We start from the raw sequence: 72,089 nt of genomic DNA, 5'->3' as shown, positions 1-72,089 counted from the left end.
CCTTTATGTTGATTGGTTAGTCCTGGTATAAAAGTAAGGTGAGCGCCCTCAGTTATCGCCCGTGATAGCCTATGCTGGGCTTGTTGCTGAGACTGCGCTCACACCAAGTTGCCTGTCTTGCTGCCGACTTGTGTCTGTCTCTTGACTAAACTTCTTTCAGATTGCCTTATCGTTGCCGACCTCTGCCTGTCCCTGACCATGCTTCTCTATTGGATTACCCGTTGCTGTCTCAGCTAGTACCTGGATTTCCCTGATTGCCGCCTGGATCGACCCCTGCTTGTTAAAGGACTTCCATGAACTCTGCCTGGACTGACTCTGGCCTGTTATCGACCACGCATCTGTTTAGTGATTAAATACTTCAGCCACAGCCTGCTATCTTTGCCATCATCTGGACTGCCTCAGCCTATAGGCCTCAGGTGACTATTAAGTATACTGTGTTTGCATTGCTCATTACTGTGTTTGGTGATTGCTGTCTGTCAGATTGTATGCTACATCTGCCTGCAGGGTATCATAGTTTGTATTAGGCAGGAGTCTACGCTGGCGTTAGGGCTGGGCCAGTCATATGGGCATACAGCCTGACTTATAGCAGGTAACCAGACAAGCCGGACAGTATCTTTGCACTATTACCCACAGAATTTTCTAACTTCTGTTTGGACTTACAATTCCAGACCACACTGTAATTATACAGACTGCTCAGACTGTACCCAGTTACGGTATCTTTTTCCCTTTTGTTCCTATTATTTTACTATATCAATCTGTTACTTTTCTGCACACATTTTTCTGCATTATTTTTTATAAAATAACCAATTAAAAAAATGGGTTTTCTAAGTGCTTGATCTGAATATCTCTGCCAGAGCAGGGACAAGGTCCTCCAGCACCCAAGGCCGAGACACCAAAGTGCGCCCCTCCATCCCTCCCACCCCAGCCGTCACACACTGATTGCTATTAGACTAAGAGGCGCCACAGGGCCCACAACCTCCCCAACACCTTAATATCTAGTTATCTGGCTTGCAGCCACTGCTATGTATCCCCTTTTCTTATTTCTTTCTGCTTCATACACAATTAGGAATGACAGCTGAATGAATTGTGCGCCCCCTCCTACACTGCGCCCTGAGGCTGGAGCCTCTCCAGCCTATGCCTCGGCCCGGCCCTGATCTCTGCAAAGAAGCCAGTTTTTTGGAGAGAATGTTACCATAACTGTTTTTTTTTATATTGTTATATTTTGCTATCTCTAGAAAGGCTGTTAAAATAATCCTTTTCCCTACAGCAGTGATCTGCAAACTTGGCTCTCCAGCTGTACAGGAACTGCAAGTCCCACAATGCATTGCAGGAGTCTGACAGCCACAGTCATGATTCATAAAGGCAAATTGTGAGACTTGTAGTTCCTTAAGAAAGCCAAGTTTGCAGATCACTGTCCTACAGGACTAGCTAGAGTTAGATTTGCATATTCGCACGCTTATGCGACTTGGTGACAGCTTACCAACCAATCCAAAAGGTTACTTTTCCTGCAGTGCTGAATGCCTTCAGGATTCCCTCAGAGTCTGAGGCTAAATGGTAAACTGCGGCAAAGGGAACAGTGAATGGAGGGTGACGTCACAGAAACATCAGATAGTCAGGGAAGGTTCTGGAGCCCATGGAACCCTCGGTCCACCGCTGTCCCGTTTAAATTCCGCACCTTTGGGGGTCCTCGGGAAGCTTCAGAAGCACTTGTGTTTCCCAAAAAAAGGTGGCTCCAGGGCCGGATTTACTATAAGGCACTGTAGGCACGTGCCCAGGGGCGCAGAAATGGGGGGTGCAGAGGTTGCAACCGCATCAGGGCCCTTGGGTCAGAGGAGCCCCAAGGGGCCCTCCCTAAGCTGCAGTATTAGCTTTCTATTGGTCGTTAATAAACTGTTTCCCATCCCCTTCTTGCACCTCTGACACTGTAGTTGCCATTGGCAGGTTTTGGTGCGCCGTATCAATTGTTATGTATAGAGTGCTTGGGGGGGCCCCATTGTAAAACTTGCATCGGGGCCCACAGCTCCCTAGCTACGCTACTGCACATGCCTACAGGCGCCTGATGATGGAAAGGCAGCTCACTCCCCTCCTTCCCTATCCAGAGCCCTGATGAGTGTGTAAATGAGAGGTTACTCCCCCTGCTATCAGCATTCCACTGATGAGATCTCCCTTCAGTCAGGGGCACCTCTAGCTACTTAATACTGAGGTTCCTTTAGCTACCTAATACTTGGGGCACCTCCAGCTACTTAATATTGAGGGTACTTCTGGCTCCCTAATGCTAAGGGACACCTGTAGCTACCTATGACAGGCAAGGGAAGTAAGGAAGAAATTCAGGCTGGGCCAGCCAACACACTTGTGGTGCGGTTCAGTTCGGGTCTGTAGGTTCATGGAGGGCGGAGTCTAGGGCTCCAGGACATCTGCGCCTATAGACTCCTGTGATGTAAATCCAGGCTTGGGCTAGCCTATACTGGGGGGCACTTATGCTTGGCTAACCTATTCTGGGGGGCACCTATTCCTGGTTAACCTTTACTGGGGGAGTCTATACCTGGCTACCTATACTGGGGGCACTCATACCTGGTTAACTTATCCTGGGGGCACCTATGCCTGGCTAACCTATACTGGGGGCATCTATACCTGGTACCGATACTGGGGGCACTCATACCTGGTTAACCTATACTGGGGACACCAATACCTGACTAACCTATACTGGGGGCATCTATACCTAGTACCTATACTGGGGGTACTCATACCTGGCTAACCTATACTGGGGACACCAATACCTGACTAACCTATACTGGGGGCACTTATGCCTGGCTAATCTTTACTGGGGGCACCTACACCTGGCTACCTACCTACCTATACTGAGGGATTTTTTTGGGGGGTGCACCGTGGCTATAACGTGCTGTGGAAATTGTCAGGTACTGTGCGACCATTCCAAATTGGGTGGGGGGGCGGGGGGGGCATCCTCAAAAGTGTGCTTCAGGCAGAAAAAAGTCTAGAACCAGCCGTGGGTGTATGAGGTCACTGGAAGCAGAGGGGTTACTTGATTGTAAACTGCAGTTTAAATGAATGAACGATGAAACAAGGGAAAGCAGCAGGTCTGGAGCAAAGAACAAAGACATTTCCTCAATGTGTCCAGTTGCGCTAATCTAGAGTCTATTTTCTGCTTTCCTGCTTCCTCCGTGCTGAGGTTTTCCAGATCCCCCCGTGATTGACGTCTTGGTGGAAACATTTAGCAATGGAAGGGCCTGCTGGAGAATGTATGTAGATGATGTGTATGGGCAGTCATGTGATCAGGTCCTCCATCTCTTCAGCTAGGTAATTGTATTATGACTGTGTGCTTGCTTCCTCTGTACAGCTTGTGCTGTAGATTGGTGGGGGCCTAATGATTCTCACAGACAGGCATGGGGAGGTGCTCATGTATTTAACGCAGTGCATGCTGTAGACCTGCACAAAAGAGCACCTGTCACTTAAGAGCTGCCAATGTCATCTTGACCTTCTGCTGCAGCAGGGCCGGTTTTAGGGGAAATGGGGGATGGACGTCTATAAAGTGTTTGAGCGGATACGAAAGGGAGGTATGGTGGATCGATTTGTATGCCAGACAGAGCAATATAAATTTAGTTTTAAGGGGAACAGGGAGCCAATGGAAGGACTTGCAGCGAGGAGCAGCTGAAGTGGAGCGGTGGAAGAAGTGAATGAGTCTGGCACTTGTGTTCATAACGGATTGTAGAGGGCGGAGTCTCAGGATATTCAGAAAGAACTGCAGTTTAGCAGAAGCAGAGTGGAGCAGGAAGTGGCTGAGGAGACATATGAAGGTGGAGTTGGGGTGTTTAGCAGGAGCAGAGTGCAGCAGGGAAGCACTAGCAGAGCAAGAAGGTGCTGGGAAAACATATGAAGGTGGCGTTGGGGTGTTTAGCAGGAGCAGAGTGGAGCAGTGAAGCAGTAGCAGAGCAGGAAGTAGCTGCTGGGAAAACATATGAAGGTGGCGTTGGGGTGTTTAGCAGGAGCAGAGTGGAGCAGGGAAGCAGCAGCAGAGCAGGAAAAGGCTGGGAAGAAATTTAGAGGTGGAGGTTAAGGTTAATTTCACATATTAGGCTTAATTCACAAAAGGGTGATAACTGATAGCACAGCAGTTATCACGCGATCTGCTGCACTCTAAGGTTTGCGCACGTAAAGGATTACCTTCGTTTACACGCAATCATGTGCACATTTGCGTGCAAACCTTCATTTACACGGTAGCGTAATCCTTTACGTGTGCAAACCTTCACGCGCGGCAGATCGCGTGATAACTGCTGTGCTATCAGTTATCACGCTTTTGTGACTCAAGCCCATTGTGCAGTGCGATCGCTGTGCGGCAGGAGAGCCCAAGGCAGGACGATTGCACTGCACCATGTCCTCTTGCATATTACCCTGCGGCAGAGTGCGCTGACAGGGTAATATGTGTAGCGCCACTACCACTTCTTTGCACTTACTGCGTCGCAATAGACTTGCAATGCTGCGGTAGGCACGGATCATGCGGCAACTCGCTGCAGAGTTTGCGGGCGGGTTTGTGGAAATTTCGTTACTTCTGTCACATCTCAATACTAGTGTGTAAGTCTACAGAAATCTAGATTGCCCTCGTGTTGAGCTGTAGCGAGGGAGAGTACTGCGTGAAGTGTGAAAGTAGCCTAAGTTTTTAGGAGGAGCAGAGTGGTGCTAAACTCTCCAACTCCACCTTCATATGTCTTCTCAGCCACTTCCTGCTCTACTACAGCAGTTTCCCTGCTACACTCTGCTCCTGCTACACACTCCAACTCCACATTCATATGCTTTCCCAGCCGATTCCTGCTCTGCTGCTGGCTCCCTGCTCCACTCTGTTCCTGGTAAACTCTTCAACTCCTTCATATGTCTTTCCAGCCAATTCCTGCTCTACTACAGCTTCCCTGCTGCACTCTGCTCCTGCTACACACTCCAACTCCACATTCATATGCTTTCCCAGCCGATTCCTGCTCTGCTGCTGGCTCCCTGCTCCACTTTGTTCCTGGTAAACTCTTCAACTCCTTCATATGTCTTCCCAGCCAATTCCTGCTCTACTACAGCTTCCCTGCTGCACTCTGCTCCTGCTAAACACCCCATCTCCACCTTGATATGTCTTTCCAACTACTTTCGGTGTTGTGTCTGATCATGCTGCCTGTATATTTACGCTGCCCCTCATGCGCAGTGCGAACCTGCGCTGCCACATTTCTTATTCAATGATGCTGCCGGTGCTAAACATCCCAAATATGATATATCTCTGCAGCTACACCTTCTACTTTCCCCAAATTTTCAGGGTAGGGACAGGTCCCCCTAAACTACCTCTGTTCCAAATTGCAGCCCCCGAGCCTCGCTGGTTCACAAGATAAGTTTATGTAACCTATCTCAGAAAACATCAAGGCTCAGAGGCTGCAATTTGGCACAAAGGTTGTGTGTGTGTGTGTGTGTGTGTGTGTGTGTGTGTGTGTGTGTGTGTGTGTGTGTGTGTGTGTGTGTGTGTGGTACCCTCTCTACCCTGAAAATCTGGGAAGTGTAGGCAGTGTGGCTGTGTAGATATTGCGGGGAGGGGGGGGGGGAGGTTGGTTATATTGAGGTTCCCACTGAGCATGCGTGTCACTCAGTGAGGAATGCAGCTTCCGGGCAGCATGATCAGACATCACGCCGGCTCTACTACAGCTTTGCTGCTGCACTGTACTCCTGCTAAACACTAGTAAGGGACTCACCTTCTCGTTCCAGCGATGTGGCTCTCCACGCTGACACTGGGCCAGCTCCTGGAACTTCTGGGTCTGCGATGCCTGTACGCGTCAGCTCCCCTGTCTCTCCTGATGGGGCCGCACATGCTCAGGCTTTTCCTGGTAGGAGACCGGCACACATGATCACGCACCCGTCCTATACTTTCAGGCGCCGATGTACATAGCGTCAGCTGACAGTTTAGATCAGCTGACGCTCAGGCAGGGAATTCTTTATGCTGATTGGTGAATGGTGTGTGTCCGGCCACTGATTGGACAGTATGTTGTATTTAAAGTGGACCTCCAGACTAAAAATCTACTCCGCAGCACTGAAAAAGCTTTGTTTCTTTAACAGTTTCACTGCATCAGAACTTTGTTTTTCTTATCCAAGCCTCATTTTTGGCTGCACAGAAGCTAAGCTCCGCCCCATCAAAGAAAACAGCCCGGCCATTTTTCCCTGATACTGTGCAAAGCATGATGGGATTTTTGATATTGTTGGGACAGGACCGAGGACAGTTGGAACTGTCTCATGCTCCCTGTCACCTCCTTTCAACCAAAAAGATGGCTGCCCTCATGAAATCAAACATTTGCCTGTTCTTTTAAAACAGGGTGGGTAAGAGATTATATTACCTATCTATTTTAATTAACATAACTAATGTAACTTAATGACAGTATGTTTGTTTAGGCTGAAGTTCCTCCTCTTTCTGCGTGCAGTTGACAATTCCCCGTGATATTGTTAGCTTGCTAGCTGCTGGGTGTTCCTTGTATTGCTTGTGTAAACTAATTTTTGCTGGATTCTCGGATTTCGACCTCTGCTTGTTCTTGACCATTCCTGTTTCCTGCCTGGACTGACCTTTTGCCTTAAAAGGGAACTGAAGTAAGAGGTATACAGAGGCTGCCATATTTATTTCGTTTTAATCAATACCAGTTGCCTGGCAGCCCTGCTGGTCTATTTCTCTGCAGTGGTATCTGAATAGCACCAGAAACAAGCATGCAGCTAGTCGTGCCAGATCTGACTTTAAAGTCTGAAACACCTGATCTGCTGCATGCTTGTTCAGGGGCTATGGCTAATAGTATTAGAGGCAGAGGATCAGCAGGGCTGCCAGGCAACTGGTATTGCTTAAAAGGAAATAAACATGGCAGCCTCCATATACCTCTCTCTTCAGTTCCCCTTTAATATCAGTTACGACTCTTGCCGTCTGGACCGACCTCAGATTGCCCTATGACCTGATTCTGTTTTGCCTTTGTGTACTGAGATATTCCGATCTACCGTGTATGACCTCGGATTGTTTCTGGACTTGCCTTCTGCTTCCTATGTCTGCTAGTTGGGTTCTGGTGGTCTATATAGCCTGCTCTACGTTCAGCTCCAATATAATAAAGGCCTGGGTGTAACTGAAGTCGCAGTGGTGTAGCAACAGGGGCTGCGGAGGTTGCGACTGCACCGGGGCCCTTGGGCCAGAGGGGCCCTCCGTCAACCATAGTATTGGTCCAGTGCTTGTAATAATCACTTCTTATAGATGCATTAAATAGTAGTAATCATTAACAAGCTGTTCCCCATCCCTTACTTGCACCTCTGACATTGTGGTTGTCCTTGCCAGGTTTTGGTACGCTGTATCAATTGACGTGTATAGAGTCAAGTGCTCAGGAGGGGGGGGGCACCCAATGCAAAACTTGCACCAGGGGCCCATAGCTCCTTAGCTACACCACTGCGGAGTCGGGCAGGTGTTGTTTCCTCACCTCCCATTCAAGTGGGGACGCGCCACATAAGGTGAAGACAGTGGTGTTAGATTGGGACATTGGAGCTGAACTGTGGGCAATAGCCTGCCAAGCAACACTCCAGTTTCATATGTGTCCCGGGCCCAGCCACTTCACTTCCTGCCCTGCTGCGGCTGTTCTATTCCATTCTGGCCTGTGTGCCGCACTACATTTTTTGTAACTTTTTTCCTCCAGATTACAATGCATTGTAAGACTTGGCACTGATAATATAGCGCAGAGATATAAATAAATGAATAGTGGAAAGTTCTGAAAGGCGTCAGATTGGTGTCAGTCGTTTGATAAGAGGCTTTGAAGGAAGCGAAAGGAATCAGCTACTAAGCCGCACCATATCTCCATCATTATTTCTCGCTGACATGACAGCTCCCTCTATTGGCCGGCAGCCATGCAGGCTCTCATTTCCTGTAATATGGCCTGCGTTAAAGCCAGAATTTGCTATACCGTATTGGGAAAATGCCACCTAACTACGCATTAAACAGCATTTTTGTCTGCATAGTAACTCACCTGTCCCGGGTCGCTGCTCCATTAGACTGTGCTTCCTGTATTCATCCTCATCTCAGTGACCGGGTGCATGTCATTATGTAATAACATTTGCCAGGTCACTGAGAAGCCCCGCCCCTGCGAGGATGAAGACAAAAACACACGGACTATTGGAGCAGTGGAGCAGGCAAGTTGCTACGTTCACCTGCCACATGCGAGTTTCGAATGCATTTGTGCAAGTCCTGGGGTTCCCAAAACACCTTAATGCACAGCAATCAGGGCCGGTTCTCTCATGAAGCAAGGTAAAACATTTGCATCAGGCGCAGAGATTGCAGGGGCAGCATGCTTGTACTGTGTGTTTACAACAGCATGCAGTCAGAGTAGGAGGAGAAGTGAGACTCACAAGTTTGCCCCAGGCAGCAAAAATTCTAGAACCAGCCCTGACAGCGATGTCTGCCAGTGCACAGGCAGCAGCAAGCAGGCACCTGCCCCTCTGCAAAGTGGAGAACCATGTGACCAGGACAGGGAGCCTGGTGAGTACTGTGGCATGTAAGTCTCCCAGCATGCATCTTGGTAGGCAACATCAAGGCATAATCACATGATCAGGAGCTTAGGTAGTGGTGTGTAGCCTTCTTCATGATAAAAGGTGAGAAAAATGACCAAAGAAACCATGCCTCCCAATCATCCTGGTTTCTCCAGGCCCAGGACTGTCCTGGGTTGGTAGGCATGATCCAGTGTCCATGCAATCCAAGGAGAGTGAAAGGTGTGTGCTTCTGACCAGTTTCACCTGACTTATATACTGGCTGCCTCAAGTCTAATGACTCATTCAAATTTAAACTGACTCTCGTCTAATTAAAATGCAAAGCGTTGCAAGCTGCAATCGCCTACCAGTAGTGCAGGATCTAAGGCTACCTTCCTGACATTCCTGCAGGAGTTGGCCCACGCAAATACTTGCATCTCAACAGGGGCGCCGCGTGTAGGCCTCCTTGTACCCCAAGAAATGAGGGGCTGTGCAAACACCCCCACAAAGCACCCACTGCCCGGGAGCGCCGCAACTGCCCTTCTGGGGGGGGAGCGAGAACACATGAACGGTGTACTCCCCAGACGCGGCCTACGCCCAGGGAGAACCATCCATGCTGCCCCCCCAAAGGATAGATGCCCTACTCTTACGTATTTTGCTTACCTGTAGCGCATATGCGCATCCTGGGAGCGAACACACCGACAATGGGGTGAGGGGGGAAGGAGCACAGACAAACCCCCCGGTGCAACACTACTGCCTGGGGACCCATCCGCACCCCCATGATCCAGTGTCCCTAGGCACCCTCCAAGATGCCCCGATGTGGAGCGATCAGAAGGATCATAGCCCCATGAGCTGGCCTAATGACAGTCCAGGTGATGTGGTTCAAGTTCAGATTGTGCCGCATTACCCAGGCTGTCATTACAGCCAGCTCAGCATGCATGTTATTAGCCTTGATGTTCGCATGGAGGGGTTGGAGGAGGGAAGACACCACAGTGCACTAAATTGTGGGGGGACATACATATTGTCGCATCGCCGGTGAGTTGGGCGCTGGGAGAAACGAATGATGGCTTTTCCTGCTGCTGCAAAACACCCCAGCGGCGCTAAATACTATTACCACAACTCAGAGGGAGATGTAATTTGGAGGCAGGCAGCCACTAGAGCCCCAAATTATCCTTATGCGCCCCGCGCAACATAACATCGCTGCAATGGGGCGCCTGGTTTCGGCACCTGGCGGAGGAGAGCACTAGACACCAGGGGACTGTATAGAGCATACATGTCAAACTCCGGCCCGCGGACCAAATCTGGCCCTCAGAGCCATTAACTTTGGCCCCCAAGTGGTTTCCCCACTTTGCATTATGTTTGGCCCACTCTAGACAACCAAGGAAGCTATTTTAGAGGTAAAGCCCTAGAACACCAGGAAAGCCATATGGGGAGGTAGGGGGAAAAGCACTAGACACCAGGGAACTGTATAAGTGAGGGGGGGCACTAGACTCCAAGGAACTGTAAAGGGGTTGGAGGTGAGCTTTTAGACACCAGGGAACTTTTATAAGAGTGGAAGGTGGCCAGTAGACATTGAGGTTGGCCTGCGACTGGGTCCCAGTGTTGAATTTCGGCCCACTTTATATTTGAGTTGGACACCCCTGGTATAGAGGAAGGAGTGGAGCCACTAGACACCAGAAAACTACATACAGGAGGGTGAAAAACTACTATACACCAGGGAATTGTATAGGGGAGGGAGGGGGGTCAATAAACACCAGGGAACTATATAGGGGAGGGAGGGGGCCACAACACACCAGAGAACTGTATAGGGGAGGAAGGGGGGCCACTAGACACCAGGGAACTGTATAGAGGATTGAGGGGAGCCACTAGATACCAGGGAACAGTATAGGGGAGAAAGGGGGGCCACTAGACACCAGGGAACTGTATAGAGGAAGGAAGATGGCCTCTAGAAACCAGGGAACTGTATAGGGCAAGGGAAGGGTACTAGATACCAGGGAACTGTATAGGGGAAGGAAGAGGGCCTCTAGACACCAGAGAACTGTATAGGACAAGGAGAGGGTATTAGACACCAGGGAACTGTGTAGGGGAGGTAGGGAAGCCATTACACACCAGGGAACTGTGTAGGGGAGGTAGGGAAGCCATTACACACCAGGGAACTGTATAAGGGAGGGAGGGGAGTGCGCCTGCAATATTGGGGAGTGGCTAAAGGTATTTCAGTGGCAGATCTTAGTGTCTCTTTTTCCTGGCTCTAAAAGTTGCAAGGTATAATAAAATATGGGTGACACCCAGTGCTGCCTGCTAATGATACATGTAGAGTTCTCGTGCTCAGGTCCACTATATTATGATAGCCAGCCAGGGGCGTATCTGGGTAATATAGAGCCTATGGCAAACACTGAAATTACGCCCCCACCCTTGGTCGGAGCCCCTTTTACCTCTAAAAACTGCATCCTCTCTCGTGTACATGTGTTATGGTTGCCTGTGTTTTTGGCTCAGGATATTGCTGAAGTTACATTTTGTGTGTGTGTGTGGGGGGGGGGGGGGGGGGGGAGGGGGGGAATACCTCTTATTTCCTCTCTGTCCTCATTACACTAAGCCAAGTGAGCCTTTCATACATAGATTAAGTATCCTTGTTCTCCAAAAAAACAGAATTGATCTGAGTTCTTAGCGACAGGGAGGCACGGGGCGCAGCACAGGAGCAGGCATGGCGCCCATGGTGATGTGGCGCCCATGGCATGAGCCATGCCTGCACCCATCTAGATACGCCTCTGTAGCCAGCACTGCTGTCTTTGCCTCTCGCTAACCGATTCCCACTCCAGTTATACATCAAGAGCCATTGTATTCCTGAATGGAAAGACTCTGTCGTCACTCACAGAACTGCTTTGCTGTACAGTTTCCCCACATACATTATTCTGTTTGCTCACCGTCATCACATTATCTTTCCCGCATCAAACTGCAAATCTATTTTTCAGCAATTTGGGCAAATACAATTGCCTGTTTATAGGTAATAGGCGAGGACAGCAGGCATCCTAGTCTGCTAGTTAACGAGCGTTCCGAGGCAGAAGGCGGCCCCACTGAGCAATTGTCCAAAATCTGGCTTGTTTTGCCTGGTGACAACTCCCGGCACAAATGTTCCCCACTTCTGTGCTGCATTATGTGACAAGGCTTGTAGAAGCCTCTCGATTAGCTGATGTCAAATAATCAGCCACCTGATGTGGAACGCTTATACCAGCCACTTAAAGTAGACCTCCGCTGTACTGTAAATTCAAAAAAGAGCTAGAATGACACTTACTGTGACTGTTCCTCCCCCCCCCCCCTATTTTTTTACCCAATGCAGCAACAGCTGACTACTTCATTAACTATCCTGTCTGTAGTGAGACGATAGGATCGGCACAAGATGTTTAGACCAGCAGTCGTGGGTTAGCAGGTGCAAATAGCCGTGCCTCCAGAATAGAGATTCCCATTTGTTTGAGGAGAGATAAAAGATCCGGGCCCCAGCTGCAAGTTGCAAGTCACCTTTTATTTAGCCCACACACCTTCCAACATAAATTGCAATGAACCTTGGCCTTACAGCTGTTTCGCAGGGAAACCCTGCTTCTTTAGAGGCAGTAGATTGCATGTAATTGCACTATATCACCTGTGTGACATTTGCTTCTTTGCAAATAAGTAAAAAAAAAAATTCCAAAAAGAACTTATAGTTTTTGAGAAAATCAATAAAAAAAATTAAAACAAAAAAGAAATTTTTATCAATTTTTTTTTCATATTACAGAAAATTTTCCATGCAACAAGACATTCCAATAGAAAAATCACGGAAGCAGTTGCATAATATAACAACTATAAAGCTTGCATTAAAAAAAATGAAATTACAAAGAAGTTCACCTAAGTAGGTTATAAAGTTTAAAATAAACATCTGATGTAATTGAGGAGAATATATGAAGTTAAGAATGCAAGACCTTATGTCATAATCTGTCTTCCATCCATAAGACTGAAATCATTCTAGTAATAACAGAAATGTAAACTAACTATAACAATAGTATCAACTTAAACTATAAGAGACATTAGGCCTACTAAAAGAAAGTCTGCTATCCTACACCCAATTGGGCTACTTTGACCCAATCATGGCCACTCAGGGCTTTGGGAGGGCAGCAGATCTATCCTGTACAACCCAAAATAAACCAAGATACAACCAATGCTTTTTCCCTGAGAATGATATAGCTAGATTCATTCTCAATGCTTAAAGGTCCATACACACGGGCTACAACTGTTGCTGGAAACACATGGCGCGCGCATGTTGCGGAAACAGGTCCTCCATGTGTATGAGGCGCGCGCAAGCAACTGTTGCCAATCAGAGCTGTCTCCAGGCGATTGACTTGTTCAATCCCCGGCAACAGCTGTTGCAGCAACTGTCCCTAGTCTCAAGTCGGTGCAGTCGTGTGTATGCTAGTCTCTAGCAGCTCTTGTGAGTTACAGTTCATTGAACCTGCGACAGAAGTTGCTGAGCAACAGTTTCCGCTATGTTGCAGACAGGTTGTTGCCGCGTGTATACAATCGTTGCTTGTATACAACTGTCGTTGCTGGAGACTTTCAACTGTTGCTTGTCTCCATGCAACTGCAGACATCCGTGCCTCATGTGTATGTAGCTTAATGGCCCGTACTCACGGGCTGCAGAAGTTGCCTGTCGCCAGCACACGTGAGCGTGTGGGCGACAGGCCGGCGACAGCTTCTCTCCAGGTCCCTCCGCGTACACACGCGGAAGAGGGACCAGCGGCGAGGCGGAAGCTGTCGCCGACGTTCCTCCTCCCCCCGCCGGAAGCTCCATATGATACAATGGAGGTTGCTGTCGCTAGTCCGCGTACTCACGCGGACTAGCGACAGTTGCGGGGGAGGTGCGGCGGCGACTGTCGCCATGCGATTGAAACTTTCAATCGCATGGCGACATGAGCGGCGGGCGACAGTTCGGGGTGCGCGCGCGTGCGGCGGGCCATACTCACGAGCGACCTGTCGCCGCAACACGCGCACGCCGTGTGTTGAGGCGACAAAAGTCCCTCGTGAGTATGGGCCATTAGAGCTTATAGTGTCAACCATAATCACCTTAGGAGGGTCATCTTGGGGGCAAGAGTCGAATGAGGGAAATAGGGAATAATATTACAATACCACATCCGAAAAAGAGAACCCGAGGCTGTTTATGGTGGTGGTGAGAGGTTCAGATGGGACACAGAGGCATGATCTCTGCCTCATGACATGGCTCTGTGTCCCCCACCGCTGCTCTCCCACCCTTACCGCATCACTACAGCCGCCCAAAATTAGCAACTATATTTGTCGCTATCTCGGAAGGTAAATAGAGGAGAAGAATTCCCTGTTTAAAATGCCCACTAGGGGCGTTCCTACAGCCTTTCCAGAGCTGTCAGCTCTCTCTCCCTGGCCACGCCCCCTGGCCACTCCCCCGCCTCCCTGCGCCCTGGTGAGAGAATCAATCTCTCATTCCAGCGTTGTGACCCAGAGGTCACAAAAGTGAAAGTGAGCCATTGCGGCCCGCAGGAACGGCGGGGAGCTGCGGTTTTGGAGGCTACCTGATCCGCTCAGCCCCCTGGATCAGGTAGCCTAGTTTTGTTTTATTTCATGAGCCCACCTTGGGCTCACTTTAAGATAGTCTTTATTAGTAGGTAGCATTAATAAGAAGGATTATCAATGACATTCTTAATCATTCATTAGAGATAGAGTACTGTGAATTATTTTGGAGCGATCCACCTCTTATTAGGCTTTCTAGTTGGGTATTGTTACTAACAGCGGCCAGCAGCTGGTTAATAGGTATATCTGAACAGGATTTCCAACAAAAATGTTTCTTTAAACTCAGTAAAACTCGGTACACTTTAATATAGATACCAAGTTTCAAATACACATTTTATACATTTTGAAAAAATAGACAGCGGGGACCCCCCCCCCCCCAACCCAACTTAACCCCTGGCAGACTGGTATAGCCAGAGTTCGGAGCCCAGACCGTGTGGGGCTCCGCAGACTGAGCTATACCAGAATGCATGGTCCATGGTATGCAGGTGGGACTCTGGAAGAGAGCCCTTGTCCAGACCATGGGCAAGGGGCATCTTCCCCACCTCCAGTGCCCACTAGGAAGTGGGGGCCCTGGTGTGGTGGGAGAGCATGTAGTCACGCACAGCACCATTGATCCTAATAAGAAATAGGACACACACGTTTATGTTTCCGAAAAATCCACAGCTATCAAAATGAGCAGATGGCATCCCACCTGCACATTTATTAATAATATGCGGAGATCTATCACCAGTGATGACACATTAGACATCACGGCACGCGTGACGCGCATCATCACCTTGAGAATATGCAGTGGGTGTCAAAAGTGGGATCTTCTTTAAAATAATTAGGCGTGGTCAGCGAGATGCAAATAATTCCAAGTTGATGCAGGGTTATGAAAACTTTGTATGTAAATTGCGCCGCTTGAAAATGGATCAATTGAATCCTGCCAAGTTGAAATTCCATGGATCTGTTTCAAGCTGCACTCATTTGCATAATCCTGCATCAACTCAGAATAATTTGCATGTCATTAACAATCCTTGAAAACACTTCCTTAAGGTGCGTACACACATGCGACTATAGTCGTTTGAAACGATCGTTCCCCGATCATTTCAAACGACGATCGTTTAAAAAAAAGCAGCCAACGACCATTAAGTCTAACGACGGACGAGCTAGATCGTTAAAAACGAACGATCTAGCTTGGCGGACTTTTTCCAACGACGATCGTTTGCAAAAGTAGTACATTGTTGGAAACGGTCGTTTGTACTAGGCTTGACATGCGCATTTCGCTATTTCTCCATAGAACTTTTCATTTTTATGCGCAAGCGCAATAGTTGCTTTACGTGATGTAACGTTTGTTCTAACGATCAGATCGTTACACACTTTTAAAAACTAACTTTACTTAGGTCATTCTTTTGTCAATTAAATGTTCGTTAGTCGTTCACAATGAACGATCGTTGTCGCATGTGTGTACGTAGCTCTATGCTGGGCATGCACGGGTCAATCCGGCGGCCGATTAGCCACCGGATCAACCCCCGTCGCGTTACCGCTCGTCCGCGCCGGCACTTCTTATCACCCGCTCGATTCGCCGCTATTGTCCGCCTGCGGGGATCGAGCCCAGCGGTGATCGAACACGTCGAATATTATCAATCGAGCCATCAGCGGCTCGATTGATAAGGGGGCATCGAGCCGTGTATGCCCAGCATTAGGGCCCATTCACACTTGAGTGTTTTGCCGGCGATTTCGGCAAAATGCTCAAACAGTAGCGCTTTTGAAAGCGCTAGTGCAATTAAACCCTATGGGCCCGTTCTTACTTGGGGCATTTGCGCTAATCACCGCAAATGAAAACGAGAAAAATCACTCATGCAAGTGTTTTGCACTTTCAAATGTGAATGGGCCCTAAGAGCTCGTTCACACTGCAGGTGTTTTCTAAATTTTTTCTCCGCGTGCGCTTTTTAAAAACTCCCTCCGAACGCTTGTGCAATGAATGTCTATGAGAAGGTTCATATCATCACGGGTTATGCGCTGTGCGGGCAGCAAATCGGTGGGTGGACTATTTTTTAGGTGATTCTGCCTCAATGGAAGGTATAGGAGAAATGCAAAACGCTCACAGAATCGCTTTGTGCAGTGATTGCCTTCGCGTTTTTAAGAATAAATACATCGTATTTATTATTTTCCGGGTAAAAGAGTTCACTTCCTGACTTGCGTCAGGGAGTGAATTAAAAAAATGCTCGGGAAAAGTGCTTAGAAATGCGCTTTGTACAAAAACGAATCGCCCGTCCGAGCGCCGGGAGGAGAAAAAACTCCTCCAAAAATGGCCAACGCGAACGGCCACGCAAGCGGAACGCATTGTGAACAAGGCCTGAAAATCCAAGCAGGTTTTCTGCAGTAGATCAGAGATTTGTCACCGTATGCAAGAAGTTTCTCTCTTCTGGCTGGAGTTCAAATGTCCTGTTTTGAAACCACAAGGGGTGCTCTTGTGCTTTGTGTTGTGCTTGATAGGTGAGCATTTTTACACTGACCTCAGTATTTATATGATAATATATGGTACATATGGTAATTCTTATACCAATTGATTTCATTGCTAAGTGCTCCTGTTAAAGACACAGTTAAACACACAGTTAAAGAGGAACTGTAGTGAAAATAGCATAAAGAATAAAATTGCTTATTTTGTTACAATATTAATTTATAGATGACTAGCTGGTGGCCCGGCGTTGCCTGGATATGTATTTGGCCAGTGTTGGCTCCGCCCACTTTTCCTAACCCTAACACAATGACTCAATTACTTAATGACCACGTTTGTGAGCTTTGCGGTCTTTGGCATCAATAATTTGCATTGAAATAAAATAAAGCTGATTGGCTGTGGCTCCACCCCTTTTCTGAATTTGAACCCCAATCACCCAATGGCCAACTGTACCAGGTACAGGTGATTAACAGTGCAAGAGGCTTGTGCCAGCAACAGTGCAAGAATGGCAGGAATTAAATATTCCCGTTGAAAATAAATAGGTGAATTTTGATTGGCTTTTGTAGGCTCCACCCACTTTTCTGAATATTAATCCCAGTCACCCAGTGACCAACTGTGCAAAGTTTGAGAATCCTGCCAGTAACAGTGTAAGAATGGCTGCAGTTTACATTTTCCCAATTAAATTTGTATCTGTCTCTGCCCACCGATGACCCGGTGTTGCCCAATTATGTATTTAGCTGGTGTTGGCTGTGCCCACTTTTCCTAACCCTAACACACAATTAATCAATTACTCAATGACCAAGTTTGTGAGCTTTGCGGTCTTTGGCATCCATAACTTGCATTAAAATTAAACAAATCAGATTGGCTGTTTGTGGCTCCACCCCCTTTTGTCAATTTAAACCCCAGTCACCCAATGACCAACTGTACCAGGTTTGAGGCTTGTGCCATTAACAGTGCAAGAATGGCAGCAATGAAATATTCCCCTAAAAAAAAATCAATATTTGTCTCCGCCCACTTTGTGGTTATGGGGATAAAAAGTACCCTATACGTTATTCCAGGTAATGTACTATGTGTGTGCCAAATTTCATTCAAATCCGTTTAGCCATTTTCGCGTGATCGAGTATCAAACATCCAAACATACAAACTTTCCCATTTATAATATTAGTAGGATTTAGGCTGCATTTCCACTTGTGCGGTGCGAATCGCCGCGTTAAAAATTCGCATGCAGATGCGAATTTTCGCATGCGGGTCTAAGCGAAGTTTCATGCGAAATCGCATGAAAATTCGCATGGATGACGATGTATGCGAATTTAACCATGGCAGTGCTGGTGCGCTTTTCCATTGTTTCTATGCAAATTCGCATGCGAAATTTGAGCCAAACCGCATGCGAATTTCCTATTAAATACATTGTATGCGATTCGCATAGCGGTATGCGATATGCGAATTCTGATGGCTCTGCCAAGCAAATTTTTTCTGCACAGAAAAACGCAAAGGAATCCTGACAAGTGGAAACAGTCCCATTCACTTGCATTGCTATGCGAATTTGCATGCAAAAAACACATGTGAATTCGCAATAGTGGAAATGGGCCCTTAGTCAGTGATTGCCATTGTATAATCTTTTTTCTCTCCCTGATTTACTTCCTGAAACTTAGCACAGGCAGCAACATCTTTAGTGCTGGCAGGTGAACTCTGTGGAATGTTTGTTTACTGATAGTTCTAAAGCCAGTAGAAAAGATTTCTGGTCTCCCCGAATGCTGTGGGGGGAAGGGAATTCACAAATTCCATTGCATCTCAACAGTGGCACCGTGTATAGGCTTCCTATGCCACCAGGAAACAGTGAGCGGCAGTGACCCCCCAGCACCCACAATATTTTTATCAGATGCAATCGATTAATGAGATTTGCGAGAATGAAAGTAATCAGGAGTTTATTATTGATTGTTCCCAGGTTCAGTTATGGCACTGTAAAACCCAGCATTCTGAACAACAAATTCTACATCCACTCAACCATAAAATTGTCGATTTTCTCCACATACCGCATTCGAGCTTAAAAATCTGAGACCTCGTTCACATCATACGCGCTTCCGTGCGCATTTGGAAGCGCGTTTGACGTGGTGTCATGCAAGAACGGCACAAGGGCATAGACAGCTCTTCTGCCGTTCACATGCAGTACGATGCGCTATGATGCCCTCACGTATTGCTGCATGCATTCTGCCTGCAAGCGCAGAGCTGACCCATCACTGTCAATGGATGGGATCAGCAGTGGGTAGCGGCGCAGATGGCGTGCGATCGCACGGCCATCTGCGCTGCATAGATGTGAACAAGGCCTTAAGAATCAGAATAATTTTATTTCGCCATGTACGACTTGGTCGTGCTCGGGATTGGGCTTGGCCGTACAGGGCTAGCATAGAGTATGACAAAAACAATTCAGCAGTACTTACAAAACAGCGATACAATACATGCAAAACAAAACAGCAATTCGAACACAAAAAACATTTAATCCAGAGTTCGACCACAGGGAGATGTGCAATGTGCAGCAGTGCAAAACATGTGTTATCGATTACAGTGCAGACATTTCATGGAGTTCAGAGAGTTTACAGCTGAGGGGAAAAAACTGTTCCTGTGTCTAGTGGTCTTGGTGGAGATGGACCGAAACCTCCGGCCTAAGGGGAGCCTTAGGCCGGAGGTTCCGATCCATCTCCACCAAGACCACAGACACAGTAACACAGGAACAGTCACTTCAGAGGAAAATACTGTACCATTAATTGGCACCTTCAAAGAGGGGCAGCAGGCTTTGAGTCCCCCCAAAAAGTGACAGACCCTCCTAATTGCAGACAGTTGGGCAGACAGTCGTCTGAGCAGATGCCCTATGAAGATCTCTCTGCGGATGAATGAGGACCTGTCTCGTGTTTCCTGTACACCTTTACCCCACCGCATGGCAAAACCTGACGAGAAAATGATTGCCGTCATCGTCCCGCCAAAGATATAGACCCCCCTCGCATTTATTATAGAAACTGGCTGGAAAATTGCATCACGGGGCAGAATAAAAATAGAAGGCTCTAGAATTACGTCTCCTCTGTCAAACCGCTGTCTGAATGGCGCTCAGGAAAGTACACTTTACTTTTCCTTTTCCAAAAAATGTTTTAACCTCTGGCTGGCTGGCCTGAAAGATAAGCACAGATTTATACATTGCATGTTTTTTTTAACCAAGATTATTTTAGCCTAAAGGCAGATACAGCCATTCTGTAGCATTCATAACATTAAAATGCCTGATGGGTGTGTCAGATTACTACTAATGATGTGCAGAAAGACGTGCAATGCCTCCTGCTTTGTGCAGAACTTTACTTATGCAGGATAGGAGGAGTTATTGGAAAGCTGTTGCTTCACCTGTATTTTAGGGATTTTGAGATCTGTACTGCACAAAATCGATCCTTTTCTCCAGAAATTGATTAAGATGTAATGGGGCCCTAAGCAAGTAGATCTGGGGCCTCCTTGTGGCCCTTTTGGTAAGCTGAAGTGGAGAGATGCCAGAGAAGGTGGCAGGCAGGCCCCTTGACACCCACTAGGCCCCAAGCACCTGCCTGGGTTGCCTGGTGGATGATCCTGCTCGGCCTTTCTCAGCAAGCTGATCGGACATGTTGGAAGTTATTGAACGATGGGAAATTTCCCATCGATCTGATGGGAAAATTGCAAGGTGTGTAAAAAGCATCACAGGCCATGTTCACTTCAACTTAGATATAACCAATTAAAGTAGAGAATATAAAATTCTTCTATCCCCCCTCCCCGATTTCCTTTTCTTTCCCAGGTGCAGTCTCAGTGTTTGTCATAGTGCACTTTTTTGCCGAGAGTGCTTATATTACTCCTACCTCCCAGTTCAACGGAAGGGAAGAAAACTGGAGAGGTGGAGGTGCCCCAAAATTCTATTGTGCCAGTAATCACTTGTCCTAAAATGCATTAAGTAGCTTACCTTCAAAAAAGGACAAAGCCTGTATGAGGTAATACATTTTATTACGGTTCAGACACTAATGCTACGTACACACATGCGACAACGATCGTTCGTTGAGAACGACGAACGAACTTTTAAATTGATGAAAGAACGACCTAAGTAAAGATAGTTTTAAAAGGTGTGTAACGATCTGATCATTAGAACGAACGTTACATCACGTAAAGCAACTATTGCGCCTGCGCATAAAAATGAGAAGTTTCATGGAGAAATAGTGAAATGCGCATGTCAAGCCTAGTACGAACGACCGTTTCCAACGATGTACTACTTTTGCAAACGATGGTCGTTGGTTAAAATCCGCCGAGACAGAACTTTCTTTTGTAGCGATTTGGCTCGTTCGTCGTTTGCCTTAATAGTCGGTGGTTCGTTTTTTGTAACGATCGTCAGTGGTAAAGATCTGGGAACGATCGTTACAAACGACTATAGTCGCATGTGTGTACGCACCTCAAGAGCTGGTCCACACTAGACCCAGTTGCAGGACGGACACTGCAGTCCGGATCAGGGGAAGTACCCACCGTACTGCAAACTGATGAAAGTGCATCAGTTTTGCATCAGTTTCCGTTCAGGTTTTTCCCTGACAGAAAACGTCTCCATCATTAGGAAGGAGTGGGAGGATTTTTTTGGGCCAATCATAAAGCTCAGGCTATCCGTTTTAACATCATTTTTTTGCCTGTGGAGCTGGAGATGCGTTTTCTCATTGCTTTCACTACCCCTGCGTGTATCCGTGGTCCTGATCCGTTGCGTGAAAATGCTGCAGATCCGGACCTTCCGTTCAGGTTTTGAAAACGGATCCCCGCAAACGCAGACAGATCCGTTTTTTACTTGGGTGAGGCTGGCTGCTATTTTCAACATTAGTATCCGGGACTCCGTTTTTCATCAGGTTTGAAAAACGCAGCCACGGATACGTTTCCGGACCTAGTGTGGACTAGCCCTAATAGGATAACACATTTCGTGGAACGCAGTCCGCTTCTTCAGATCAATGACAATAGGTGGCGGATGTCTTGCTTTCATTCTTTTGAACTTTTACTATATTTTTTTCTGCAGCGTGACCTGCTTAACTAGAGACACAAGACCCGAGTGAGAACAGGTTTTCCTGGCTGACGTTAATACTGTGGCTGCTAGTATTGCAACCCTTGTTTGTGCCTGTTATGTGTTTGCTCTTTTATACCTAATAAGTCTTTCAATATACTACACCATAATAGTGCTTTTTTCTGTCTCATATGGAAAGTTTACAGATCCCCCAGGAGTACAACGCTACTCTTAGGCTGCTTTCACATTAAGACGTTACAGGCGCACGTTAGTGCAGCCTGTAACGCTGCCCACCGCACAGCAATGAAAAATCAATGGGCTGTTCACAGTGCCCACGTTGCGTTACATTGTAACGCAGCACGTCAAGTTAAAGTGCTGCATGCTGTACGGTATATGCGACTAAGCCGCGTTAGACTGTTTGCACATGCTCAGTAATGTTGGAGGAGGAGGTCTCCCCTCCTCCTCCTTGGCCAGCCACATGGCTAATTAATATTTACTGCACGGTGTGACATGCAGGGTTTACTTCCTGGAGCGGCCGCTCTGTGCGGCGATTGGCTGGCGGGACTACGTGATGCGGATCACGCGGTCTCCGCATCCATAGCACAGAAAAGGCGCACCAAGAGCTGCATAACGCGGCTCTTGGTAGCGTCCTCCACCAACACCACCAGGCGTTGCGTTAGGGGCACGTTATGCGACCTATAACGTCCCCGAAAACGCAATGTCCTGGTGGGAAAGCAGCCTTAATGGAGGGGCTGATATAAGGAAAGGCACCTTATTTTTCAGGATATAAAATACACTTTTTCTCCCTGAAAAATGGAGAGAAAAAGTCACAGCATCTTATATTCCAAACATAGGGAGTCCCCGACTCACAAACACCCGCCAATACGAACTGCCAACCCACCGCAATGTCGGGCACTCCCTGTATTGTCCCTATGTCAACTCTGCCCTCCCCCGTGTCCTTCTGTGCTCCCCCTGATTAGATGAAAGCAAATAATCTATTGGAGCCCGCAGAGACCTCTCCCTCACTGCTCCCCTAGTGCCAGTTTCTGCTGATGATGCTGTAAGCAGAAACCGTCACTAGGGGGAAGCAGTGAAAGATAGGAGAGGTCTCTCATGGCTGCAGGCTCCAATGGATTAGGTGAGACGTGCTGCTGCAGCTTTCATCTATTCACAGGGAGAAGCGGATGATACAGGCCGAAACACAAAAATGCGCCCCTTCATCCCTCCCACCCCAGCCGTCACACACTGATTGCTATTAGGCTAAAGGTGGCCATACACTGGTCGATTTGCCATCAGATCGACCAACAGATAGATCCCTCTCTGATCGAATGTGATCAGAGAGGGATCGTATGGCTGCCTTTACTGCAAACAGATTGTGAAGCGGTTCACCATCCGTGAAGCTGCCGCCGCCCCCCCCCCCACCCCCCCCTGCAGCATACATTGCCTACTCCGCCAGCGCGAGTCCCCCGGTCTCCGCTGTCTTCTTCTCCGCGCTCAGCTCCACACAGAACTTCCTGCCGGGGGAAGTTTAAACAGTAGAGGGCGCTCTACTGTTTAAACTTCCTACCGGGACAGGAAGTGAAGCCAGCTGGAACCCGGAGCCCAGCGAAGAAGAAGACAGCAGAGACCAGGGGACTTGCGCCGGTGGAGCAGGTAATGTATTGCCGCTAGCGTCAGTCGTCGGGCATTCGAACGCCGCTATCGACACACTCCAGACCTGCTGGCGATCGAGCAAAATCTTCCGCACGGATGGCTCTACGAGAACGATTGATTTTGGACGGAAATCAATCATTCTGTCAGCGTTTGCGCAACGATTTCACAGCAGATTCGATCACAGTGATCGAATCTGCTGTATATCGGCGGGAAAACCGTTAAGTGTATGGGCCCCTTTAGACGGCCCCCAACACCTTAATCTCTAGTTATCTGGCTTGCAGTCACTGCCATGTATCGCCTTTTTCTTATTTCTCTCTGCTTCAAACACAATAGGGGAATGATAGCTGAGTGAGTTGTGCTCCTTCTCCTACACTGCGCCCTGAGGCTGAAGCCTCTCTCGCCTCTGCCTCGGCCCGACCCGGGATACAGGTGAGCAGAGGAGGATACGGGGAGCAGAGGAGGAAAAATGGAGACAGAGGAGACATGGGGACAGAAGGAGACACATGGGGCCACAGGAGGACACATAAGGGACACAGGAGGGCCCTTGGGGGACACAGGATGGCCTTTGGGAGACACAGGAGGGCACATGGGGAACACAGGGGGACACAGAAGGACATGAGGTACAATGAGGACACAATCATTGGGGGAGAACATCTCTACTACATCTCTCCTGAACCATGCATGCACCAGATTTAGTATATTTTTTCTCTGTTTTTTGCCCTCTAAACTTGCTTGGAACTTGCTTGGAATAATCGACTTTGGGCATTGCATCAGGTGCTCGATGGCCACAGTCAATAAACGTGTTAGGCAGCCCAATTTGCCCAAATATGGAGAACTTTATTCGTTGTTGTACGGAAACCATCAATGTCTAAAATCAGCCCTCGTTTTTTTTTGTCCTGAATACTTTATTTCCAACATCTCTTTGGCAGAAGGAATCCTTTCTTGGAAACATGATCTAATTGTGTTCAGACCTCATCCGGAGAAGGAATGCGAATGTTTATCCCTCGCAGCCTCACAGAAAACTCGCCATGTCACCGAAACACGGAGATTACCAGCACGATAATATTTAGATAAAGTCGGGTCACTTAAAAGTCAAAGAAGAACGATGATTCACCACATCAAATTAAACCTCTAATCAGACATAAATCTGGCTGAATGGTGCATCTACTACAGACAACAGGCGATCATTGCTCGCATCCGCAGGGCATTCGCATTAGTGGTTTGCCACTGAGGTCAGAAGTCGTTTACCGCGATTTTATTACATGATGAACTGTGGATAAGGCTGTATACCGTCCTGCCCTGTCAGGGCTCTCTTACACTATGGTATTCCATTTTTTAATTTTGGGGTGGCACAGTGGCGTAGTGGTTAGCGCTCTCACCTTGCGGCGCTGGGTCCCCGGTTCAAATCCCTGCAAGGAGTTTGTATGTTTTCCCTGTGTCTGTGTGGGTTTCCTCTGGACACTCTGGTTTCCTCCCACACCGCAAAAAACATACAGATAAGTTAATTGGCTTCCCCCTAAAATTGGCCCTAGACTATGATACATACACTACCACTACACACGATACATACATAGACATATGACTATGGTAGGGATTAGATTGTGAGCCCCTCCCTCTGAGGGACAGTTAGTGACAAGAGAATATACTCTGTAAAGCGCTGCGTAATATATAAGCGCTATATAAATACTAAAATAAATAAATACAACATTTTTTACATGGGATTCTGATTTTGAATTTTGAGGCGGTTAAAAAAAGTCCTGCATGCTGCGTTTTCTTTAGCGTTTTTCTTCTTGTGTTGCCAGCATGCATTGAAAATCAGAATCACAAATCAGAATCGCAATTTGAAATTGCGATTTGCAGTGTAAAAGAAGCCTCAGCGCAAACTGGGCTCCCCTAAGGGGTACACGTAAAAAGGGTGCAGTGGTCATTTGGGTGCCGAAGATCGCCGCTAGTGGAATATCGGTAAAATTACTGATATTCTACTGTTGGGCACTAGCAGTGGTAATTCTGATAAAGTTGACTGATATTTTACCTAAACCTATCCCTATTCTCACACAAGCACTCTCTCCACCGATGCCTAACCAACCGTCACCTTCCCAACCAATGTCTAACCCTGACTAAGCCCCCTGCCACAAACCCTGGGTACTACACAAAGTTATGCTACTGAGTTTTGCACAGGACTAAGGCTAGGTCCACACTAGGCACGGTTGCAGGAAGGAGCCTGCGGTCCGTGATCATAGCGGTCCGTGGACCCAGCCAAACCTGAACGCAAACGGATCCATGCTGCTTTTTGCCGCATACGTTTTTGATCTTCTTGCGTTCGTATGGAAGGGGTAGCAGTGGTCAGCGGGGACGTTCCCCTCACCTCACCTGGGTACCCCATCCCCGCTACCCCCTCCAGCTAGTTTCCGCAAAAGTTGTTAAAATGTACAAGAGCGGCGAGTGGGGATCTTATATCCTCCTTCTACTTCCTCCACTCACCATGTCACTGCCTGCAATGCCGCCCTCTATACTTCGGAGGGCGGCATTGCAGGCAGTGACGCGGCGAGCGAGGGAAGTAGGAGGAGGTAAGCTTCCCGCTCGCCGCTCTTTTACATTTTAACAACTTTTGCGGCATGTAGCTGGAGGGGGTAGCGGGGACGAGGGACCCAGGTGAGGGAGGGGGCGGACGTCTCCTCCTCCCCACTGCCACTCCCATCCTGCCTTCTATGCCCTTCCAGCATGGCGGCCCCCTCTCTCCCCACAGGCTGGGACACAGAAACGGATCAGTTTCTGTGTCCAAAACTTCCTGTGTAGAGGGGGATCCGTTTTCCCCTTCCCTGCCATTACCCCTCCGTGTATCAGGATCCATATGCGCTGCAGGAAAATGCAGCAGATCCGGATCTTCCGTTCAGGTTTTAAAAACGGGTCCCCACAAACGCATATGGATCCGTTTTTTGTTTGGGTGCAGACAGCTCCTATTTTTAACATTGCTATCTGTTTCTCCGGTTTTGATCATGTTTTAAAATCGGAGACATGGATACGTTTTCGGACCTGGTGTGAACCAGTTCTAACCGATGAGTTGGACTTTAAAGAGAATCTGTAGAAAAAAAAGCCCCTGGGGGCTTTTCTCTGCCTAAAGCAAACTTGTGAGGATGCGGCCCCCACCATCACCCGATTTGGAATGATCGCCGCACAGCACCCAACAATTTATTCTGCTTCAATTAATGTTCTCACATGACATGCTGCTGCTCAACACAATAGCACACCGGCTAGCTGGGAGTCTGGTTCTCTTCCTACTCTGACTGCATGCTGTTAGTGTAAACACAGTACAAACATGCTGCCCCTGTAATCTCTGCCGCCTGATGCAAGTGTTTCACCTTGCTTCCTGAGAGAACCGGCTCTGGTTGCCCCTAGGTTTTTGGTAGGTGACTGATGTGTACAGCCTCGTCTTGGAATCCAGATTTGAATGAAGTCATTTTTCCCTGACTTGTTATCACTTCCACTAATCCAGAAACGTTGTGCTGAGCAAACACAATTTATCCCGCAGAGAGTATTATAAACACTGTGTGACATATACAATAAGCACAATAAACACAGCGAGTCATAAAGATTCCTCCGCTCAGGTGGTGAAAGGCTGCCCTGTGTAGTGTGTACCCTGCGTATATCGAGGGTGTGATGTCATCACCGTGAGTCAGGGAAGGTGATTTACGGAATGTCCGGAGTGATGGGGGACACGCTGCCCATTACAGAAGATGAGTCATCGTCAGATGCAGCTGACACAGACGATCGGACACGCCACAAACATCTGACTGGGGAGGGGGGTTACCAGAATAACAGAAGTACAAAAGCATCAGGCTGTTCTGTACCTCTCCTCAGGGCAGTTCTTCATTAAAAAAAAAAAAAAAAAACGTAATGAAAAAAGTTAGAGTCCCCGGGTACAAAATTAGATATTTACCGAAAGAGAGGGAAGCCTCAGGATCCTATTGAGGCTTCCCTTCCTGCTGTGTTGATTAGATTAGCAACTAGGCATTGATGCTAATCTGGGCCACACAATGGCCTAGTGCACACCAGAGCGGTCCGGTCGCGTTTTCAGATCCGATTGCGGATGCGGACACGCTTGGGTAATGCATTTCAATGGGGTGGTGCACACCAGAGAGGGAGGCGTTTTGCAGAAACGCATACTCCCGGGCTGCTGCAGATTTTGGATTGCGGAGGCGTTTCTGCCTCATTGTAAAGTATAGGAAAAACGCAAACCGCTCTGAAAAACGGCAGATCAGAGCGGTTTTGCAGACGTTTTTGTTACAGAAGCTGTTCAGTAACAGCTTTACTGTAACAATATGAGAAATCTACTACAACAAAAACGCTTCACAAAACCACAAAATGCTAGCTGAAACGCTACAGAAAAATAAGAAAAAGCGTTTCAAAATCTGCTAGCATTTTGCGGATCTGCTAGCGGTTTTTGGTGTGCACCAGCCCAATATCATACAATGATAATCCACATGAATAAATGAATTGAGCTTTAAATGAACAAATAGTCTTTTATTCTTCCTTTAAAGTTTCTTCCAGATTGCGGACAAACATGCGAGCATAATTTCGGAATTTCCAATTCACAAAACGATTGCCTGACACGTGTTTCACGGTCAAAGACCGCTTCCTCAGAGGCATAAAGTATACACACACATCAATTGTCGATTCTCTCAGGATAAAAAATGCAATCTGCTCTAGATAAAAGACTGGTAATCACCGACGGTTTAATGCGTGCTGCAACACATCCAAGAATGGCAAGAGAGGGGGGCCACGACCCAGCATGCCCACGCATGCGCAGTAAGCCGGAGCCGCGGGCTCCGTGGTACTGCGCATGTGCAGGCAGGCTTTTGTGTCTACTGCGCGGCCACGCTTCAGGAAGAGGAGCTGCGCAGCCCCGATGTGAAAGGGGCCGGGCTCAAAAACGGGGGACAACGGAGTAGCGAGGGAAGCCTCAATAGGATCAGAGGCTTCCCTCTCTTAAGCTAAGAATCTGATTTTGATCCTGAGCCACAGCTTCACTTCTAAACTACCACTCCACACCAATCGGCGTGGACGTGGCGGCAGCCGCAGGACTGTTCAATGGCAATCATCGTGAAGTCCTGGGGCGGGGTTTTGCAGGAGATTGCGCGCGCATCTCCACTTGAATGACAGAGCTCTGCTCCGTCATCAGTCTCCCAGCGGCGATTGCCGCTAGGAGACTGTTAGACGGCGAAACCGCCGTCTATTTACACTGTACAGCGCTGCGCTGCGAGGCACAGGAGCGATCGGCTGTCATAGGCTGATGACGGTGATCGGCTGGCGGGTGGGGTATGGAAATAAAAAAAATGTAAAATGTATTATTAAAAAAAACCAAATAAATACAAAAAATAAACAAACATGCCGGCAGGGATCAGAGCCCACCAACTGAAAACTCTGTTGGTGGGCAGAAAAGGGGGGGGGGGGGGGATCACTTGCGTGCTGAGTTGTAGGGCCCTGCAGCAAGCCCTTAAAGCTGCAGTGGCCTAACTTGTAAAGAAATAGCCTGGTCACTAGGGGGGTTAAAGCCTGTGTTTAAACAATACCAGTTGCCTGGCAGTCCTGTCGTATTTGGCTGCAGTAGTGTCTGAGGGCTGGTGCACAGCGTTTTGAAAAGCACTTGGCTAATATAATTGTATGGGACTGATCACACCAGAGTGAAATGTTTTTTTTTTCCAAACGCAAACGCGGGTCCTGCAGCGTCTTGGAGATGATTACGCCTCAATGTAAAGTATAGGAAAAGTGGAAAATCGCCAGGCATAAATAGGAAATCCCCAGGCACATGCTCAGATTTGCTATTGCAAATCGCTACAAAAAAGTGTTTGCGATTACTCCTGGCGATTTTTGGTGTGCACTAGCCCTCAATCACACCAGAAGCAAGCATGCTGCAAGTCTTGTCAGATCTGACAATAATGTAAGAAACACCTGATCTGCTGCATGCTTGTTCAGGGGCTATGGCTGAAAGTATTAGAGGCAGAGGATCAGCAGGACAGCCGGGTAACCGGTATTGTTTACTAGGAAATAAATATGGCAGCCTCCACATCTCTCTCACTTCAGGTGGCCAGGCTCTATGTGAGAGCCGGGAGCAACGTGCTGTATTAAAGTGGATCTGAAGTCTTGCAAAGGACAAAAGGAGTCTAGCCTGTCTAATTCCCCCTCATCTGTGACTCATCACAAGTTGTAATTTGATCCCTCAGCTGTGCCACATGACTGCCACGGCAGAGAGGTTAATTTGAAAGCGCAGGATATTAGCAATATGTCTGCTTCCATGAAAGCAGGAAGTATACACTTCAGATTTATTGCAGGATTTGTATCAGCAAAAACAAAATGTTTTTCTTTAAATGTTATTATGCTGTTGCTTATCTTTTAGAGCAGAGAGGAAGTTCTGAGTTCAGGTCCACTTTAAAGGGAACCTTAACCGGTGGGGGAAAAAAAATCACTTACCTGGGGGCTTTCCCAAGCCTCCTGAAGCCGTCCGGTGCCCGCGCCGGTCCTTCGGTGCCCTCCGGTCTCCCTCCGCCGCTAAGTTTCGTTTTCGGACGACTGCCAGTCGTCCTCGGGCCTCTTCCGCATTCCTCGTCGTAAACTGCAGTAAAGCGCGTCCGCATGACGCCAAACGTGTCATGTGCATGATGCCAAACTCGTCACGCGGACGCGCTTTACTGCAGTTTACGACTAGGAATGCGGAAGTGGCCCGAGGACGACTGGTAGTCATCCGAAAACGAAACTTAGCGGCGGAGGGAGACCGGAGGGCACCGAAGGACCGGCGCGGGCACCGGACGGCTGCAGGAGGCTTGGGAAAGCCCCCAGGTAAGTGATTTTTTTTTCCCCCGCCGGTTAAGGTTCCCTTTAAAGTGTAACTGTCGTCGGGCATAAAATCAAAATAAATTCTTTATTTTTATCTGGTCAACATACTAATAAGGATGCTATCCAGGCAATCCAAAAGTTAAAATCTCTATTACTTTTCTTGTTGATAAATGATCATTCCCCAGTTTACCTGACTCTTATTTGGTACACACAACATTTGGTACACAAAAAGGAAGTTGCAGGGCATGCTGGGTTGTCCTGTTTTGCTTCTCTACTTTCCCCTCAGACTTAAAGCAGATCTGAGATGAAAGACTAATTATAACAAGTAACTTGTTTATATATCTTATCTAAAGCTTAGATAGTTTACACAGCAAATCTGGCTGCATATAGCTTCAACAGTTTAAGATGATTTATTCCTGTGATACAATGAGAGCAGCCATTTCTGATTGTCATCATTACACAGGTAATCTGCAACTGCATCTCCACCCCTCAGACTGTGAAAAATTCACTCCCCCCTCCCCTCTGCCTCTGAAATCTCTGGCTAGTAACCTTCTCCTGCCCAGACTGAGCTCCCATAAGCCCTTGCTACATGGGTCCGAGTGCCTTGGCGTTTTGGAGAAGCTGTGGGCGAGGCTTGTTTAGTTTATAGGGAATTAGAGTATTAAAACGAAAAAAAAAGGTATTTGGCTTGAGGAATGCCCTATAACCTATATGTAAGGAACACATTTATGCAATGTATAAAAGTTAATCTCGGGTCCACTTTAACTAATGCAGGCGCCAGGCTGAAGCCTCTTTCCTCCTGTTTTCCCCTTCCACACCTCTGTTCCTCTCTGATTGGCATATATTTCTCATGCTGAGACAATGCACTTTCTATAGTGAAGGGTGGGCAAATCAGGGAGAGGAGCGTAAGGGAGGAAATTACATCAGGATTGGCTTCAAAATAGCCACAGTTAATATGGGAAATGCTAAGAAGGATTTTCTCTTTTTTTACTGTAGAAAAATCGCTAAAATCAAAACATGGACAGTGCAATACATCTGTTATGTAAGTAGAGCAAGTATTTATCTACTAATACATGTGTTGTTGTATTTTGAGATAGTATGGCTGACAGCTCCTCTTTAAGGCGCCATTCAGGGAACGCTCTACCTAATGTTGGCCTCTGACACGGCGTCCCATTTGAGCTTTCTCTGCCGAAGTTTGCGCTGTAGGGAATTTGCGGTATGGACGGTGGAACATGAGGAATCAATGAAGACAGCCCCCCAGCTGAGCGCTCGGCCCTTATGTAAGAATGTGCATGAACTCATGGATGAAGCGAGGGGTTTATGTGCGGTATGGTTCTCATTTCATGTGCCTCTCCAGGAGTGGGAAGAGCTGACTCAGAAACAGACTGTTTTCTTTTTTATAGCGTACATAATTAGATGCCGGCATTGCGTTTGTTTTATAGTTGGAGATCAGCTATGTATGTTGCCCCTACCTCTGCGATCCGCGGTGTAAGGGGGAGCCAAGCAGAGCCTGACAAAAGGGAGCAACGCAGGTTCCCTGCTATATATAACACAAATAATAATCATAATCTGCTATTTGTGCTGGGGGTTAAACTTTAACGAAAGTCTTTGACAACCGAACAGCTGTGTAGATAGAGAAACGGTCCTTTCGCAGGGACGTTATAACAGTTCAACATAACTCACTTGTTCTAGGAGATTTCCTTCCTTTTCTTTTCTTTTTTTTTATTTTTCTTGAGTTTCCAGCATACAAGACATCATGATACAATACATATAGTTAAAGCAATAGTAGAAGATTAAAGGGACTCTGACCTCTAAAAAGAAACAAAATTGGTACTCACCTGGGGCTTTCTGCAGCCCACCGTAGGTCGGGAGGTCCCCCGGCGTGGTCCTTGCTCCTCTCCCGGTCCCTCCGCCGCATACCGCGCCGGGGACACCCGGGCCAGGTGTCGGGCTCCCATTTCCTGAACGGGGACGCTCGTCGTCATTACGCCGGCCGCTACGCGTCATCACGGCGGCCGGCGTGACAGTACTGCGCATGCGCGATTTAAAGAAAAACATCTAAAAAATATCCCATCGTCAATAAGCTAGACCTATTTCTAGTGGAAATTTCCTCCAGAATATAACTAAAGTAATGCCCAAGAGTCCTCAGTTGATCTCTATTAAGCCCAGTCATAACTTTGTATTGCTCCAAGATTATCTTAGGTAGCAGGAACATATCTCTAGCCAGGGCCGGCGCTCCCATAGAGGCAATTGCCCCGGGGCCCCCGACCTCTGCAGAGGCCCCACGCCGGCCCTGCTAAATGCTGCCTGCTCCCCGGGGCCCTTGCTAACAAGCTGCAGCGGCAATTACTCACCTCTTCCGGCGGACGGCACAGTCCGGGCACTCTTGCCATGTTGTCCTCCACCTCCTCTATGACCCGGCGCATGTTTACAAATAACGCGTGCCGGATCATAGAGGAGGTGGAGGACAACATGACAAGAATGCCCGGACTGTGCCGTTCACTGGAAGAGGTGCGTAATTGCTGCTGCAGCTTGTTAACAAGGGCCCCTGGGAGCAGAGGTAATCGCCAGGAAAGGGGGAGGGGGTTGTTCGGACAGGGGGCCCCCCATTCAATTTGCCACAGGGCCCCGGAGCCCCTTAAGCTGGCCCTGTCTCTAGCTAAGTTCTTATGTGGCATCTTAGTACACATAGTCTATTACAAATTTAGATACTTTTATACTACTTATAGCAAGATTTTCTTTCTAAAGAGTTGCAGCTAGGGTGTCTAAAGGTACCCATTCAGAGCCTAATCATCCACAAGGCAAACCTAGGCAGCTGTTTACCATCGTTTGCGCGAACGCCACATTTTGACCCCTATTTTTCTTGTCATCTTAGGCAACCCTGGAAGCAAGTCTTCTAGCGCCTGTGGCTAATAGATGATTTGGTCGGGCTGCTAATGCAAATATCGGCTATTCGGCTCCCACAGCAGAAATTTGGGAGCCCAATAAATAGTGGGTGCCAAGCCCATCTATTTAGCTTCTGAAAATTTAGAATGTTACATTTTTTTTTCATTTTTCCTTGCGCCTCTATTTCATGCACAAGTAATGCACCTGTGCAGGAAGCTCCCGGCAACGCCAGCCGGGGCCGCGCAGGCGCAGTGGGTTGCGACATTAAAGTCGCAAATATAAGTGAGAAGCGGCGAGGGACCAGGCACTGGACGCCTGTGGTGGTGTTGGGGGAGGGGGTGGTAGAAGCCCCAGGTAAGTTAAACTCACTTTTGTTTTCCATTACAGTATTCCTCTTTAAAGAGACACTGAAGCGAAAAAAAAATTATGATATCATGAATTGGTTGTGTAGTAGGGGTGATTACTAGAACATTGGTAGCAAAAAAAAAATATTCTCTTATTTTTATTTTCAGTTATACAGCTTTTTTATAACATTGCATAATTCTCTAATATGTGCAATTTACACATTACTCAGCGTTCTAAATGTTTTTATAGAACAGGCAGTGCACTTTTGACCTGTCCTGAACTATTCTCTGCAAAAGAAAAACACAATACAGCTGAGATAACCTCATCAGAAGTCAGAGCTCTCCACCACTTTCAAAGTCTAAAGGCTCATACACACATCAGACCATAATCTTTGGAAAATGAAAGATCACAGATCAATTTTCCATGTAGTATGAGAGACATACTTACATCGACAGATACTGATCCTTTAAATGTCTACAGCATCTTTGTGTGCAGCATCTTGCAAAGATTTCTGTCTGATGGGGAGGTCAGCTCCATAGAATAGACTGTGTAGGTATGGCTCTCATACTACATGGAAGGGGGTAAAATTGGTCTGTGATCTTTCAATTTCAAAAGACTATGGTCTGATGTGTGTATGTGGCCTTATAACTCAATGGCTATTTGCATAGATAACAACTGGAGTTTCTTAACTCTTCCTGTACTGGAAACAAATGTTATGCTGGGGATACACGGTACGTTTCTGTACCGTGTATCGACCAGCTGATCCGGCCAGCTGATAATATACAGCTGGCCCAATCAAGCCGCTCGACTCCCGCCCGCTCGATCCCCGCCGGCGGACAATGGCAGGGAATCGAGCGGTGATAAGGAAGCGCCGGCGGGGACGAGTGGGGACACGGCTGGGGTCGATCGGCGGCTAATCGGCCGCCGGATCGACCCGTGTATTCGCAGCATAAGACTTATGTCTCTGCTCCTAATGTTTTATTTCTTAGCTGTACTACACATACAAATCCTTATATCATAATTTTTTTTTCGCTTCAATGCCTCTTTAAGCTGAATACTCCCCTGACGACACAGGAAGATGGATCCCAGCGATGACCCCTGACGACAAACTTCCCAGATCCATCTTCCTGTCGCCGGGTATACGCGACGGGCCCGGACGGGAAGTCAAGCTATCGTGGTACTATCTTAAAGATCCAATCTGCCGTGACGGTTGTTATGGCCGTGCGTTGCCAAACGTCATTCGTGTAGTCATGCACCTGTACCGACATTGCGAGATCACAGAAACGGTCGCTCGTCGCTCAAAAAATTGCCAACCGTCGGAAAAATCATTGCAGAAATCTTGTAGTGGGTACAGGCCTTTAGTATAAACAGCTTGTGTCATTCAAATAAAATGACTGACGTAGCATCTTTAACTCATTAAAATTTTGCGTAGTTTATAAAGGTTGGATATAAGAACCTCCTGCACTTATTAAATTATAGTCATAGTAATAATGTTTTGTACATGGGCCAGATTACGACTCCCTCACTCTCGCGTCTCTTAATAAAAGAGAAGAGTTTACAAGCATCATTTTAATGCCAGTTTACTGCTCATTTAGTTTATTATAACATTTTAAAGTAGATTTATAATTAAAATTCTCTCTTCCCGTAAATCACTGAGACGCATGTCATAATGACCAAATAACGTTATGCTTTCCCTGGCCCTGCCCTCATTCTCTGCAGCGCTCCGCCTTGTCCTGAAATGACAGCTATACATTATGTATTTGAAATGCCACCAAATAATCACTGATTTTATCTCTGTATTAAAATACTGGCATGTGGCTCAAACAGTGGTGTAGCAGAGGAGCTGAGGGCCCCCGATGTAAGTTTTACAATGGGGCCCCCCAAGCACTCTATACATAATAATTGATATGGCGCACCAAAACCTGCCAATGGCAACTACAGTGTCAGAGGTGCAAGCAGGGGATGGGAAACAGTCTGTTAATGATTACCTCCATTCAAAGTATCTATAGAAGTAATTATTACCAGCGCAGGACCAATAGAAAGCTAATACTGCAGTTGAGGGAGGGCCCCTCGGGGCCCAATGCGGTCGCAGTTGGGGTTGCAACTGCACCCCCTATTGCTACGCCCCTGGGCTCAAACTAAGAAATGACTCATCACCATTCCATGTACTTGTCATCACTGTTAAGAGAAGCGATATATCAGAAATCAATACATCATCCAAACAAAAAACCCAGAGAAAGTGCAGCATGTGTACCAAATACATGAGAAGGAAGCAGGGGCGGCTCCAGTGGGTGGGGCTTGCCATTGCTATAGCACCCCTATGTGGCTCCTTAGCACCGGCAAAGCACCCCCCCCATATCTGACAGATGGCCTGCTGGCCAACCAAAGTGCTCCCACTTCTCTCCCTCCCTCTGCAGAGTGTGAGTGAAAGAGTTAATAACAGCAGAAGACTCACCGACTCCAATGTTCCAGCAATTACATCATCTCTGCTTTGGCTATCTTTTATAATCTGGACATATTCTACTGGTCTTTTCCCCTTTCCTATAGTGATAGAGAGCTGGAGGCTGCCATATTTATTTCCTTTTAAGCAATACCAGTTGCCTGGCTATCCTGCTGATCCTCTGACTCTAATACTTGTAGCCATAGCCCCTGAACAAGCATGCAGAAGATCAGGAGTTTCTGACATTATTGTCAGATCTGACAAGATTAGCTGCAAGCTTGTTTTTATTGTGATTCGAACACTATTGTAGCCAAATAGATCAGCAGGACAGTCAGGCAACTGGTATTGTTTAAAAGGAGATAAATATGGCAGCCACCCTATCATTCTCACTTCAGTTCCCCTTTAATGTCCCTCACTGTCCCTCAAAGGAGCTCACATTTTGCCTACCATTATGTTTTTGGGGTGTTGGAGGAAACCGGATGCATGGAAGAATCCCAAGGTACAGCAAAGAAGGAAGAAGTTCCGCACAAAATCCTGTGTTCAATCGGGTCCCAACTTTATTGATACAGGTAAAAAGCCATACAGTCAAGGAGCTGACATGTTTCGGACTCACAGGTCCTTAGTCATTGGTGCTATGATCAAGGACCTGTGAGTCTGAAACATGTCAGCTCCATGACTGTATGGCTTTTTACCACTCAATTGAACACAGGATTTTGTGCGGAACTTCTTCCTTCTTTGCTGCATATCTGGGTCAAGTCGCCTGGTTCCAGCACTATCTTGGTGTCCGAGGTGCAGCGGAATTCATCCACTTGCTAATCCCAAGAAGACATATAAAGCTTCAACATTGAACTTTGGACCCTGCTGCAAGAAGAAAGTTAGCAGCATGCTCTGACTTTACTCTGCAGACCATCTCCCATCGTCTCACCCTTGGATTTGCCTTGGCTGCTGACCCGTGGTTTCTGACCTCTGACTTTTCTCCAATCCTTCCAATGATAATGTATTTGTCATCACTGTTAAGAGAAGTGATATATTCAAATAAACCATATTTTTCTTTGTTTTAACTGGGTCAAGCATGAAAATCTATTTTAAAGCTAAGGCCTATGTCTCATAAAAATAGGTAGGGACAAACTCAGTCCAGTAATAAAAAAGGAAGTCATTTTTTAAATTGTGATCATAGTTGGAAAAGTTTCAGTATAACTACACAGGTCGGTAGCTCACAAAGCACCCACTTTTAAATAGCCCTGGTTGTTAGCTTTCCATAATGGTGACATTTGTGGTCTTTTTCTGCTGGTCAGACTGTTATGGGGCTATGCAAATAAAGAATGGCTGTAAAAAACTTTGCACACTTGCACACTTTGGAGCGATTGACCTGGTAAATGCCCATCTAGCTATCTACTGAGACATATGTAGTATAATTTTAACTGTGATAAGTTGTAAAATGGATTTTAGAGTGTTTTATGGTTGAGGCCTATGTTATGTAAATTCTTTTTAGTGACAAACGGAATCAAAAGCAATACAATTGTTATTTTCATATATTCTGTACGAAAATAAAAAACTTGTAAAAAGAAAATAAAAATACAAAATGTTAAAGTGAATACATAATTTGTTACCTTAGGAATTCTGATTTTTAATATGTATGTTATAAGGGTATATCACTGTTATTTTAGCAAATAAGGCCTTGTAATCATTGATAGGGTACAGTGAGAAAACAAAAAACACACCTTTATTTCTAAATATTATATTGTCACCACACATTGTACAAGGAACATCATTTCAATTTTGTGAAAGCTGGGACAAATTGAGAAATAAAATGTCTAGGTTTTATGTATAGAAGCATTGTTTATTTTAAAAGTATAGGGGATAGATTTGGAGAAATAGTGAATTTTTCTCCCATGTTTTTCCCTTTAAAATGCATATAAAATAAAATAATTACTGAAAACAAGTTTCACAACCCCCCCCCCCCCCCCCACACACACACACACACACACCAAATCGCCTATTATTTTCCCGAAAAACAACAAGATATAGATCATTTGGATGTGATAAGTAGTGATAAAGTTATTGGTGAATGAATGGAAGGACCACTAAAATGGGAAAATTACTTGCATCCTTAAAAAAAAAACCTGTGGGCTGAAGTGGATTAATTGCACTGGTTGAGAGGCAGATGGGACGCTGAACTGCTCGGCAAGTGAGCAGTTCAGTCGTCCATCTGAAAGAGGCCTTAGTCCTGTCAGGTGCATCACAGCAGAATGTTTTTTGTTTTTCTTCCTGAGAATTCCGAAGCCAGTGAAAATAATGCCTTATGTCCCAGAATGCTCTGGGGGAGAATTCTGCATAGTTAAACAGCCTAGGCTAACTGGTATTGTTTCAAAGGAAATTAATATTGCAACCTTCCTATTCAGTACCCCTCACTTCAGGTGTCCTTTAACATCCAATGTGACACCACTATAGTATATTCAACAGTCATTAATTACTGGTGTCACAGTTCTAGAACAGTTGAGACATTGCAGTAAACCTGGAGGAAACTATTATTTAATACTTCATAAGACGGAAAAATAGTGTTGACAGCAACAGATGCACGTTTTATTATTCTAATTTTAGTTTCTGCCTTTCGACTTGGACTTTAATAACTGCAGCAACTGCTCCATTAACTATAACTGTGCAATAAGCAGGTACTTTACAATTCCCCGGAGTTCCTCCTTAAGTGCTCCCTGTCCTTTGTCTCTCTCTTTCTCTGCACTCACTCAGGATATATTTAGAATTGTTTAGTATATCAAGATGTACCGAGCAGCGGATGTCTGACTCCTTTCCCAAACACTTGCAGGTCTGCTGCTGTCGCTGCCAAGTCCTCTGCGCTTCAAAAAATCTGAGATGTTTTTCTCCACTCTTTTTGGCGAGTTCTTCAGCTGCGAGAAAAGAAATTACGACATACCTTACAAGGCCGTTGTCTGTAACAGACTCCGTTCCGGTTCACCTTCGTTTTCTTGAGCGTAGACCGGTGGTTTTGGCTACGTAGCTTGGCTGGTGATTTGGGTGCCGCGATAGACTGTAAAGTTTATTGCGGCTATAGTGGAACCATGGGCTTCACTGACGACTGACTACGTAGGGGACACAGAAACAACCAATCATTAACTACAAAGGAGGGGAAGAGGCTCTCAACGATAGATAAAACTTTGTTAAAAAACAGCTAAAATAATAGAGAGGGGGCTTACCTCGATAACGACACATTCATACACATAGGAAGTTCAATTATGCTCAGGCAATGCGTTTCGTGGATCTAATACCCATTTCCTCAGGCCAAATAAAGTGCCAGAGATCTATCTAGAGCCAATAACTGAGCGCCTTGAGCAGAGGAGCTCCGTTCTTGCCTCTAGATAATTCTCTGACTGTAATTGGCCAATGACTGTTCCTGTGTCTCCCTATGTGGTCAGTGTACTGTGTGCATAACTGGGCTGAACGCTGGCTAATGTTGAGGGTAGGAAGCAGTTACACATGGAGTTTGGCTATTACATTGCTGTACTCCAGATAGCGGCTGCCGTGCATTGGGATTGGCTACCACGCAGGTTAGCTCCAAATATTGGCAAAGAGGTTTAAGTGGCGTCAGTGGTTCAGCTATCAAGTAGCCAACCCCTTAATATTGGTGGAGGGAGTCAGAAAGCGGCCCACACTGTGGTATGTGTGTTAAGCACACAGACACACCACAGCCTGCATCTGTGCAACGGCTGGCTACATACAGGAAGTTCAGGTACAGCAACCACTTACTACCTCCCTGCAGGGACCGCCCCTATTGGCCGCCATCTTCTGAGGGAGGCAATAAAGTGCTGTGATTTACGTACAGATACTGCACAAGCAAATGTGCAGTGTGCATTACGGTGCAAAAATAAAAATAAAATGTGCCTAGTGCAAAGAGAAAAAAATTGCAACGAGCGAGCCACGCACCAGCGTGTACAGCATGGCCAAGTGTAACCAATTGCCACAAAGGAGCCCAAACACTACTGAACACACAGGAAGGTGTAATGAGCTGTCTACCAAAGGAAGGCAGATAAGAAATCTACCCCTAGTTCAGATAAGGAGCCAGTACCGTGTTTCCCTGAAAATAAGACAGCATCATATTCATTTTTGATCCAAATGTTGTACTAGGGATTATGTTCAGGGGAGGCAGGGCCGCCATCAGAATTTTCTGAGCCCCATACTTGGCAAACCTACAGGGCCCCCCTCTCGCCAAATAACAATCTGATAGGTAGATTGTGTGGGGGCAGAGCCACGGTATGAGGGGTAGAGTCAAAGCAACTTGCCTGTAGCCCATAACACCCTCCCCCCTGTATTGATGCATGTTCACCAATCACGCAGTAGGTAAGAGGGAGATAACCACACAACTCCTGTTATGCCACGGTAGAATAATTGCCAGCAGAGGCTCGAGCGGCACTGCCACTGTTTGGGCCCCAGACCCTTCGTGGGCCCCATACTACTGTCCCTCTTGTACACCCCTGATGGCTGCCCTGAGGGGAGGTCTTATATTTCTATGAACACACAAGTTCCTGTGCTGTGTGTCCTCCTGTCTATCCCACTGGACCACTTCTTCCTCTGCTGGATCCACTTCTTGTGTTCCCATGTGTCCCCCTTGTACCTTTAGGGCCTGATTCACAAAGCGGTGCTAACCCAGTTAGCACGCCTAAAACACTTTAGGCGTGATAACCATTGCACCATGCTGGTGAAAAGCCAGTTTAGGCGTGATTAGTTTAGGCGTGATAAGTTTAGGCATGTTAAGTTTAGGTGTGATAAGTTTAGGCATGATAAGTTTAGGCATGCTAAGTTTACATAAGTTTAGATCGCACGCAAAGTCCCGCACGCAAAGCAGCGCCATTAAACTCTATGCGAAGTGCACCAGACTTTGCTAGCGCAAAACTTTTGATCAGCTGTGCACTGCGGTGCTAACCCAGATGGTGCTTAAACTTATCATGCCTAAACTTATCACACCTAAACTTAACATGCCTAAACTTATCACACCTAAACTTATCACACCTAAACTTATCATGCCTAAACTGAGTTTAGGCATGATAAAGGGCTTTTCACCAGCGTGCTAACTGTTAGCACCGCTTTGTGAATCAGGCCCTTAGTGTCCACCTGGTGTCCCCCTCTGTACCTGTGTCTTCTTCTATCCCCTAAACTCCTGTGTCCCATGTAACCCTATGTCCTCCTGATGTCCCCTGTGTCCTCCAATGTCCCCCTGTATCCTCCTCTTACCCCTAGCTCCATGTTGCGCTGTTCCCAGGGTCCTGTGATGTCCCCCCTTAATCCTCTTCTTCCCCCCAGCTCCATGTTGCTGTGTCCCCGATCTTCAGCCTATGGGGAAGAAGTACAGCAACTTGTGTTTCTACTGAAGCTGATGATCTCGTAGGTTGGACCTAAGACCTCTGTTAGTGGGCCAATCACTGCACTAGGCCACTCACTTATTTTGAGGCAACGTGACATCATGCCGGCACGACTCTCCCCTACTGCGGATGCACATTTACTGCTGCATCTAAGCCTGTTTTGTCGATCAGCCTTGTGGTAGTCAACGACGGATTACCGGCCCCAGTGATCAATGTGATTGAATCTGACGGGTAATCGATCGCGTGAATGGCCACGTTAATACTCTGCGCTTCAGAGTCTTTTCTCCTGCTGACAGAATGGCCTCCTGAACGCCTGCAGCAGTGATGGATCCACTTTAACGCACATTCAGTCATTGAGAGTTGAACATTCCTCTGGGTTATTTTGGCCTAGCGGTCCTGTATATACGGCAGAGTGATATAGTACAGCAGCCATACTTAACGCGTCCCATTGACATTGCAGGCATAGCTGGACATTCCTAACCTATAAACACATGGAATTCTGAGCCTCTCCGGAGACGAGAGGAAGACTCCGTGTGTCACAAATAGTTTGGAGATATCCAAACCCGTCTCAGTTACACAGGCGCTCCCAAGTGCTGGATCTGCAGGGTCCATTTATCAAGAGGTGTAATAAGAAATTCCTGAGACTTCTGCAGAAATTCAACCACACGTCGACTAATTTATTAAAATGTCAGCATGCTCATACTTTCAAAAGTCTTAAAACTGATCAGTGATGCAGTATACCTGGTTTACTGATTTTAGCCTTGTTACTAATATTGACACAAAAAGAGTGACTTATGATGGACAGCCACTTCCTGCTTGCTATTACTTCCCTGCTCCACTCTGCTCCTGCGAAACATTACAACTCCTGCTTCATATGTCTTCCCAACAACTTCCCGATCTACTGCTTCTCTGCTCCACTCTGCTCCTGCTAAACACTTTAACTCTATCTTCATATGTCTCCCTAGCCACTTCCTGCTCTGCTACAGCTACCCTGCTCCACTCTGCTCCTGCTAAACTCTAGAACTCCACCTTCATATGTCTTCCCAGCCACTTCCTGCTCTTCTACAGCTGCCCTGCTCCCCTCTGCTCCTGCTAAACACTCCAATTCCAGCCTCATGTTTCCACAGTCACTTCCTGCTCTGCTAAACATTCGCTGCTCCACTCTGCTCCTGCTAAACTCTCCAACTCCACCTCAATATGTCTTCCCAGCCACTTCCTGCTATTCTGCAGCTGTCCTGCTCCACTCTGCTCCTGCGAAACACTCCAAGTTCACCTTCATATGTCTTCCCAACCACTTCCTGATCTGCTACTGTTTCCCTGCTAACAACTCCACCCTCATATGTCTTCCCAGCCACTTCATGTTCTGCTGCTGCTTTCTTGATGCACTCTCCTCCTGCTAAACACCCCAACTCCACCTTCATCCCAGTATTAGGTAGCGAGACCTGGGTCACAAAGCAACTGCTATGTGTATTGCTATTCCAATGACTATCAAGACTCAGATATGAACCTCAGTATAAAGAGACCCATCTCTGTAAAGCCAGCATGTGTACATCTAAGGCTTTATACTATTTTCACCTCTATGCTAACGTCCTTCAGTTTCTGTATTTCATGATGGTCCTCATAGCTTGAGGTGGCATGATTGACGGAGGGAGGGGCCTGTTCTTTACCTAAATATTTTTCAATTATATGTTTTCTCTAGAAGGTTGGGCATTTTGGCCAATAGATATTGCACCACCGGGGAAAGCAGCAGGTCGCCAGTCTCGGTTGAACGGGAGATGAAGGCTGTGTGGCCACCTCAGAGGAAATAAACACTCTGCTCTCATCAGCGTCAGATAAACAAAGAAAAACCACAGGATGCGGCTAGAGTCCAAGAATCAGACACATTGCACCCATCCCTCAGCGGAGAGAGTTCTGCACATTCCAGGCTGAGGCACCCATCCCAGCTCATCCCCCGGCACAGAGGAGCAGGACATTGTCCCAAAAGGAATTCACGTGTTTATTCAATCCACCCCAGTGACTGCATCTCACATTCCTCTCCAAAGATATCAATTTAAGAATACAGAGTAAACCTCTTCTCTGGTAAAGGCATGTCTGTTATTACTCACGGAATACTCAGGCCACACAGAACTTTGTCACGACATGCCATCATGCATTGTGATCACTGAAGCCCAACGCTACATAGAGAGCTAGAACTAGATCTTATATCTGGCAACATTGCGTTTTAGGGTGTGCTTTGTTGCACCGTCCACCAAAAACTTGGCAACCCTCAAAGCCTGGTAGCCCATCTTGCGAATGTCGGAAGACAAGTGTTCATAGGAATGGAGGACTTCAAGGGCTTGATTCACAAAGCGGTGCTAACTGTTAGCACGCCTGTGAAAACCCCCTTAGCATGTCTAAACGAGCTTTTCGCGCGCAAAACTTTATGCACGCAAAACTTTATGCGCGTAAAACTTTACGCGCGCACTGCACAGAGCGCAGGGCGCTCCGAGCGAAGTGCCCATTAAAGCCTATGGGACTTAGCGCACGCATAGGACTTTGCGCGCGCAAAACTTTGCGTGCGATGTGATTGAAAAATCCGGTGCTAACCTACTTAGCACCCTGGTTCGCACGTCTAAAGACTTTAGACGTGCTAAGTAGGTTAGCACCGCTTTGTGAATCAAGCCCCATAAGTCTTACACTTTGGCGCCTCTATTTCTATGAGTACTTAGCCAAACCTCCTTTTGAAGGCAATAGTTTTTTTCCAAAAACTACAAAATTGCAAACCCAGGTGAGCCACCAACCAGCTTCAGGACCTGGAAAACTGAGCAGGGTTGGTTAATTTCCTGCTGGCGCATATGGTGGTTGCAGGGATCTGCAACCTACATGTGTGAGTATAGCTACATATACTTACAACTATCCACTATGATACTACACCATTGGGCTCCTGGTCTCTCTTTTTGCCTAGGTATTATTGAGTACGAGGTTACTACAAGGATCACCGAAATCATCTGTAAAACAAGTGTGGCCATCATGATTTCCACACCCATAACAAGTATAGCACAAAAATCTCCAGATCGGGAGGATTGACCTTGTATCTGAGACAGGGAAGGTTGGTAGTTGGAAGCCCTCCACAGTCCTGAAGCATCCTGTGGTGGCAGGGGATGCTCCCCTATAATTACGCCTCTGGCCCTCATATTGGGTAATATGCTTATTTAGAGTTTGCCTGTTCTCCCCAATGTATAATTCTTTGTACTCTTCCTCAGTACACTGGACTTCATATGCCATTATCTTGGTGTTTAAAGTGGACTCAAATTAAAAATACAAGATTTCAGAAATAAAATCTATTTTCTAAATTATAATAATAAATAGCAGCCTTTTTTCAGCTGCATGATGGCAAATATAACATATTTTACATTTACTGGAGGAACCCCTCCCTTCCTTTCAAATTGCCGGGACAAAATCCGGCAAACTGGTGGAGTAGATGGTGTCCGGCAATGGAGGAATTGCTAATGGCTGCCCCCAGTACAACCCTAGTTATGAAAAGAGAAGGGTGAAAAGCATGCACTGAAATGATCATAGGCTTGAAGGAGTGTTTATTTATCTTAGTATGTGTCAGAGTGCAACTAAATATTGTTAATTAAAAAAAATGTTTGGTTTGGGTCCGCTTTAAGTGGTGGGTCCAAAGGATATGCAAGTGTCTGTCTCAGTATTACTAAGCTTAAAATGAACCTGAAGGAAACTGGTATTATTTGAAAGAAAATATATATGGCAGCCTCCATATCCGTTTTAGGTCAGTTGTCCGTTAACCTTTTCCCCTCCCCCGGGGCGAGTAACTACGTCCCTGCAAAATGCCATAACTGCTTACAGGACTACGTCCCTCCGCACTGCGCGTTTCTGCTCGCCCTCCCGCATCCCCCCCGCGACCGTTACCACCACTGGTCCTTAGCCGCTAGATCAATGAATGGGAAAGTCCCTGTGTGAATGACCGCAGACGTCTATGAGACGGCGTCATCATTCACAAAACCCATCCACGCAGTGCTTCCTGTTTGTGTAGTAATACTAAGCACAAGAAAGTGAGTAGAGAGGACATCTTGTGGTCAAATAGTAAAAGTACGTCTACATTTTGTTTTGTTTTTCAATAAAGGGCCTAATTTTAACTTATTTTTACATTTTAAATTAACCCCTCCCCACGTCAGGATCTCTCCTGTAGCATGTTCTGTCGCTTGCAGTGGAGCTGCAACTGGGCAGTTTTGACTTGTCTGCCTGCATTTGGTTGCGCATTCGCAGTAAGTCTCATTGTCATTTGCAATCACTCTGCAGTTCAAAGCAGTTCAGGATGCTGTCAGGATTCCTCCTATGGTTTGCTGAAGTTGAGCTGCAGCCAGATAGCCCTGGATTTCCTGCATGCATGTTGTTACATAATACTGCATGCATTGGTTATGATAGTCTTTCAGCTAGCAAATGGTAATCAAGTAATCAAGCCAGCTCAGGATTGAATGATTACCATTCAGCTGTGTGGAAATTTGCATACCTGCATCCATTGGCTGATGCCGGCATAAAAGTCTGCCATTTCAGATTCGGCCCGACATAGTGGTCGGTACGCTGGTCTGCTGGGCACTTTGTCACTCTGTTATAGATCTGTTAATGTAGTTCAATGCGACCTTATTACTTGTGCTTTAGCTAGTTTCTTGATAAATATATATGTAGACTTGCTAATATATATTTATCCGTTAGTTGAGCCGTTTGTTATTTTTCTGTATTATTGTGTATTGCCTTGTTTCCATGCCTGATGGACATTCGCTGCATCTGCGGTGTTGTTTCGTTGTGATAAGTAGTAATAAAGTTATAGACGAAATAATGGAAGGAGCGCTGACAGGTGAAAATTGCTCTGGTTTTTTAAGGGAAAAACCCTTCGACGTGAAGTGGTTAAACGCTTCCAAACAAAATGTCATCACAAACATAAAACTATTGATTTGTCATTTTCCTAACGTTTAAATGTAATGGATTGAAATCCTTTGCAGTATCCCTTTAAGGAAGTTTTAGCGTCAGCACATCCGGCCACGGCGAGAGCTCTTACACTTCATATTTTACACCAACAAGCCATGCAAGCTTTATAATGTCAACCAGATGACATAATGTGAGACGGTACTTGTTCAGCCAACACACACACACACTCACGGGGAGACGAGGGAATAGAGCCACTCGCGGGTTGTCTATAAACTGGGCCATGTGTCCTTGTTTCTGCTGCCTGTGCTGTTTTCTTCTGGCCACGTACATAAATATATGCTTAAGGATGACAGCAGCAGATACAGCCTTTCCAAAGCGAGAAATCGTGCCAAGCCTGGAGATAAACGAATTATAACGATGACGCAGATACAGTACATATCTGTAGCAGGAACCACAAAGGACGTTCAACATGCAAGTCCCTGTCATTGTACAGTAAAACTAGCGATACATGCAGAGGCGTGACGACGAACATGGAACCTTCCAGACAAATTCTGATGGGTCTCCTATGTTCACACCCACCCGTGGTGTCCTCCTGGACATAGTGACCATCTGTCAATAATGGTGTGGCCGAATTTAACTTCCCAATCAAAGACAGTAAACATAGGGACAGTCACTGTGGGGGAACCATGGTAGCTGTGATGACAGAGATGAGACCAGGAGCCAAATCGTGCAGTATCATAAGATATAGGGATAGCTCAATAGTACAAGAGTAATTATATTCACAAAGGTGGTTTGCAGAATCTAAAACCACCGTATATCGCCTGCAGGGAAAACACCACCCCCACTTGGTACTCCAAGTACTGCTGGAACTAGGTGGCCGCTCTCCTGGGGTCCTTACTGGCTGTGGATGGCACCACATTAGTGGGAAGTAGGCAATGTAGAAGGGTGGAGGCCCTCCCCCCCCCCCAATGTTAAATTTTAAATTATGCTTGAATAGACCTTACCAGATCTAAACCCTCTTTGTCTGGATTGGTGTGGAGAGGTAAGATACCACATATACTATATTTTATCATAATTTACTCTGAGAGATACATATTTTATGGGTGTCTCCATCCCTCTACATTGCTGATCAAAGACAGGACTGGGACTCCACCTGGATAAGTTCTCAAGCTCTAGATGAAGGTCTGGATGACTGAAACGTTGTACTTGCTGTCACTGTAATGTGAATTAAAAGCATAGTCTACAATTTATCCAGGTGGAGTCCTGAATCTGTCTTTGATCGTGGTTTGCATTTGGTCCACTGGCAATATGGGTTTTACTCCAAAGGACAAATAAAGATTTACGATGTAGCTAATGAGTGGCGTTGAAAGATCAGCAGTATGCATAGAAGAAACTGACTCAAACCTTTCTTAGAGACTAGGTAAATTGTGAAGTTACGTTACAGAGCTGGTGTGCGGGCCCAGGGCAGTTTCTAGGCTAAATTGCACCCAGGATGAGGGTGTAAAAATTGCACCCTCACCAGCACCTCCGTGGACTCAAGAACCCTGACTCTTTAGGGACAGTCACACAGCCACAGGTCACAAGTAGATCTGCCTATTTACTAGTGACCAGCCGCTCATCCAGGAGGACGCAGGGACCAGGAAAACACACAGGTAAAGAGAGCTCAGAAAGCCGACTCCTCCATGGGCGCCGTGCACTGACAGCCTGCAGTACTGCTACGGGACATCAGGTGTCATCACGCAGTGGTGACGTGATGATGACTTGACGTCGGACGCAGGCAGTCCGGGAGGAGTCAAGGAAGGCGATCGCGCTGGTAATCTTCTTTCTTCTTCCATTTGGCTGCACCACGCGTTCCCAGCTCTCTATCATTTATGTCCTTCTGCCTACACCCCCTTCTTCTACTTGCTGGTCTGCGCCCAGGGTGGTCTCCCTGCCCGCACTGCCCAATAAATGGCCCTGTGCGGGCCGTGTCCACGATTAGATAACACATGGTGGCAGATATCTGGGTGTGTATGGGATATAGATGTCAGATTAGACAACATTGCTTGTCACACTCTTCTCAGCTTGCTAGGTAATAAATTGGGGTCCTGTCAATGGAAAAATCTATGTTTGGGGTGACCTGAAAAGGGGCATTTGTCACCCTGGCCTGCTTTCTCATTGTCTAATTAAGAGATAGTTTCCCTAATGTAAAGTATAACGAGTAATCCCCCTATTGCCATTTATGTTATTGTTTACCCAACGCACCATTATTACTTTTCCTGATGTGGCCAGTTATGTACTTACAGCCAGTTGCAAGCTTTTTCTTTACTGATTACGCTTACAGGCAAACACGCTCCTGGATCCGGTACAGGCTTTGTCCAGCCACTGACACACGATCTGAGCATGGTGTGGAATATGCATTAGGTCACCGGATTGGATGGCTTGTGTGTGAGCGCAGCAGAACATAGTTCTGGGATGACTGCTATCTCTGCTCTGCCAATATTGAACAGACAAGTCATGCAGGAGATCCCAAGCCAAATAACAGAACATGGAACATTCTCTATTGTCTCTGCTTTTTGTTTTATAATTCAAGGCTCAGCTAAAATTAGCCCAGTTAACCCTCAGGTAGCCAGGGTGATAAGCTTCCCAGATGCTGCATATTATGAAAAGAATAAGTTTTACCTAATTTGTGTAATGTAGTGTTATACATGGGACCCCATTCTGTCTTAAGGAAATTTGGCTGTACCTCTGAATCCTAACGCTGCGCTTTCCATCCCCACCCACTTAGTGTCACGTCCCTATCGTAGTCATTGTCTAATGCTGCTACCATAGTCCTAGTGTAACGCCGCTACCATAGTCACAGTCTATTGGTGCTACCATAGTCATAGTCTGATGCCGCTACCATAGTCATAGCATAATGTCGCTACCATAGTCATAGCATAATGCCGCTACCATAGTTAAAGTCTAATGCTGCTACCATAGTCAAAGTCTAATGCTGCTACCATAGTCCTAGTGTAACGCCGCTATCATAGTCCTAGTGTAACGCCGCTATCATAGTCATAGCATAATGCCGCTACCATAGTCATAGCATAATGTCGCTACCATAGTCATAGTCTAATGCCGCTACCATAGTCATAGTCTAATGCTGCTACCATAGTCCTAGTCTAACGCCGCTACCATAGTCCTAGTCTAACACCGCTACCATAGTCCTAGTCTAACACCGCTACCATAGTCATAGTCTAATGCCGCTACCATAGTCAAAGTCTAACGCCGCTACCATAGTCCTAGTCTAATGCCGCTACCATAGTCATACTAATGCCACTACCATAGTCATAGCATAATGCTGCTACCATAGTCCTAGTCTAATGCCGCTACCATAGTCCTAGTCTAATGCCGCTACCATAGTCCTAGTCTAACGCCGCTACCATAGTCATAGCATAATGCTGCTACCATAGTCCTAGTCTAACGCCGCTACCATAGTCCTAGTCTAACGCCGCTACCATAGTCATAGCATAATGCCGCTACCATAGTCATAGTCTAACGCTGCTACCATAGTCATACTAATGCCGCTACCATAGTCATAGCATAATGCTGCTACCATAGTCATAGCCTAATGCCGCTACCATAGTCCTAGTCTAGTGCCTTTACTAGCATAATGCTGCTACCTTAGTCAGTCTAGTGCCGCTACCTTAATCAGTCTTAAAGGTGGCCACACACCATACAATTTTTTAAATATCTATTCAATTTAAGAATTGCAATCAATTTTTCTGACTGATTGTAACATTTCAAAAATATAACCAATGTACCACACACGTTTGTTCAATTTTTCCCCAATATATGATAAAAATGATTGGAAACTCTGACAAAATTGCTAGGTTGTGTGTATTAATAAATTGACAATCTAACACAAGCCATACAAACTTTAAAAAGATTGAAGAACAATATCTGGCATTCCGGATCGATAAAAATCGAAGAAAACGGGAAATCTGATCGGATTTTTCAGTCAAATGCAAAAAAAGCTTTCGATTTTTTCGGGAGATCCAATCGTTTTTATCGAATTGCCATAAAATCAGATCATTTTATTGTATCGTGTGTGGCCACCTTAATGATCCTATCTTAGTCAGTCTAATGCCACTACCATAGTCATAGTCTATTGGTGCTACCATAGTCATAGTCTATTGGTGCTACCATAGTCATAGTCTAATGCCGCTACCATAGTCATAGTCTAATGCCTCTACTATAGTTATAGTCTGATGCCGTTACCATAGTCATAGTCTATTGGTGCTACCATAGTCATAGTCTAATGCCTCTACTATAGTTATAGTCTGATGCCGTTACCATAGTCATAGTCTATTGGTGCTACCATAGTCATAGTCTATTGGTGCTACCATAGTCATAGTCTAATGCTACTACCATAGTCATAGTCTAATGCCGCTACCATAGTCATAGTCTAATGCCTCTACCATAGTTATAGTCTGATGCTGTTACCATAGTCACAGTCTAATGTGCTACCATAGTCATAGTCTAATGCCTCTACTAGCATAATGCCGCTACCTTAGTCAGTCTAATGCCGCTACCATAGTCATAGTCTATTAGTGCTACCATAGTCATAGTCTAATGCTGCTACCATAGTCATAGTCTAATGCCGCTACCCTAGTCAGTCTAATGCCGCTACCATAGTCCTAGTCTAATGCTGCTACCATAGTCCTAGTCTAACATCGCTACCATAGTCATAGTCTAATGCCGCTACCATAGTCATAGTCTAATGCTGCTACCATAGTCATAGTCTAATGCCGCTACCATAGTCATAGTCTAATGCCGCTACCATAGTTATAGTCTAATGCTACTACCATAGTCATAGTCTAATGCCGCTACCATAGTCCTAGTCTAATGCCGCTACCATAGTCATAGTCTAATGCCGCTACCATAGTTATAGTCTAATGCTACTACCATAGTCACAGTCTAATGCCGCTACCATAGTCATAGTCTAATGCCGCTACCATAGTCCTAGTCTAATGCTGCTACCATAGTCCTAGTCTAACGCCGCTACCATAGTCATAGTCTAATGCCGCTACCATAGTTATAGTCTAATGCTGCTACCATAGTCATAGTCTAATGCCGCTACCATAGTCATAGTCTAATGCCGCTACCATAGTCATAGTCTAATGCTGCTACCATAGTCATAGTCTAATGCCGCTACCATAGTCATAGTCTAATGCCGCTACCATAGTCATAGTCTAATGCCGCTACCATAGTCATAGTCTAATGCTGCTACCATAGTCATAGTCTAATGCTGCTACCATAGTCATAGTCTAATGCCGCTACCATAGTCATAGTCTAATGCCGCTACCATAGTCATAGTCTAATGCCGCTACCATAGTCATAGTCTAATGCTGCTACCATAGTCATAGTCTAATGCCGCTACCATAGTCATAGTCTAATGCTGCTACCATAGTCATAGTCTAATGCCGCTACCATAGTCATAGTCTAATGCCGCTACCATAGTCATAGTCTAATGCTGCTACCATAGTCATAGTCTAATGCTGCTACCATAGTCATAGTCTAATGCCGCTACCATAGTCATAGTCTAATGCCGCTACCATAGTCCTAGTCTAATGCTGCTACCATAGTCATAGTCTAATGCCGCTACCATAGTCATAGTCTAATGCCGCTACCATAGTCATAGTCTAATGCTGCTACCATAGTCATAGTCTAATGCCGCTACCATAGTCATAGTCTAATGCCGCTACCATAGTCATAGTCTAATGCCGCTACCATAGTCATAGTCTAATGCCGCTACCATAGTCCTAGTCTAACACCGCTACCATAGTCATAGTCTAATGCCGCTACCATAGTCATAGTCTAATGCCGCTACCATAGTCATAGTCTAATGCCGCTACCATAGTCATAGTCTAATGCTACTACCATAGTCATAGTCTAATGCCGCTACCATAGTCATAGTCTAATGCCTCTACTATAGTTATAGTCTGATGCCGTTACCATAGTCATAGTCTAATGCCGCTACCATAGTCATAGTCTAATGCCGCTACCATAGTCATAGTCTAATGCTACTACCATAGTCATAGTCTAATGCCGCTACCATAGTCATAGTCTAATGCCTCTACTATAGTTATAGTCTGATGCCGTTACCATAGTCACAGTCTAATGTGCTACCATAGTCATAGTCTAATGCCTCTACTAGCATAATGCCGCTACCTTAGTCAGTCTAATGCCGCTACCATAGTCATAGTCTATTAGTGCTACCATAGTCATAGTCTAATGCTGCTACCATAGTCATAGTCTAATGCCGCTACCATAGTCATAGTCTAATGCCGCTACCATAGTTATAGTCTAATGCTACTACCATAGTCATAGTCTAATGCCGCTACCATAGTCATAGTCTAATGCCGCTACCATAGTCATAGTCTAATGCCGCTACCATAGTCATAGTCTAATGCCGCTACCATAGTCATAGTCTAATGCCGCTACCATAGTCCTAGTCTAATGCCGCTACCATAGTCCTAGTCTAATGCTACTACCATAGTCATAGTCTAATGCCGCTACCATAGCCATAGTCTAATGCCGCTACCATAGTCCTAGTCTAACATCGCTACCATAGTCATAGCATAATGCTGCTACCATAGTCCTAGTCTAACGCCGCTACCATAGTCCTAGTCTAACGCCGCTACCATAGTCATAGTCTAATGCTGCTACCATAGTCATAGTCTTATGCCGTTACCATAGTCATAGCATAATGCCACTACCATAGTCATACTCTAATGCTACTACCATAGTCCAATGCTTTAGAGAAGCGGCATTTGCTTCCATCGGTTCCTTACAAATTCCTAGTAGTGCTGGTTCATTATGAATGTACTAGTTACATTGTGAGAGTAGTAAGTAAGCTGAATGAGGCTGTGAGTGCAACACAAACACTACAACAAGAGAACACTCAGCAGCTCTTCAGAGTATGTGCAGCATGGAAGGAGCATGTGAGGTGAGGAGGTTTTCCTTTATGCACTAGTAAAGAATTGTTCCTTTCAAGTGCATTTTTACTGCTAGCTGTAAATTAATCAGCTGTTGGCTATAAATGAATGAGCTGCAAGCTATATATAAAAGATCTGCTAAATAAACTGTAAATGAATTAGCTAAGCTGTGGATTCTCTGTAAGCTGATTGGAGTCACTTTGTTGTAGGTGGAAGTACCTTATCACATCTATGTATAGCATCCATCCACCCATGTACAGCAGCCCTTCTCCCATTCCATGTGCAGCCCCCTCTTACATGTGTAACATCTATGTTCAGTAGCTTCCTCTCATTCCATGTGCAGCCCCCTCTTCCATGTGTAACATCTATGTAAAGTAGCTTCTTCCCATTCTGTGTACAGCCACCCCTTCCATGTCTATCATCCATATACAGCACCCCCCCCCCCCAATCCATGTGCAGCCACCCCTTCCATGTGTAACATCCATGTGCAGCAGCTCCCTTCCATTCCATGTGCAGTCCCCTCTTCCATGTGTGACATCCATGTGCAGCAGCCCCCTCCCATTCCATGTGCAGCACCCTCTTTCCATATGTATCATCCATGTACAGCAGCCCCTCCCATTCCATGTGCTGCCCCTCTTCCATGTGTAACATCCATGTACAGCAGTGCCCCTCCCATTCCATGTGCAGCACCCTCTTTCCATGTGTAACATCCATGTACAGCAGCCCCTCCCATTCCATGTGCAGCCCCCTCTTCCATATGTATCATCCATGTACAGCAGCCCCTCCCATTCCATGTGCTGCCCCTCTTCCATGTGTAACATCCATGTACAGCAGCCCCTCCCATTCCATGTGCAGCCCCCTCTTCCATATGTATCATCCATGTACAGCAGCCCCTCCCATTCCATGTGCTGCCCCTCTTCCATGTGTAACATCCATGTACAGCAGTGCCCCTCCCATTCCATGTGCAGCACCCTCTTTCCATGTGTAACATCCATGTACAGCAGCCCCTCCCATTCCATGTGCAGCCCCCTCTTCCATATGTATCATCCATGTACAGCAGCCCCTCCCATTCCATGTGCTGCCCCTCTTCCATGTGTAACATCCATGTACAACAGCCTCTACCATTCCATGTGCAGCCCTCTCTTCCATGTGTAACATCCATGTACAGCAGTCCCTCCCATTCCATGTGCAGCCCCCTCTTCCATGTGTAACATCCATGTACAGCAGCCCCTCCCATTCCATGTGCAGCCCCCTCTTCCATGTGTAACATCCATGTACAGCAGCCCCTCCCATTCCATGTGCAGCCCCCTCTTCCATGTGTAACATCCATGTACAGCAGCCCCCTCCCATTCTATGTGTAGCACCTCTTCCATGTACAGCAGCCCCTCCCTCATTCCATGTGTAGCCACTCCTTCCATGTCTATCATCCATATACAGCAACCCTTCCCCTCAATCTATGTGCAGTCCCCACTTCCATCTGTAACATCCATGTACAGCAGCCCCCCTCCCATTCCATGTGCTGCCCCCTCTTCCATTTGTAACTTCCATGTACAGCAGCCCCCTCCCATTACATGTGCAGCCCTCTATTCCATCCATAACATCCATGTACAGCAGCCTCCTCCCATTACATGTGCAGCCCTCTCTTCCATCCATAACGTATGTACAAACCCTCTCATTCCATGTGCAGCCCCTCTTCCATGTGTTGCATCCATGTACAGTAACCTCACTTACATGCGCCTCTTCCTTTGGTAGCAGTTCCCCTCTTTCATGTGTTGCTCCCTATTCACAGCCTTCTCTTTCATATCCATCACCCCCCCCCCCTTTCCATGTCCAGCTGCCCTAGGCCATAGCCTATGAGGCCTTTGCAGAAATCCGGCCCTGTCATTAGCGTCGTGTTCACGTCATCACTGAAGTCTCACGTTCCGCAGCTAGCCGGTGACTTCTGTTATGCGATCCTCACGGGGATGAAGCGCAGCTAAGCCAGGCCACGCTCGTCTATTTTTAAGCCCACAACAAGGGATTAGCATTATCTGTGCGTCCCGATAGCTCCCATCCATTTACTGTCTTGCACTAATTACAGGCAGGGTATGCTGCTGTCCCCTCGCCCTGCCAAGCCATGCCTCCTGACACATGATGTAACACTTAATGACAGCGCCGGTGTGGATTCGCTAAGCTGCTGCCTCACAATGAATGAGAAAAACAACATGATATTGGGCAACGTCTGCACAGATAAGACGGGACATGTTCTGCGGCAAAACGGCGTCTCTGAATGTTTTATAGACACCATGGCAGGGAGGGTTATCTTCAGGTTGCTTAGTGATCTGAGAGTCACAGATTACAGCAATTACACATTAAAGAGGAACTCCAGTGAAAATAATGTAATAAAAAAAGAGCTTCATTTTTACAATAATTATGTATAAATGATTTAGTCAGTGTTTGCCCACTGTAAAATCTTTTAAATCCCTGATTTACATTCTGACATTTATTACATGGTGACAGTGTTACTGTGGGCAGGTGATGTAGCTGCTGCATGCTTTTTTGGCAGTTGGAGACACCTGTAAACAGCTATTTCCCACAATGCAGCAAGGTTCACAGACAGGAAACTGCCAGGAGTACGTACTCAGAATTTCTTTGTGGGAGGGGTTTCACCACAGTATCAGCCATACAGCGCCCCCTGGTGGCCTGTTTGTAAAAGAGGAATAGATTTCTTATGAAAAAGGGGGTATCAGCTACTGATTTGGATAAAGTTAAATTCTTGGTCGGAGTTTCTCTTTAAGGAAGAACTCCAACTTTTCACACTAGCCAGGAAAATACTAAAACTTGTTTGGTGTTTACAAACACATCTGTTATTAGAACTGTGTTATCATCTTTTCCTTCAAAGAACGCTAATTAATTACTATTGTTATTGCTTTCAGGGTTGTCATTTTTCCATTTTGTAGTATATCCAAAGAAAGAAAATGAAGTAGCTTTTGCACTGGACACATTTTTCCGTTCTTAAAGGACAACTGTAGTGAGGGGTATGTAGAGGCTGCCATATTTGTTTCCTTTAAAGCAATACCAGTTGCCTGGCTATCCTGCTGATCCTCTGACTCTAGTACTTTTAGCCACTGCCCCTGAACAAGCATGCAGCAGATCAGGTGTTTCTGACAGTATTGTCAGATCTGACAAAATTAGCTGCATGCTTGTTTCTGGAGGGATTCACACACACTACTGCAGCCAAATACATCAGCAGGGATGCCAGGCAACCGGAAACAAATATGGCAGCCTCCACATACCTCTTACTATAGTTGTCCTTTAAGGTGCCCATTAAAGGGGACCTGAACTCTGAACTTCCTCTCTGCTCTAAAAGATAAGCAACAGCATAATAACCTTTAAAGAAAAAAACATTTCTTTGTTACAGATGATACAAATCCTGTAATATATCTCTGCAGTGTTTCTACTTCCTGCTTTCATGGAAGCAGACATATTGTTAACATCCTGTGCTGTCAAATGAGTTTGTCTGCCGTGGCAGTTAGCTGACACAGGAGAGAGATCAAAATACAACTTGTGATTAGACACAGATGAGGGGGGAATAAGGCTCCCTGCACACTGCATGCAATTCCGATTCCAATTTTTAATCGTTTTTTTACATCCGATTCTGATTTTTAACCGTTACCGCATGCTGTGTTTTTTCCTCCGTTTTTCTGTTGGTTGCATTCAGGGAAAATTGGAATTGAAAATCGGAAACGGAATCGGAATCGCAAAACGGATTTGCAGTGTGCAGGGAGCCTTAGACAGGCTAACCTCTCTCTAAATACATACAGGGTGCATTTCTCTATGTTTTCCTTCTGTCCTGTGCAAGTTTAGGTCAACTTTAACAGTACAATTTTCAGAGAGTTATCGTATTTTCGATTAAATTATTCAGATCGTGCAAATACAACGTGGAACCCAGGAATTCCAATGACGTTCTTCCTGTCCAGCAGGGGGTACATCACTGAGCGGGGGGCGGCGATGGGCGGCAAAGGGAGTGTTGGATGGTGGTACTATGCATATGACCCTGTCAGCGCAGGGACATATGAATAATGAATGTAGTTTTTTTGGGTTGCAGTGTGATCTGATGGGGGGCAAGGAGGCAATTTTCCAGGGAGAGGCTCAAGAAAAGATCCAGGGCACCCACGCGCGGCGTGCCAAAAAAATGGGTGTGGCCATGGGCCAGAATGTGGGTGTGGTCATGAATTTACATGATCTTAACAATGGTGGGACATTAGCAGGGCCGGATTTGTACTCTTTGCCGACCTAGGCCACTGTCACCAGCGGCCCCCCTTCAGTATAGGTAGCCAGATGACCCCTCCCCCCTTCCCTCTAGTATAGGTAGCCTGATGACCCCCCCAACAGTATAGGTAGCCAGATGACCCCTCCCATTTCCCTCAGTATAGGTAGCGAGGTAACTACCTTAATCCCTCCCCCCCTCTTTCAGTATAGGTAGCCAACTCGCCTTCACACTGCAGCAGCCATCAGTGCCACTCATTTCTTCACTCATCGCCAGTGCAGAAGCTTCCTCTTTCTTTTTGTCTCCAATGCTGCCCAAGTCCATAGCCGCAAGCCACAATACAAACGTGCACAGAGAGCAAGGTAGCTGCTGCACAGGTGGCTAGCAGCTGAGTATCATGGTCAGGCGTTAGCCTAATCTCCCTTCTTTGCAGCATTTGCAAGGTTGCAAATACTGCACCAGTTTAGCCTACTGCTTTGGTGCCCTTACTCCTGTGCCCTAGGCCATGGCCTAGGGGGCCTTGGCCTAAATCCGGCCCTGGACATTAGGCTAGGACTATGGTAGGATTAGATTGTGATCTCCTCTGAGGACAGTCAGTGACATGACTATGTACTCTGTAATGTGCTGCAGAAGATGGCAGTGCGATATAAATACATAATAATAATAATAATATGGTAGGTTATTAGACTATGACTGTGGTAGGATTAGATTGTGAGCTCCTCTGGGGACAGTCAGTGACAAGACTATGTACTCTGTAATGTGCTACAGAAGATTTCAGTGGCAATGCGATATAAATACATAATAAATAATAATCATATGGTAGGACATTAGACTATGACTATGGTAGATTTAGATGGTGAGCTCCTCTGAGGCAAAGTAGGTGTGACTGTGGGGATATATTAGGGTGCTGATAAGTGACCATGACATGATGTGGGTGGAGTCACCACTATATAGCCAGATGTGGATACCAACCCCCCAGTATGTCTCATAAGTATGTAAGGTGTCCCCAGTACAGTCAGTAAGGTGCCCCCAGTATAGATTATAAGGTGTCCCCAGTATAGGTTGTAAGGTGCACCCCCCCAGTATAGGTAGTAAGGTGGGCCCCATTATAGGTGGTAAGGTGGTCCCTAGAGTATGTGGTAAGGTGCCCCCAGTATCGGTGGTAAGGTGTCCCCAGTATAGGTAGTAGGGTGTCCCCAGGTGGTGGGTGGGTAGGTAGGTAGGTAGGTAGCAGTGTGTGGGTTTAGGTAGGTAGGTAGCAGTGTGTAAGCAGGTAGGTAGCAGTGTGTGCATTTTTAGGTAGGTAGGTAGCAGTGTGTAAGTCGGTAGGTAGCAGTGTGTGGGTTTAGGTAGGTGAGTAGCAGTGTGTAAGTAGGTAGGTAGCAGTGTGTAGTTTTAGGTAGGTAGGTAGGTAGCAGTGTGTGGGTTTAGGTAGGTAGGTAGCAGTGTGTAATAAGGTAGGTAGCAGTGTGTAAGTAGGTAGGTAGTAGTGTGTGGGTTTTTAGGTAGGTAGGTAGCAGTGTGTGGGTTTAGGTAGGTAGGTAGCAATGTGTGGGTTTAGGTAGGTAGGTAGCAGTGTGTGGGTTTAGGTAGGTAGGTAGCAGTGTGTAAGTAGGTAGGTAGCAGTGTGTGGTTTTAGGTAGGTAGGTAGGTAGCAGTGTGTGGGTTTAGGTAGGTAGGTAGGTAGAAGTGTGTGGGTTTAGGTAGGTAGGTAGCAGTGTGTAATAAGGTAGGTAGCAGTGTGTAAGTAGGTAGGTAGCAGTGTGTGGGTTTATATAGGTAGGTAGGTAGCAGTGTGTGGGTTTAGGTAGGTAGGTAGGTAGCAGTGTGTGGGTTTAGGTAGGTAGGTAGGTAGCAGTGTGCAATAAGGTAGGTAGCAGTGTGTAAGTAGGTAGGTAGCAGTGTGTGTGTTTTTAGGTAGGTAGGTAGCAGTGTGTGGGTTTAGGTAGGTAGGTAGCAGTGTGTGGGTTTAGGTAGGTAGCTAGCAGTGTGTGGGTTTAGGTAGGTAGGTAGCAGTGTGTAAGTAGGTAGGTAGCAGTGTGTGGTTTTAGGTAGGTAGGTAGGTAGCAGTGTGTGGGTTTAGGTAGGTAGGTAGGTAGAAGTGTGTGGGTTTAGGTAAGTAAGTAGCAGTTTGTAATAAGGTAGGTAGCAGTGTGTAAATAGGTAGGTAGCAGTGTGTGGTTTTAGGTAGGTAGGTAACAGTGTGTGGGTTTAGGTAGGTAGGTAGCAGTGTGTAATAAGGTAGGTAGCAGTGTGTAAGTCGTTAGGTAGCAGTGTGTGGGTTTAGGTAGGTAGGTAGCAGTGTGTAAGTAGGTAGGCAGCAGTGTGTGGTTTTAGGTAGGTAGGTAGGTAGAAGTGTGTGGGTTTTTAGGTAGGTAGGCAGCAGTGTGTGGGTTTAGGTAGGTAGATAGGTAGCAGTGTTTGGTTAGGTGGGTAGGTAGGTAGCAGTTTGTGGAGTGTTAGGTAGGTAGGCAGCAGTGTGTGGGTTAAAATGTACCAGAGACGCAATAAACACTCCTACGCCGCTGTCTGCAGCTCCGGTATCGGGTCTCATTAGTTCTGCCAGTCGCGGGCAGTCTGCACAAGAGGAAGTGCGCTCCCTATGTATCTCTCTGGCGACCTGATCATAAAGAGTACCAAAAGGTGGCCACTAACGATCACTAACGTTAAAACGATCAGATAATTCTGATCGGAAGTGAAATATCGTTATACATCGTTCAATACACCATCAACAAACCAATCTTTCCTTCCTATCTATCACAACCGACAAGAATATTCAAATTTTGGTTCAAAGAAAATCCAATTGTTTTTATAACCGTTTGTGCCCATCAACGGAAATTATTTACAACCAATCCAATCAGAGTTATCTGATCCTACAAATGCTTTTTTGCTAGAAATTGGACCGTTACTGGCCACCTTAATAGTGATTTTATGGGGGAAGGAGCCCAGTGATTTAAAGCTCCTCCCCTGCAGACATGTGGAATTCATGGGGCTGAAGATCTGAACTGAGGGAATCGGCAAAAAGGAATTTCACTTCCAGTATAAAATCCAGTTGAAGTTTGAGGGCTGACGCATATTTTCGTGCTCACGAGATCCACAGCAGACCAACCCCAGTAAGTTAAGGTGGCCATACATCTATCGACTTGGCAGTCGATCGACCATCCGATTCGATAATAATAATTGAACCGGATGAAAATCGGTATGGCCAAGAGCACGCTCAATAGCCGATGCGTCCAATTTTGGGCCGAAATTGGTTGCATGTATCGATTAGACATGCTGCAAGATGTCGGGCTGTCGTGGTCGATCGGGTGCGCAGTGGTAATGGCGAGCGATATCGGGACAAACGCAATGAAACCCCCAGCCCTGTCCCCCCAAATGTCAAATGCGGCATGACCGGTGTACTCAACTTTACCTATCCATGCACCTTTAGCTACCTAATACATGGGGGCACCTCTGGCTACTTCATATTGAGGGTACTTCTGGCTGCCTAATACTAAGGGGCACCTGCAGCTACCTATGACTGGCAAGGGAAATAAGGGAGAAGTGACAGCTGGCCCGGCCAGCACACTTGCGATGCGGCTCAGTGGGGGGTTTGTGGGTTTACGGAGGGTGAAGTGTAATGGTGCCAGGACATCTGTGCCTTTGGGCTCCTGTGGGGTAAATCCGGTCCTGCGGACAGGTAAAGTATAGCCCATTCGCGGGGCACATTTGACATTAGGGGAGAGCATCTGGATATGGCGTCACAAGGCCGATTCCTGATCGATTTCAGCATGGAATTGATCAGGAATCGGCCTGCAGTGTATGGGCAGCCGACAGATCTCTCTCTAATCAGATTTGATCAGAGAGAGATTTGTCTCTTGGTCATCGTTAGATGTATGGCTACCTTTACCTTTTGCTTGTTTATCACCATGGTCAAATAATGTGTTTTGGAACATTTTAGGCGATCGTTATTTTAGCAGCGGATCAGAAATGCCCAACCCATGAAATCCCTCGTCTGAGAGCTGATAATTCTCACTCTGAGCCCCGGGATCCTCATTATGAGAAGGAGACAATTACTTGGCATAGCCACTTGTCAGCACATTATAAGCCTGAGCGCAGGGCGAGGTGTGACACATTATAACCTGCAGCCATAATTACGTTGCGTCTGACAAACAATGGCGTCCTGCTCATGTGCGAAACACGCCGGTGAGGAGAGAGGCAGCCTGAAGTTGCAGCTGCGCTCTCATGCTTCAATAAAGCTTTATACAAACTTTGGAGAACCGTCACTCTCAATGATTCATCCTGATCATTTCGGGTGGCAGACAGGTGCTTGGTTATTTGCCAAGATTTCGGATGATTCTCTCACTCAATATGATCATGGCCAATTCCCAGACACTTGTCAAAGAAACTTCCAACTTTTTACAACTGCTGTTGAAGTTTCCAGCATCTAGATGGGGGAGTCAAACTACCAAAAGTGGGACGAAAATGAACACCGATACCAAGTCTTGGGCTAACCTCAATGATCAGTGGTGCCCATCATGATCTCGTGATCACGAGTCGTTTTTGCCGATCACGAGGTCTTAATCAGCAATTGTGATCGTCTCTCGACTTTAGCGGTTAATGGCAAAGCCCCATTACATGCTAGAAACACCAAATTTGACAGATATGTTAAGAAGAACAGTGGGAACAAGAGGAAAAAAAAGAATACATTTAACCTCCTTGCCGGTTATCCCGAGCTCAGCTTGGGGTAACCTGCGCAGAAGGATTTCTCAGGCCCCGCTGGGCCGATTTGCATAATTTTTTTTTTGTTACATGCAGCTAGCACTTTGCTAGCTGCTTGTAACATCCGATCGCCGTAGCTCGCCGCCGATACGCCGTGCTGCCCCCCCCCCTCCAGACCCCTTGCGCAGCCTGGCCAATCAGTGCCAGGCAGCGCTGAGGGGTGGATCGGGATTCCCTCTGACGTCCCGACGTCCATGATGTTGGTGACGTCATCCCGCCCCGTCGCCATGGCGACCGGGGAAGCCCAGCAGGAAATCCCGTTCTGAACGGGATTTCCTGCTTACTCTGATCGCTGAAGGCGATCGGAGTGGGTGGGGGGATGCCGCTGCTGAGCGGCTATCATGTAGCGAGCCCTGGGCTCGCTACATGATAAAAAAAAAAAAAAAATTAAAAAAAGTGCTGCGCTGCCCCCTTGCCGGCGGGAATTAGACCGGCAAGGGGGTTAAATGCGGTAAATGACAGTTAATGTATTTACCACATTTAAATGTATACTTTTTTCCTTTGAAACTTTAAAATCGATATTCTCATAAACTATAAGGTCTTTTTGAAAATTTGTATTTCCTCTTGTTTCCACTGTTCTTCTTAACAGCTCTGGCAAATTTGTTGTTTCTAGCATGTAATGGGTCTTTACTATTAACCGTTAAAGTCAAATCGTGATCACGGATATCACTTTAAATCACGATTAAAATCCGAGACGAATTCGGAATTAGGCATCAAGTCCGGATCACGATCACGGCGTATCTGGATTTCGATACTGCCGTGATCGGATTTACTCGAATCCGTGATTGGGGGTTTCCGAGCACCACTGGTGACCATCTCCGTCACTTATATAGTTCCCTGGTGTCTAATGGACCCCTCTCTTTGCCCTATACACTTCCCTGGTTTCTAGTGGGGCTTGCATGAACAAGTGTCTGAGAGCTATGCCGGCGGTAGCCTAGCCACTGGTAGGGCCTTCCTAGCCAGACAGGTCAAAGGTGATGTTCCAGACTAAATGGGATACTCTGGTCCTCCAAGTCTGAGGTTGGGAAATAGACTAACAACCTGTTCCCATAAAAACCTAAACCTAAACCTTCAGAGAAGCTTCGGAAATAAAAACGGAGATCGAGATGGATGGGGCAGGAAACTGAAGGAGGCCAAGGCTGAAATTTGGTGGTAGTGCCATAGGAGGAGGATGGTAGGGATTAGACTGTGAGCTCCTCTGAGGGAAGTCAGTGACATGACTATGTACTCTGTAAAGTGCTGCAGAAGAGGTCAGTGCTATATAAATGCATAATAATAATATGGCAGGGCATTACACTATGGCTATGGTAGGGATTCGATTGTGAGCTCCTCTGAGGACAGTCCTAATGATGTACTCTGATGATGATATACTCTGTAAAGTGTTGCAGATGTCAGTCCTATATAAATAAATAATAATAATATGGTAGAGACATTAGACTCCAAGGACAGTCAGTGACTTGACTATGTACTCTGTAAAGTGCTGCAGAAGATGTCAGTGCTATATAAATACATAATTATAATATGGTGGGTGATTAGACTATGACTGTGGAATGGATTAGATTGTGAGCTCCTCTGAGGACAGTCAGTGACATGGCTATGTACTTTTTAAAGACACTCTGTAAGGAAAAAAGTGCCCCTATAAATACATAATAACAATATGGTAGGACATTAAACTTTGACTATGTTAGGAATGGACTGTGAGTTCCTCTGAGGACAGTCAGTGACATCACTATGTATTCTGTAAAGTGTTGAAGATGTCAGTCCGATATAAATACATAATAAAATGGTAAAGACATTAGACTCTGGGGACAGTCAGTGACATGACTATGTACTCTGTAAAGTGCTGCAGAAGATGTCAGTGGTAAATAAATACATAATAATACTATAGTAGGACCTTAGACTATGACGATGGTAGGATTAGATTGTGAGCTCCTTTGAGGACAGTGACATGACTATGTACTCTGTAAAGTGCTGCGGAAGATGTCAGTGCTATATAAATACACTAGCTGATGACCCAGCATTGCCCGGGTATGTATTTGGCTGGTGTTGGCTCTGCTCACTTATTCTAACCCTAACACACAATTACTCAATGACCTAGTTTGTGAGCTTTGCGGTCTTTGGCATGAATAATTTGCATTGAAATTAAACTAATCTATTGGCTGTTTTTGGCTCCACCCCCTTTTCTGAATTTAAACTCCAGTCACCCAATGACCACCTGTACTAGGTTTGAGGCTTATGCCATTAACAGTGCAAGAATGGCAGCAATTAAATATCTCCCTTGAAAATCAATAGGTGAATTTTGATAGGTGTTTGTAGGCTCCACTCACTTTCCTGAATATGAATCCCAGTCACCCAGTGACCAACTGTGCAAAGTTTGACAACCCTGCCATTAACAGTGTAAAAATGGCTGCTGTTTACATTTTCCCAGTGAAATTTGTATTTGTCTCTGCCCTCTTTTTGGTTATGGAGATAAAAAGTATCCTATATGTCCTGGGTGACCAATAGGTCCTGAGCAGATCGCGGCCCGCGTTCTATCAAAGTTTTCTGCCTTGCAGCTGCGGCTGTCAAAATTTACTACCATGGCAGCAGGGATGAGAGAGGAGAGCGAGGTCCGGAGACGCACCGTATACGTCAAACCCAGGAAGTGACATCACTCCTCACTTTCTGGGTTTGAAGTTTAGGCGCATCTCTGGACCTCTCTCATCCCTGCTGCGTGCCTCTGCTGATCTGGTGTGTGTATGCAGGCGGCCAGCACGGCAAGGGAACCAGAGGACCATGTGCAGATGAGAGACAAGCAGATGTGCATGTGAACGAGCGGACGGATAGTGCGGTCATCTGGCTACCTATACTTTACTTGGGGGGGGGGGGGGGGGTAGGGATGCTGTTGGCCAGGGGGCAGCATGTTATGGTGGGCCTTGGGTGGCAAAAAGTATAAATCTGACCCAGGATGTGTGTGTGTCCAAGAGATTTACCAACATTTCAAATGCTAAACTTAGCATTTATAATGTTGGTATAATACTGTATAAGATTTACTGTATATATTAATATACTAGCATTATAAATGATAAGTTTAGCAGTTGAAATGCTGGTAGATCTCCTGGACTCAGACATTTTTAAAGTAGCTCGCAAGCTGAAAAAGTGTGGGCACCCCTGCTATATGGTATTCCAGGTAATGTAATATGTGTGCCAAATGTCATTCAAATCCGTTCAGCCATTGTTGCGTGATTGAGTAACAAACATCCAAACTTTCACATTCATAATATTAGTAAGATAAGATAGTAAGATAATATGTTATACAGGTTTTTGTGCTACAGTGGGGTTATCCTTTAAGCGCATAGCTTAAAGAGGAACTTCAGCCTAAACAAACATACTGTCATTAAGTTACATTAGTTATGTTAATTAAAATAGATAGGTAATATAATCTCTTACCCACACTGTTTTAAAAGAACAGGCAAATGTTTGATTTCATGAGGGCAGCCATCTTTTTGGTTGAAAGGAGGTGACAGGGAGCATGAGATACAGTTCCAACTGTCCTGAGCACCTCTCCCAGTTGCTAGGCAACGTGAATAACAACATAGGAAATCCCATCATGCTCTGCACAGCATCAGGGAAAAAAAGCCCGGGCTTTTTTTCTTTAATGGGTGGAGCTTAGCTAAAAATGCAGCTAAAAATGATACTTTGTGTGAGAATCCGCTCAGCTGCCTGCGCAGGCAGGCAGCCTTTTGACCATTGTTTAGGTTTGCTTGCTGCAGGACTCTGGAAAGGAGACCTTCTGTCAGTTGTGCAGCTTGTGTTGCTGAGAGATTTGCATACATTAGTCATGCAAATCCGTTACCTGCCTTCTTTTGATGACTGGCACTATAAAAGCATTCTGCTCCCAGAATGCCTGGCTGGACATTTCCCTTCCATGGTCTGTTCCTGATGGACACTGCTGGAGTGTCAGCCATTCTCGTTTGTTGAAGTTATCTTAGTGTAATTCGTGGGGATGCACTAGGCAGTTCCCTAGTGCAGTTAGGATTGCATTATCTGTTTTGCCTGTTCCGTCTGTCTTGTGTTTGGATCGCACAAGCCCTAGCGTTAGCGGCTGTGGATCCTTCTGATTGAGTCTGGAGTGTAGGTTGGAACAGCGGTTGTTTCTGCCTACCTCATCTGTTCTGTCTGCCGTGTGTTTGGATCCTTCTGTTCTGTCTCCTGGGATCGCGCTAGCTACTTTTCGCTAGCGCTGGTGATCCTTCTGTTCTGTCTCCTGGGATCACGCTAGCTACTTTTCGCTAGCGCTGGTGATCCTTCTGTTCTGTCTTCTGGGATCGCGCTAGCTACTTTTCGCTAGCGCTGGGGATCCTTCTGTTTTGTCTTCTGGGATCGCGCTAGCCACTTTTCGCTAGCGCTGGGGATCCTTCTGTTCTGCTACTCTGTACCTGGATCGCGCTAGCCACTTTTCGCTAGTGCTGTGGATCCTATCTCTCGCTTGTCCCTGTTTTCGTGTGTCTGTCTTGTCTGATTCGAAACGCTTGCTGTAGGCTCGGTGAGGTAACCGTTAAGCAAGCGCTCGCGTTCTCTGTTTCGTGTTTGTCTGTCTTTGGTTAGTTAGGCGTGCTTGTCTCTGTTGTGCGTAACACGCGGAGACCGCGCACGAACGCGTGCACTGTTGCGAATGAGTGCGGTGTTTGCGTTCAGCTAGCATTTGTTATTTTCTTTATCTTTCTCTTTGTATGATTTGCTGTGCCTTTGCTACCCTTGTGCTCTGTCCTGCTCAGTCTTGTGTCGCTATTGGCAATCGCCATTCTTGCGATTGCGTTTCCTACTTCGTTTCCGCCGTTGTGTGTTCGCCGTCGCTGGGTGGCGACTAATTTGGTGGGCACACATTGGTTCTGTCCCTTTACTCTGTTCCCTGTGGGCTATCCAGCCCTGCCTGATTGTACCTTGTCCCGGATCTGTACAATTCCCATTTGGCATCTGTGGCTGTGCAGCGGCTGTGTTCGCCTGCACTCCACAGCGCCATCTGCCGGTGGGAATTGCCCTCTGCGGGTGCATAGCACCTAGCCTGGGTGTCCGCAATAATACGCTTGTGGAGGAAATCCGCCACATCAGCGCACGTCTGGTGCGCTGACCACGGAGACGATTCCACAATCGTTACACTTTGGTAAGAAAAACAAAGTTCTGATGCTGTGAAACTGTTAAAGAAACACCAAGCCTTTTCAGTTCTGCTGAGTAGATTTTTAGTCCGGAGGTTCACTTTAACTATAAGTAAACATTACAGGAACACACAGATGACTATGTTGGAAAAATTACAAAACTCTGCAGTGAAAGCAGCTGAGTTCATCTCTTCTGTGCAGAACTGGAAGCCTCAGCAGTATTAAGTTCCAGTTCTTGCAGTATTTTGTGAGACAATTCCCACATTGGAGCTGAGGCTGGCCGGCGTCCAGCGCGTCGTCCCATTGGCCGAACAGACCAGCTGGAGCCTTGTTTGGTTGTAGCGGCACATGAGCCGGTGTGAGGAGGGGAAGTGTTGTATGACAAGTGTAAAGAGTCCGTGTCAGGTGACCGGGTGACAGTGACACACCTCAGAACAGGGGACACCACACGTCTTCATGTCATGACCTATCTCCCGTGCCCAAAACAACCAATCACATTCTTCATTTCATTTTCAGCCTGCATTAATGTGTTTTACAGTAGAGTCACTTTATAGTAAGCTCCAAGGGACCAGGAAAAGTAGTTTACTATATCAGAAGTTTACCGTATTTCAGAATTAGTCATACATTGTATATTTATAGAGACGCATTTGCTGGGGCCTGAGGACTGGATTTACTATAACCAAAGATTTACTCTAACAAGATTCTACTGTATAAATATGCTGCTCGGTCTATTGAGGCATCATTAGTGCTTGTGTGTGGAGACATTTATTTATTTGAATTCTGTTTTGCACTAGACTTAACCCATTAAGAGCTTCATTTGAGATAAGTGCACTACTTTTGACCTTATTCGGCAGAACTCATTGTGCTGTAAATTCTTACAATGCTTTGATCACTCTCTGCTAGCAGAAAATATAGAAACTGAAAGCAGAAATCCTCTATTATCTCACACTGCCCCATAGTGAGAAGTGGTCATAAATACACAACATAAGAGCAGTACTAATTAGAAGAAAGGAAATGTAACAAGTAAGAAATAAAGCCTCTAAATAAATAGGCTTGTAAAGGATTAAAGAGAATACTTACCTAAGGAGAGAAAAGCCTCTGGATCCTAATGAGGCTGTCCTGCGGTTCCCACATAGTCGGTCACGGTGCACAAGCGGCTCTGGCTTACTGCGCAGGCTCGTGCAGGTGCAGTATGGCTGCACTTGTGCTTATAGAGGAACATGGCCCCGATCAGATTACCAACAAGCCCTTGTCGGTAATCTTTGGAGGGTTCAAACTCTGCGACTGCGACGGGGGAATAGAGGACAGTGAGGGAAGCCTCATTAGGATCCAGAGGCTTCCCTCTTCTCCTTGGTGGATCCTTGGATGTAATAATGTCTGTCCTTGGTGGATCATTGGATGTAATAATGTCTGTCCTTGGTGGATCATTGGATGTAAGAATGCCTGTCCTTGGTGGATTGTTGGATGTAATAATGCCTGTCCTTGGTGGATCCTTGGATGTAATAATGCCTGTCCTTGGTGGATCATCAGATGTAATAATGCCTGTCATTGGTGGATAGCTGGATGTAATAATGCCTGTCCTTGGTGGATCATTGGATGTAATAATGCCTGTCCTTGGTGGATCATTGGATGTAATAATGCCTGTCCTTGGTGGATCATTGGATGTAATAATGCCTGTCCTTGGTGGATCATTGAATGTAATAATGCCTGTCCTTGGTGGATCATTGGATGTAATAATGCCTGTCCTTGGTGGATCATTAGATGTAGTAATGCCTGTCCTTGCTTGATCATTGGATGTTATAATGCCTGTCTCTGGTGGATCATTGGATGTAATAATGCCTGTCCTTGGTGGATCATTGGATGTAATAATGCCTGTCCTTGGTGGATCATTGGATGTAATAATGCCTGTCCTTGGATGTAATAATGCCTGTCCTTGGTGGATTATTGGATGTAATAATGCCTGTCCTTGGTGAATCATTGAATATAATAATGCCTGTCCTTGGTGGATCATAGGATGTAATAATGCCTGTCCTTGGTGGATCATTGAATGTAATAATGCCTGTCCTTGGTGGATCATTGGATGTAATAATGCCTGTCCTTGGTGGATCATAGGATGTAATAATGCCTATCCTTGGTGGATCATTGGATGTAATAATGCCTGTCCTTGGTGGATCATTGGATGTAATAATGCCTGTCCTTGGTGGATCATTGGATGTAATAATGCCTGTCCTTGCTTGATCATTGGATGTAATAATGCCTGTCTCTGGTGGATCATTGGATGTAATAATGCCTGCTCCCGATCTTTGGATGTAAGAATGCTATCCCTTGGCAGACCAGTGTGGTCGATGTAATCTGAACCCCTGTTGAATAGTGAATGTAGCATTGCTGATAACACGTTACAACGCACAATATCACACCTTGTACTGCCAGTGGTAAGCCACATTCCAGAGCCTGATAAATGTCACATTGTGTATCACACATTCTTCCTGCAGACGCTGCACCTGTAACCCGGTAAGTCTGTTTTGGTTGGTGCGTGCCTCGTTGTTATTGATCTATTGTAAGAAATGGCTCTCATTACCCGGCACCTGTTGTTGCCACACTCTCTGCAATAGACTGCTCCTCGCTATTAATAGTTATAGCAGCGTTTCCTCTATTTATTCACTATCACAACTAAAGTCTTTATAACAGCATAGATAAATATGCTTACAATCTTTGCTCAAAGACAAAGCTATTGTGACGTGGCCTCATGCTTGGGTGACAGCAAACGGCAGGCCAGGGGCAACGCAGGTGATGTGAGATAACAACCAAGAGATGGCCACGAATATACCGTACTCAGAATACTATTAAAGACCCATACACACGCCTGAATTAAGTCGGCTGAGGTGGCCGATAGCGACCACCAAAGCCGATAATCAGGCGTGTGTACGGCAGCCGGTGACCCCCGACCCCTATGCGATCCACCTCCTGGGAATTTTATCAGTGTACCACAATGAGCTCTTCAGGCTGCCCAGAGATTGCTGTTTCACCTCTGAATGCAGGAATTAAACTAATTTATAGTAGGTAGCTTCTTTGTGCAAGCTACACTGATAGAAAACTGTACATACAGAAAAATCACAGTGTTGTGATTACAGATTGAACCGAAGGATACATTCTTCTGTAAAATGGCTGCTTCTAGAACTAATTTCTGTTAGGTGGGTGGGTGGGGTAGATAAGGGAAGTTGTGACTTTAGTTTGTGTCCAAGGCTACATCTACGCTGTGCCAGATGCACAATGGTGCGTTCACATTGTATCGTTGCGTCCCGTTGCAGTGTCCGTCAACATATTCTCTTTACTCACAGTCGTGCGTTCAATTCGCCGCTGCCATTTAGGGCCTAGCAGAAACATTGATTGCGCTTCATTGCCATCCCTCAACTCTCAATTTCTACATTTGCGTTATGAATTGCATAGGCCGGCGATTGTGTTTGGGCAAATATCGAAGAGCGCTAGAGGAAATCTTGTAAATCATAATCATCAAAACAGCTGCGATCCACATTTTGAAGGAGATCACATCAGGTGGAAAAGGGCCCTTAGGCCCGTTCACACTACAGGAAAAAACACCACGTTTTCTGGAACGCAGGAAAATACAAATTCGATGATGAAGGCACCTTATGTTATTAATAGGATGCGTTCACAACCACAATGTCAATCAAAGCATGAACACAACATGCATGGACTGGATCGCAAATGGTAAGTCCCCACCAGCTGCATTTTTCCATGGCACAAACAGAACGCAATGGAAGCCTATGGAAACGGACATTGTCCGTTCCCACTAGGCTGGTTGCAGGTTGGAAAATGCTCACCTCTCTCGCGGATTAGGTTCCAACTTCCAACTGCAGGGGATCCGGGACAAGAAGAAGCATGGGGCACCCCACTGGTTTGCAAAAGACCAATGGGAATCCTCCTATTACAGGGAAAATTCTCATTGGTTCATAATGGACCAATGAGAATCCTACCTGTTGCTAGTTAGGATTCACAATGATTTTTTTACATTCCTACAGTAAGCCCCATTCTTCTTCTGGTCTCCGATCAGACATATGGCGGATGAGCTGACGGGTGGCGATGCGAACGCAGTGGATTGAAACAGCAGGAAATGTGAACAACCCAATGTGGACTCCAGTGCATCCTGTGTGGATGCGATTACTGCACCGTTTCCACATCTGCTGCATTTGCGTTGTAGTGTGAACCCTGGCATCCTTTTATGGCCACAACAAAAATCCCTGGCAGTTCCCTATAACCTAAATGGCTGTTCTGTAGTAATAGTAGGGTAAGATTCACCATAATGCACTGTAGGCACATGCCTACAGGTGCCTGATGATGGAGAGGCAGCTCACTCAACTCCCCAAATACCTCACTCCCCTTCCTTACCTATGCAGAGTCCTGATGAGAGTGTAAATGAGAGGTTACTCACCCAGCTCTCAACGCTTCACTGACGGGATCTCCCTTCAGTCAGGGACACCTCTAGCTACTCAATACTGAGGATCCTCTAGCTACCGAATACTTGGGTGCACCTCTAGCTACTTAATACTGAAGGCACCTCTGTCTACCTAATGCTAAGGGGCACCTGTAGTCAGGGGCGTCGCTAGCCCTATTTTAGGGGGGCCCATGCCCTCAACATGTCCTGGGGTGCCCTGCTGTCCCCCCAGGCTGCCTGCTGCCAGACAGCCAGCAGCGTCAGACCTCGATCAGCGGGCGACCACTAGTGCGGGCGCTAGGACCTAGTGGACACCGCACTAATATGCGGAAGTGACATCACTTCCGCATATACAGCGTGGTGCGCCCGCTCTAATTGGTCGGGTCGTCCTCTGATCGAGGTCTGACGCTGCTGCTGGCTGTCAGGTGAGGGCGGTGCTTGTCACTCACTACCTAACTGGGGGTCCCTGTCACTACCTAACCTGAGGGGCGCCTGTCACTCACTACCTAACTGGGGGTCCCTGTCATTCACTAC

This window comes from Hyperolius riggenbachi, chromosome 4, assembly GCF_040937935.1.
Source record: "Hyperolius riggenbachi isolate aHypRig1 chromosome 4, aHypRig1.pri, whole genome shotgun sequence".
NCBI classification, from domain to species: Eukaryota; Metazoa; Chordata; class Amphibia; order Anura; family Hyperoliidae; genus Hyperolius; species Hyperolius riggenbachi.
This window is presented reverse-complemented; position numbering follows the sequence as displayed.